Raw genomic sequence first — 60,948 nt, forward strand, 5'->3', positions numbered from 1 at the left:
TTCTTGGGGTTTCTCATCAATTACGGGAAATCCCACCTGATTCCATCTCACCTCCTTACTTTCAGCGGAGCAGATTTGGCTACCACGGTTACAAAGGCCTTCCTGCCCACCGCCCGCACAGACACACTTTCCAAGCTAGCTACGTCTCTGCTTACAAAAGAAACAGCCTCAGCCCATCAATTCTTCATGTTGCTGGGCCACATGGCTTCCACAGTCCACGTCACTCCTATGGTCAAGCTGGCCATGAAAATAACTCAATGAACTTTGAAATCTCAGTGGCTCCAAGTCACTCAACCTCTTTCATTCAAGATCCATGTAACCCACTAGCTGAGTATATCACTTCTCTGGTGGACAAATAAATCCAACTTGGTGAAAGGTCTACACTGCCAGCAACCAGTTCCACAAGTAACCTTAACCACAGAAGCATCCAGCTTGGATTGGAGAGCTCATGTGAACAATCTTCAAAGTCAAGGTACTTGGATACAGCCTGAAGCAACATTTCAGATCAACTTCCTGGAGCTTTGAGCTATACATTATTCTCTATATGTGGTCAAGGACTGCCTTTCACGCAAGACTGTTCTCATACAAACAGACAATACAGTTGCAATGTGGTACTTAAGAGCCTGTGCCACCCTGCTTGTTTATCTTCTCTGCCTGGAAGCTGCGCAGAGCTGGGCCCGGGCCCTTGCGCACTCTATGCATCTACGAGCCACTTATCCAGCAGGCATACAGAACGTAGTAGTAGATCGCCTCAGGCGACAGTTCCATCCCCACGAGTGGTCTCTGGATCCTGTGGTAAGTGGGAGAATCTTCCAACATTAGTCAACCAACAATCGACCTCTTTACATCTGAACTGAATCACAAAGTGGACAGATTCTGCTCCCTGCACAGACAACAAAACACGTTAGCCATGGACGCCTTCGCTCGCCCCTAGAACACAGGCCTCCTATCTGTGTATCCCCCGATACTGCTGATAGCCAAATCTCTTGTGAAACTACACCAGGACAAAGGGTCAATGATACTCATAGCCCCATATTGGCCTCGACAAGAATGGTTTCCCATGCTTCTTGATCTCTCGATCAGAGAACCCATTTCCCTGGGCATAGCCCCCACTCTCAGAACCAAGGCCTGTTACACCATCCGAACCTTCAGACCCTATCCCTCATAGCCTGGATGTTGAAAGCTTGATCCTGAAACCGCTCAACCTTTCAACTGCTGTGTCTCAAGTGCTTGTAGCTTCATGAAAATCCTATCATTCTAAGTGGAATAGATTTACCATATGGTGCATGCAAAAAGGTATAAACTTTTTCCTGCCCCACTCCATCTCTTTTAGACTATCCCTGGCATCTTTCAGATTCTGGTCTCCAGACTTCCTCAGTGAGGGTACACCGGCGTGCCATCTCAGCGTACCACAAGGGGGTAGGGGATGCCCCGATAACAGCACAACCCCTTGTGTGGCGGTTCAGGAGGGGCCTACTACAAATTAAGCTCCCTCTACGGCTACCAGTCACTGAATGGGACCTAAATGTAGTACTTGCAAGACTTATGTGCTCCCCGTTTGAGCCTTTGCACTCCTGCGATGTTAAGTTTCTTACATGAAAAGTTCTCTTCCTAGTAGCCATTACATCTGCTCGAAGGGTTAGTGAGTTACAAGCACTTGTCACACCCTATACAAGGTTCCTACATGACAGAGTGCTCCTACATATTCACCCTAAATTCCTTCTGACGGTGGTTACTAACTTTCAGTTGAATCAGTCGATAGTCTTGCCTACATTTTTCCCAAGGGCGAGAGGCTTTTACACACCTTGGACTGTAAACATGCACTTGCATTTTACCTGGACCGCACTGTAGACCATAGGAAATCCACACAACTCTTTGTTTCTTTTGATAAAACCAAACCGAGAGTTGCAGTGGGCAAACAAACTCTAGCAGACTATCTGACAAAGCAGGCCTTCCTCTCCAAGGATGAGTGAAGGCACACTCAGTAGCATACTATTGTTCAGTAGCGATTGCTGAGATCTGTAAAGCTGCAACATGGAGCTCTCTCCACCCATTTGCTGCATATTACTGCCTGGACAAGGAAGGTCATCAAGACTCTGCCTTTGGCCAATCTGTCTTGAAGAACTTATTTCCAGTATAATCCCAACTCCTCCTACATCCAATATGCTGTGATTTTCAGGCTGCCTCATTTTTCCCAACAGTACGCCAGTTGTTGTGCCTGTTGCACAAGTTGTATGCTGTTGGTCCAAACAAATATGAGTCAGCCTGGACCTTGCTAATCACCCACATGTGAGGACTACCATCCTGCTTGTCCTGTGAGAAAGCAGAGTTGCTTACCTGTAATGGGTGTTCTCCCAGGACAGCAGGATGTAGTCCTCATGAAACCCACCCGCCACCCTGTGCTGTTGGGGCCGAAACGTTTTATTATTTTATTTTTTTGCTCGCACCTTTTGCTGCAAACGTGACTGAAGGGAGACCGCTGTGGCTACAGGGATTATGGCATGCTGGGCATGCTCAGTGTGCCAGTCAAAAGTTCTAGTAACTTTGACAGAAAAGTTTTCTGTGATAGGGCTTCGTCTGCTGCTGTCACCCACATGTGAGGACTACATCCTGCTGTCCTGGGAGAACACCTGTTACAGGTAAGCAACTCTGCTTTCTATGTTCACCTGTGGGGTGGGGGGGGGGTGGGGGGGGGGGGGGGGGAAGGAAGTAATTGCACCCTGCCTGCTGGGCCAGGTTCTTAGCATTTCTATTAGTAAAAGGCAGCATTATAAAGGAGAGGGATATGGCCTCTATAGTCTCCTATAAAATTAAGGAAGGACAGAGCAGCGGCTCATGGTGTTACTCTAGGGGCAGCTCTCATGCGAGAGCGGCCCGCAAACAGCCTAAGTTAAACAGTGGCAGATTATGAGGAATTGGAAAAGGACCTTCCAAGAGTAGGTGACTGGGCCTTGCCATGGCAGAGGAAAGATAATGTGCAAAAGGATGCATCTGAGTAACTCTAGCAGTTTCTGCCTAAGAGAAGAATCCTGGAGCCATCCAGAACAACTTTGAAATCCCCTACTCAGGGTGTGGTGCTTGTGAAAAAAGCAAATGGAGGTTTGCAAATATTCTAAAAGGGGCAGAGAGGACAGACTATCACATTGCAGCTGAATCGAGCCATGATGTGACTCTATTCACCCCACTTCCAGAAAGACAGCAGGCCTAGAGCAATAACAACGCTAAAGGGGCTGAAAGGGTGAGCAGCTTGGAAGAGAGAAGGACAAGGACCTATAAACTCCTGCTTAATGGAGCTGGGATAGGTAAATAGGGAGTGGTTACCTTTTTTCTCCCTGAAACTAACAGCAGCTGTAGAATAACTTGGAGCAAGTTTTGTTTTTTTTATTAAAGGTGGTGTAGAAGGAAGCTGTGGAATTTGGGCCCTGAGGAGGGGGTGAAGGCCACCTGCCCAGCAAGCTGTAGAAAGTCCCTAACCCTCCACTGCAGCAGAAAGCAAGAAGCACTTGAGCCTGGGCTTTGCCACTGGCTAGGAATGGAGAAGGGATGCTGGCCTCAGTGGGCCTTGTTATTCAGGAAAGCTTCTCTGCCTTCCTTTGGCTCTAGCCCTCAGCATGGCAGGGTTGTCTTCTTCCCCCAGGACAAGTAGGCCTTTTTTTTAAATTTATTAAAAGGAGAATTCACCACCCATGCAAACACTTTTATTGACCAGTCCATCTTCATGGGCAGTGTATAAAAAGATGAGAGTGCATTTACATAAAAGTACAACCATGTACAGTGCTTACACTACACGCATCCTGGCCTGCATTGGATTTAACCCTCTCCTCCCACCACCTGACTAATTTGCTGATGGGGAGGGAGGTGGTGTCTCTCTTCAATTACCGGAGATGGAGCTAGCCAAGGGGGTGGGGGGGATGATTCCCCTCCCCCCCCCCCCCAAAACAAACCTGCCAGCTGTCCTTACATAAGCATGGGTCTTCAGCAACGCCTCCTGGCAGGAGCATAGCCCTCCCACTCACCCCCAGCCTGGGGCAGCTAGACCTAGACAAGTGCCTACTCCTGACTTTTGGGAAATCTGCCCCCGATTCTGCAGCTACAGTGATGGGGAAAGGAAGAGGCTGGACGGGCTGGAGGCAAACCTGGCAGCAGTCGAGCTGCCTGAATCTTGTGGAATTCATGTAACAGAGTACAGCATAACTCCCAAGTAATAGGAAGAGAGAGGAACTGCTTGTTATGAACTACGGAGCACAGTAATCATGACAATGGCATCTCTAAAGCATATCTCCATCTGCCTACTTTCTTGGTTGTGATAGGCTTGCACTGACCTTTTTCCTACTGTTTAAAAATGTGGGTTTTTATACCCCTTCCTTACAGTTGTCTTTCTTACTGTGTCTCCTCGTCCCAGTCTTTGCTGGTTGACATAGGCAAAGGTATTGCAGGGGGGTGCTCATCAGTCCTGGATGCGTGGCTCTGGGACTGCCACGTACAATGGTGCAAGCAGTGTGTGTTCTTGCAGCAGGAGGAAAATAGCCTAAACCTCACTGCATGGTTTCCATGCAGTAAATGAGAGAATGTGCGGGGATAACTGAAGCCTCACTTTCAGTGGGAATTGTCAGCCTTAGAGGGGTGGTAGGGATTGTCTGCTGCTGCCGCCAAGGGTCATGTAAAGAAGAAACATGATTCTGTGAATGTTGGACTTGTCCAGGCTGAAGTGAGCTGATGCTGGGGCAGAAGGTAAGTGGTGGTGCTGGTCTTGAGTGGGGGAGGTATGGTTTGGATTTTATTTACATTGTCCGCCTAAGAAACAGGGCCACCGTTGGCTGACACTCTGCCGGGTTTTAGCATCCTGCTGGTTCATGACACAGTCTAATGCAGGGTGGCTTTCTGGGCCTGCCTCAGTAACGCTGTTGGATTGAGGTGTTAGAAGGGACAGACAGTGAGTGTTGGGCTGCAGCATGCTCACGCGTCAGTCCTGTCCGTGCTGTCTGCATTGCTCAGTCGAAGGTCCAGCCCAGTGGAAGTGGAGGGCAAGCATCTGGTTCCTCCTTGCAAGGAACTCCTAGGCACGGTTCTCTTATCGCAGCACGATATGGTAGCCATCTGCATTCTGGGCTGTGACATACAAACAGAAGCAGGATTATTTTCATAAAAAATGTAATGGCAAAAATCCCTCGTCTGGCCTAGCCATAGCACATGGTTGGCTCTATGCTCTCTCCCACTCCTGCAGAGATCCTCTGTTTAACCCAAGCTTTCTTTAATTCAGATACTGTGCTAGTCTCCACTGGCAGGCTCTTCCATATACCCACCATTTCATTACTCCTAAATCTCTCCCCCTTTTTCATCTGCCTTTTTTTTACTTGGAAAAAGGATATGGCAGAAGTGCTCCTTGATGTGCCCTGTTTTCTCTCCCCGATGGCCCAGGTAGTGCAGGAACATTATATGAGCGAAAGAGGGGACTGGAACCCTCTCCCTGTCTACTGCTAAAGCTTCTCTTTGCATGGCTGCTAGCTCTTTCCGTTCGTGGCCATTTGCTATGCTTCCACCATCCATCATCTTTCCCAAATACAGAGCCGCCTGGCTCCTGACTGTCTCAACTCGCCTTGCCAGCTCTGGAACCCATCTGTCCTATCCTCTGTGTTGGTCTTACTCCTAGCTCACTCTTTTAGGGAACACTTGCCTTTCTTCATGGTTGCTCTGAAGGACAATTCATCAGGTAGATTTCTCACCATCTGTAGAGCAGAGAGGCACTTATTGGTGCACGGTTTGAGAAGATTTTAAGTGTGATGCACCCTGAGCAAAGGTGTGGGTACTGTCGGGCTAGTAATGTGGCTGCAGTCTAGGTTGCATTGAAGGAGAGCATGAGGCTGCTTTGCTCCTGGTGTTAAGCCTGGGCACTCCCTTCCCCTTCTTATTGTTCTCTGGCACTGCTGCACCCCATTAGCCCCCTGATCCTAAGAGCCGTACCACATCACTGATGAGAATCTGGATCCCGCTGGGGCCTTGCCTGGAAACCCACTGGATCTGGCTGGCTGGTACGCTGATAAGATCTGCTAGTTGATTGATTAGCTCAGTGGCCGTGAGTTCCTGTAGGTGCAGCTCCCGGTAAAGTGCTGTAAAGGTTGGAGGAGGCTCAGAATTAGGAGAAGGTGAAAGTTCAACAATGCCCTCAGCTCACCAGGAGCTACCCTCAGCCTGGGCAAGGGAATGAGTTGGGTGCCCTTGGCCTGAGTTGGCATTTAGGGGCAGGAGGAAGTAATGCACTCTCAGGCTGGGTCAGTATGGGAGGGGCTGGAGGGAGTCAGGCATCCTCACTCTGAGTTGGGTGTTTTTCCCTCACTCTACAGCTGTTGTGGGATAGTGGGGGCCTTTCTTTACCTGTTGCTGCATTCTTGGAGGTTTTGCTGTCCTCTTCGGCCTCAGTGCAGACATAAATAGTGAGGCGTGGGCGCACAGACCTGCAGCAGAGAAATGCCCAGTAAGGTGACTTTTCTGCTCAGGGTCCAGGGAGTGTTTGCTCTTGTCAGCTGAACCTACATTGATTATTACTGAAGAAACTTCTAGCATAGCCATAAGCTGCGGCTACTACAAGAAGCCCCAAGCCTAAGATTTGAGGTATGCTGGCACACCTGCCCAATGTAGCCTTCCCCCAAGCTGTACCTGGCCTTCAGCATGTTGGACAGACGGATCCCATCGGCTGCACCACAGATCTGGATGAGGTCAGAACGGGAGAGCTTCATCAAGTCTGCTCCTATAGAAAGAACAAAGAGCAGGCTCTTAGCAAGTAAGCCTTCCCAAACCATCTCCCAGCCAACAATCTTACAAATAGTATCCTTCCCAGGCAAGGCACCATGACCACCACCTTACCCTGGGAACAGTCCCACAAGCAGATCCTCTCTGAGAAACTAAGCAAGAGTCACTACCCAGAGACTGGGCCCTACCAGCATCTTTCCCAGGAGGTGCACTATAACCTCCCTACTGGCAACCATCCCACAAGCAGATCCCCATCAGTATCCTTGGCATCCTTCCCAGCAGGGGCACAGGTTCCACAAGCTGGTCCCTGAAAACATCTTCCACAGGTAAGGCACCATGTCTCCATCAAGCATTATTTTCCCTATAGTGTAAAATGAATTACTAAAAGAAACAAAATACACACCCATGTCCCTACTGCTCTATAGTACAACACAGTGCTGGGCTTCTGCGGTTACCTGTAAAATTCCCCAGTGTTCTGCAGTAACTGGAGAAACGATTCCTGATGAGCCACTGCTGTGTGTCCTGAAGGGTTGCTGAGAGACTGAGGGCCTGCTGGGAAGGAGGGGAGCAATGATCACAAACCTTATCTGCCCCCACCTTGAGCTGCTGTGATCCTTTAGAATTGCAGCAGAAGTGCTGCCTACAACTCTGCCCAGTATTTCACTGCTGCTTCTCCCTTTTATCCTGGCCCTTTTGGTTGCCTTTTTGATTGTAAAAGCACCACTTTGGCTATGTACAAAAAACAAAGCACATGGTTGCACCACAGTGAGAAGGACGGATATATATCAGTGCAAAGGCAAAGAGAGAATCTTTCAGCTGTGAATTTACCAAAATGCTTTGCAATCCAGGGCTACAAATTGCCATCTCTTCCTCCTAGAGCCCAAGCTCATGCCAAGGGCCAAGGTAGGGCCTCATAGCCCACTATGCATTGCTTTACCCACACAGGACCACTAGGGGGCACTGTCCCACCATACAGGACAGTTTCTAGCCGACATCCCCAAATGCTAGCCTGGTGAGCCCCCAGCTCTATTGCTGCTTCTCTGGGCTTTATTCCTCCTTTAAAAATTACCACAGCACTTAACATTTATTTTGAATCGTAATAGTGGGAGCAGGGAAGCAAAAGGAGTTTTCAAAATCAGATCTCCATAAAGCAGAGAGAATAATTCTTTGATTTCACTGGCTTATAGAAAAAGACATTTGCTCTCAAGGTATCTGGATGCATTGTGTTTATAAACTCACTGTTTTTCACATCTTTTAAGAGCATAGAAGTGCCATGCTGGATCAGACCAAGGTCCACTGAGCCCAGCATCCTGCCTTTGACAGTAGTCAGTCCAAGTCACAAGTACCTGGCAAATCCCATAAAGTAGATCTCATTCCTGTTACTCCCAGGGACAGCAATAGGTCTCTTTAATCTGCCTGGCTAATGTTATGGGCTTTTCCTTCGGGAACTTGTCCAAACCTCTTTTATGCCCGCTATGATTGTCTCCTGGATCACTTCCTCTACCAACATATTCCAGAGCTTGATTGTGTGCAGAGTGAAAAAACACTTTCTATGAACTGTTCTGAATCTGCTGGTTGTTGGTGACATGGAGGGTCTCCTTGTTTTTAGTATCATTTGAAAGGGTAACTGCTGTTTATTTACTCATTCACTCCCATTAATGGTTTTATAAACTTCTATCCTGTCCCCTCTCAGCCTTCTCTTTTCCAAGCTGAAGAGCCCTGGCCTGTGTATCCTCTCATCATAGTTCTTGGAGGAAAAGTCCATTGCTATTAATCAAGATGAGTTAGGGAATAGCCACTGCTATTACTGGCATTAGTAGCATGAGATCTACTTAGTGTTTGGGTACTTGGCAGGTACTTGGAATCTGGATTGGCCACTGTTGGAAACAGGATGCTGGGTTTGATGAACTTTTGGTCTGACCCAGTGTGGCAACTTCTTATGTTCTTATAGGAGATGCTCCATCCCCTTTATCATTTTGATCATCCTCCTCTACACCTTCTCTAGTTCCACTCTGTCTTTCTTGAGATGGGGCGACCAGAACTTCACACAATACTCAATCAGGCCAATGCAATATCGGCATGATTGAGCGTCTGCTCTCTTTACACATGCCAATCCACATGTCCAGGCTTGGCATGGTACAAAGGAGGTGCTAGGGATGCAAAATTTTCCATCCCTAGCACCTCCTCGGCATCAGGCGCCCAGGAGAGTTGGCTTGTCAGCGGGATAGGAAAATAGAAGCTCAATTTTATGAGTGTCCATTTCCTAACTTGTGCACTGCCATGGATTAGGAAAATGGACACTTGTTAATTGAGCGTCCACTTTCCTAACCTGACCGTTAGCCACACTTTTTTTTTTTTTTTTTACGGTTCTTTTTTCGGTTTCTCTGACTTAATATCACCATGATATTAAGTGGAAGGAGCTACAGAAAAGCAGTATTTTCTGCTTTTCTGTAACTTTTGGGGCTCCTCAAGAATTAACATCTGCTCCGCAGCAGGCATTAATTTTTGAGTGTAAAAATGTGTGCAGTGGGTGCACTTTTTTTTTGCATTGGGGGTAATAGCTACTAGCCTCATCAACATGAATTTATACGTGATTAGTACTATTAGCTTCACAATGGTTTGGACACATGTTTTGGATGTGCTAATCCCCTTATTGCATGAGGGGTTTTGGATGCATGTCCAAGTGCCTGTATTATTTATTTTATTTAAAAATGCTTATATTCCACCACCTCCAAAAGTCAGTTCGGCATGGATCACAATAAACAATCATAAAATCAACAATTCAAAGGTACACATACAGCACTTAAAATACAAATCCTACTTTTATGGACTGTTTAAAATACTTAAAATTGGTCAAACTACTTCATCCATAAGCCTCCTCAAAGAGCACTGCCTTTAATGCCTTTCTAAACAATTTCAAAGCCTGCTGCTGTCTGAGGCAGTTTATTCCACTTATTTGGTGCTACTGAGGAGAAAACATGCCCTCTAGTTTGAACCCATTTGAATTTTTTAACTGGAGGAATAACTAAAAATTGGGCACCCTCCGATCTCAGAGCACGACCTGGCGTATCAGATGCAATGTAATCTTTCAGTACACATTGAGAAAAGGGGGCACAGTAGACTTCCAGAAGTGAAAATAACTATCCAAAATTTTTTTTTCATATAATGTAAAAGGCAAAAAAACAAAAAGGCAGCCACTACACCATATTGCATCAGTTAGAAGGTGCAGTCATGCCTGAGATTGGGACAGAGGCAATATGATATTCTCCATTTTATTCTTCATTCCTTTTTAGATCATTTCTAACATTCTGTTTGTTTGTTTTTTTTACTGCTGCTGACCACCGAGCAGAGGATTTCAATGTAATGTTCACAAGGACTCCCACATCCTTTTGCTGGGAAGTGACTCCCAATACAGAACCCAGCGTCGTGACCTGTAGTTGGGATTATTTTTCCCGAATGTGCATCACTTTGCACTTTTCCACATCAAATTTCATCTGCCATTCAGTCCTTCTGCAGATCCTCATAAGAACATGCCATACTAGGTCAGACCAAGGATCCATCAAGCCCAGCATCCTGTTTCCAACAGTGGCCAATCCAGGCCATAAAAACTGGCAAGTACCCAAAAACTAAGTCTATTCCATGTTACCGCTGCTATCCCTAAGAAAACTTGATTAATAGCAGTTAATGGACTTCTCCTGCAAGAACTTATCCAATCCTTTTTTAAACACAGCTACACTAACTGCACTAACCACATCCTCTGGCAACAAATTCCAGAGTTCAATTGTGCGTTGAGTGAAAAAGAACTTGCTCCGATTAGTTTTAAATTTGCCACATGCTAACTTCGTGGAGTGCCCCCTAGTCCTTCTATGTACAATCCACTGTTCCTTTAACAACTTGGAATATCTTTGTGTCATCTGCAAAAGTGATCACCTCACTCATTGATCAGTTTTCCTGATCATTTATGAATACTTTAAACAGCACGGGTCCCAGTACCGATGCCTGTGTACTCCAGACATTGGTAAGTTTTCTCCATTTAGAAAACTGACCATTATTTTTCAATCTTACATTTAACTACATTGTTGGGTTAATATTTTGTTAATATTGTGTTAATGTGTAAGTCTTAAATAAATAAAAGGTCACTTTTCTGGCCAATTGTAGCAGTGGCTGCCTTTTTGGATTTTTGCCTTTTACATTATATGAAAAAAAAAAACATTGATAGTCATTTTCACTCCTAGCACATCTTAAGTCTACGGTGCCCCTTTTTCTCAGTTTAAAAGGCTGGAGCCAGACCTGGATTTAGACACAAGCAACATTGGTAACTGCCTTCCAGTGCCAAATTCTGCTGCTGTGGCATTTCATTCACCTTATTGCAACCTGTGGCTAACAGAATAGTAAATCTGGTCCAGGCTCGAGATGGTAGCATCCTGGTGTCTTACCTCTGCCGTGCTCTCCGGAGAACTGGCGGACGGGCAGGCTGGGGATGGGCAGGTTCTGAGAAGACACAAGCGTGGAAGACTGGGCCTGAGCATGTACAGTGCTGAGTACACTGGCAGCGCTGGCTAAAGACGAACTCTTACTGGCGCTCCTCTCCCATCGCACCGTGTGACAGTAGGGCAGACCTGGCCCAAGACTGCATGTGCCCCCCCCCCCTTACCTCTCTGGAGTCGGTGAACTGAGCCCAGGAGTGCTGGGGGGGCTGTGCTGGCTGCTGGAGACCTCAGAGTCTGGCCATGGGGTGCACTAAACAAAAGAAGGGGGTTAGAGGAGCACTTCTGCACCGAGGGAGGAGAGCAGCAGGGAAGATACTTAGTGCACGTCCTACCCCGCTCAGCACCGTGGTCTCGTAGGAGGGCTGGTACTTCTCTCGCTCTTGCAGAGACCGTTTCTCAATCTTTTCACGGTCGGTTTTTTGCTTCCTGTCGGCTCCTTTGGGCTGAAACACAAATGATTCCTGTGAAGCCCTGCGGGAGGTTTGCAGCCAGGAGGGGATTAGGGGAGGAGGGACCTGACCTTGAACACTTTGATCTGGCAGCTGGCAGAGTACAGCGGCTCCGTGTGGGCTCCACTCTCGTCCGCCTTGAAGGTGTCGATCTGGAGGCGGAAAGGGACCCCCTTCTCTCCTCCGTTCTTCCGCAGGGTGAACTCGGTGCTGATGCAGTGAACCTGGCGGCGGAGGAGGGCAGAGGTTAGGGGGGCGGGGAGGGACCCCGCGCCGTTTACTGGTTTAGTTTATGTCCGTGTGCAGCCCCTCCCCCGCTTTGGAGAGGGGGGAGGGGCGCCTCCGTAGAGTTGCGGGGGCACTCGCTGAGCTCCCTGGCGTACAGGACTGGGACAGACAATTACAATGAAGCCATGCTGCACCCTCCTTGATAGGGAATAATAGCCTCCAAGTTCAGTTCTGCGGAAGCTGGGCCCTGGAGGGCCGAGAGCACTGGCAGAGCTTTCCCAACAACTGCAGCCTGTCGGAACTTCCTGGCCCTTTTAGCTGTGTGCAGGTTGTGGCTGGCAGCTCTGCTCACCTGCACAAAAACAGACGTCCTCCTGGTGGGGTCCCAGAGAAACTCAACTGTGTTCAGCAGGGTGGGGTGCATGTGAGGCTCCATCACCCCCACCGACAGCGGGATGTCTGAAACAGTACAGCAGACAGCATATGAGAGACATGCAGCCTCCTCCAAGGAGCTTCCAGGAAAGGCATAGAGGGAGGCAGAGCAGGCTCTTTTGCCATCTGTGGCTGCAGCTGGGGGGGGGGACAGGGCCAACGGGAAACTCACCGATGTCCAGGATCCGGTCCCCAGGGCGGCTCCAGCGCCAGCCCTCCAGCTGCTGGCGCTCGGTGTACTGCAGCCGCCGGTCATGAAAACCCACCCTGATCATGCTCTGTGGGAAGGAGGCAGACGAGGACAAGCTCAGAGATCAGGCCTCCTTTATGCATGAAAACAGTTTGTACTGGCACCTTAACATTTACCAGCACCATTTCGTGCCCAGTTGGACTTGTTATATGCACTGAGTACTGCAGCCTCATGAATCCTGAGCCCGGGGCATTGTGCCTTCCACACCCCCTACGCCAAGCCAAGCCACTGCCTGGAGCCCTCCCTCCCACAAAAAAACCAGAAAAATCCTTCTGCAAGTGGCAGCTGGAGAAGAAGGAAAGAATAGGACTATGGTGCTAGGTCCCTGCCCCTGTTCTGGTGCAGTCACCTCAGCAGCGCTCTTCCACTGCCCTGGCCCCCGGCAGCAGTGTCTCACCTTCAGAAGCTTCCTGCACCCTGAGGACTCTCCGCCCTGCCTCCAGCTACTCAGCATCCGGATCTCGTAGGACTGCCCTGAAAACAGAGGATACCCCAAGGATGGGGGAAGCTTAGCAAGACAGCTCAAACCCCACCCATGCTGTTCAAGCTGCTGTTTGCCAGGAGCCCCCATGCATGCAGAAAGGGACCACACGCACCTCTGCAAAGGCTGCAGAAGGAAGGTTTTATGTGCTTTTTGCTTCTTCCAGTGATTAGGTGTGCAGCAGCCGCCATGGCCACAACCATGGTCAGAGTATGTGTAGGGGACAAGCCTAGTCGTGGCTCCTGCTTTGGTTGCGGTGGGGGAGCCTGACCTGGGTTGGTGTGTGTCGGTATGGTGGTAGCCATTGCCCCCGATTGTATTTGGTAGGTGTGTTTGGGGGGGAGGGGGTAGCCATGGCCCTAGACCTTGGTTGCAGTGGATGGTGGTAACTGAGGTTTCTGGCTAGCTCTGCCCCCTTACCCTGATTCAGGTATGTCAGGGTCTCATCCTGAAGTTTGATGGCTGGTGAGGTGGCAGCGCATAGGACGCACTGAAACGTGGGGCAGTGCAGCTCTGTCGTGGCAGAAACCGGCTGTTCTTCCTGCTTTAGAAAGGGCAGCGGCAAAGTTTCCCTGAAAGAGAAAGAAGTTCCCCAGTATGCCAAGAGCTCCCTAACAGTGAAAGCAGTGCCCCGGTACATTTGGCATACCTCACAAGGTAATCTGGTGTTTATAGCAAAGCAACAGCTGACATGAGAACATAAGCCCATCAGTCCCTGCATCCTGTCTCCCACCGTGGCCAGTCCGGGTCACAAGTACCTGGCAGAGCCCTTAAAGCAGATCTAATTCCTGTTCCTTACTGACCTCCAACCATTGCAGAGCACCTGTCCTGGGCTGATGGAGAGCAAAAAATCCACCACAGTGCATGCTCAGCCCAGAAAAGAGCCTGTCTCTTCCATGCCCAAGAACGCTTGGGGCATATTAATGGGGAGGGAGGAGGGTGAGCACCTGCCACCTGTAATGAGGCTCAGTGGCACCCTCCACACTACCTCACGCACTGGCACAAATCCCCAGGAAGGGGATACCTTGGAATTTCAGCAGAAAAAACATTACTGTGAGCTGGGCTACCTCTGGGGGTGTTTAATAGTTTGAGCCCAAGCTCCAGGTACAAATTCTCTCACACTTTTTCCTCTCTGAGACGTCCAGCTCCCTTACCCTCCCTAGACTCAGATGCAGCTGCAGGCTTGTGGCAGGACAGACATTCTGAGCAAGAGAGTTTTATCATGCCAGAAATGTTAATAATGAAAGAATCAGCTGTTACCTGAAGATGCTGCTGGTGGGACCCTGGTAGTGCTCAGCCGGGGAGGGCCAGTAGTGCTCTGGCTGGCTATGCCAGAAGAGCATGGTGCAGGGGACCCCCTGGGCCAATGAAAGCTAAGAATAACACTCCTCCCCCGCTGTGCAGTGATGGGGTCTCTGAGGCTGCCGCAATCCTTCCGTGGACTCTCTGAAGCTGGTGAAGATCCCGCGCCGGGGCTCTGAGGCTGCCGCCCTTCCTTCAGTAGGATCTCTGAGGCTGCGTGAAGATCCCTGGCTGGGCTCCTTGGATTTCCCTAAGCCTGCAGTTGCACAGACAGCACCACCTCCACCTTTATACTCCCAGCTCACCTGTATTCAGGGCAGGGCTGGCTGCTGGCAGAGAATGAGGCTTCCTGATTGGCTGCTGTGCATCTTAAAGATGAACCCATGGGGGAGTGACACAGGGTTAGATTTCTCAATCACAAAATAAACTAAATTGAATTTATAAATACGGAAGAGTTAGAAATATCACGGAGTCATCCAGGAGCAGTGTCAGTGCTGAGGGGGACAGGTGCAGGGGCAATACACAGAGATACAGTAAATGCCGGGAGGGGGCAGGGGCAATAGAATCACTAACTGCTGGGGGGGGGAGGTACTTTCCTACCTGGGTGTCTTCCGGCTTCTTCATGGAGTTTCCCTTTGAAAATGATCTTGTAGGTCTGTGGGGTATTGACCTGCAAACAACCCAGACAGTTGTTCTCCCTTTTAAATCCCTGAAAACAAATCTTAAATTCCAGCATCTCCGTTTTATTCCAATTAGAGTACAAATCATTCATTCCGAGCCTCCCCTTCAGCCGGTGCCTCATGCACTGCAGCCTTTCACGTGGCACCAGACCCAAAGCTTTAGCGAAACCCAGGGAAGCCTCTTAGCCCTGTGCCAGTGTCCAGATAGAAGGCTTTTCCTGCCATCAGTTATAGCGTCAGACGTGACATCACACACTGCTTGCACCAATCAGCTGCCACCCTGTGTGAGGTCATTGGGAACTCTTTGCGAAGCAGGGCTGCTGGCAGGGACCCTGAGGAACCTTCTCACAGGCCCTTGGCTACTTCAGGTCAGTGGCCATTGTTGCCAAGGCCCTGCCCTCTCCTGGGAGCGCTGCGCATGCTTTCTGTTGTCTGCAAACACTGCAAACTTTCCTTAAATGCTGCAGGTTCCAATTCCTGAAACCTGGGTGTTTGTTGTGAAAACAGAGGCAGGAGCTGCAAGGAGAGTCGGACTGCTAGCCAGAGCCCCAAGGCTTTTGCTGCAGTTTGCAAGGTAAGCACCAGGTCCCAGGCAAATGAGTGTCCCGCCATTGGGGTTCAGGTGACATGCAAGGTCCTGATGTCATCTCTCTTACCAGGACTTGTGAAAAATACTTATTCTGGTGTAGAATTGGGACTGGCTCTGTTCAATACCTTTGTGAGCGACATTGCAGAAGGGATAAAATGTAAAGTTTGTCTATTTGTGGATGAAACTGAGAGCTGCAATAGAGTGGACACACCTGAAGGAGTAGAGAGAATGAGACGGGATTTAAGAAAGCTGGAAGAGTGGTCAAAGATATGGCAGCTGGGATTCACTACCAAGAAGTGCAGAGTCCTGATTCCTGGGTGTGATAATCCTATGGGGGCAGGGGCGGGAATAGACTGATGTGCATGGACCAAGAGAGGGACTTTGGGATAATACTGTCGAGTGATCTGAAGTCCGCGAAACAATGTGACAAGGCGATAGCTAAAGCCAGAAGAATGCTGGGCTGCATAGAGAGAGGAATAACCAGGAAGAAAAAGGAAGTGATTATCCCCTTGTACGAGTCCTTGATGAGGCCTCACCTGGAGTACTGTGCTCAGTTCTGGAGACCGTATCTCCGAAGGGACAGAGACAGGATGGAGGTGGTTCAGAGAAGGGCGACCCAAAATAGTATGGGGTCTGTATCAGAAGACCTATGAGGAGAGGCTGAATGATCTTCATATGCACACCCTGGAAGAGAGGAGGGAAGGGGAGATATGATACAGACCTTCAGATACCTGAAAGATTTTAATGATGCACAGATTTCAAACCTTTTCCCTTGGAAAGAGATCAGTAGAACTAGGGTTAACGAAATGAAACTCGGGGGGGGGGGGAGGACGACTCAGAACCAAAGTCAGGAAATATTACTTCATGGAGAGGTTGGTGAATGCCTGGAATGCTCTTCCAGAGGAAGTGGTGAAGATGAAAACAGTCAAAGAATTCAAAGTGGCATGGGAGAAACACTGTGGATCCCTAGAGAAAGGAAATGAAGAAAAGGATGCATGGGAGTAACTTGCTGGTGTGGCAGTTACTACCCTTATCCAACAAGTCTTGATGCTTTTCATGCAACTGCAACATTGCTCTCTGCTTCAACAGCAGGGGGAAAGGGGAGTTGGATTCAGACAGCAACCAAAGAGGGCTCTGACTTTTACGGTCTGGGGAACTGATAAGCATGGGGGCAACCTGCACAGAGCAGCAGTTATTACCCTTAACAGAAGGCATGGGATTACTATCCCTAACCAATAAGCCTTGATGCTTTTGATGCAACTACAACATCGCTCTCTGCTTTGACGGTGGTAGGAGTGGGATGAGGTGGAAGAGGAGTTGGATTCAGATGACCACCAACGGGCCCTGACTTTTACCATCTGGGGTACTGATATGCAGACATAAGTGAAAAACACATCAGCACTGTCTGAATTTTCATGAAAGCTCATGGAGTAACTGCATGGAGCGGCAGTTGCTGCCCTTAAGAGAAACGGGGGTAACCTGCATGGCGCGGCAGATACTACCACAAGAGGCTTGCTGGGCAGATGGGATGCACCATTTGTCCTTTTCTGCCATCTTTACTGTGTTACCATGTAATGTAGAATTAATAGGAATAATAATCTGGGAAACTTTGAATCCTTCCAAGATGGTAACTGCTTCCTGGGATCACATGAGCATCTCTACCCATTGAGCCCCCAAAACATCCAAAACACCTTCTTATATGCCTACTCATTTTAAGTGGGAATGAGAAAAGTGTATTAACAATGCTGGGGAGGTTTCAATACCAGAAGAACAGGGAGAGTTGCAGGGCAGGATTGGGATGCATTAACAGCTGTGCCTGAGGGGCTCAGAACTGGAATAGCAGGGGGTGCTGCAGGGCGAGGTGCATGGGTAGAGTTTTATATTGGGGTCTCACTACTAGAATAGCGGGCGGTGCTGTAGGGCAGGAGTGAGGTGCATTGACAGAACTGTGTGTAAATGGGGGGTCTCACTACTGGAATAGCAGGGAGTGCTGCAGGGCAGGAGTGGCATGTATTGGCAGAGTTGTGTTTATATGGGGTTCTCAGTACTGGAGCAGCAGGGAGTGCAGCAGAGCAGGAGTGGGGTGCTTTGCAGGGCTATGCATAGGGGTCTCAGTACTGGAATAGCAGGGGGGGTTTAAGAGCAGGAATAAGGTGCATTGGTAGAGTTGTGAGTGGGGTGGGGTCTCAATACTGGAGTAGCAGGGAGTGCTGCAGGGTAGGAGTGAGGTGCTTTGCAGGGCTATGCATAGGGGTCTCAGTACTGGAATAGCAGGGGGGGGTTTAAGAGCAGGAATAAGGTGCATTGGTAGAGTTGTGAGTGGGGGGGGGTCTCAATACTGGAATAGCAGGGGGTGCTGCAGGGTAGGAGTGAGGTGCATTGGGTGATAAGGATTATTATAACACAGGCTTCCTGCATTGTACTGGATCTCTCTAGATCATCTCAGTTTAAGTAACTCCAGAGAGAAATTCCCTATAAAGCTATGTTTCTGTGCTCTGGATGTGAACCAGCTCCCTGATGTTGTGTAACCAAGGGTGCTATAGTGAGGAGGCCAGGGTGTCCTCTCCTGTGTTTGTGTACTAACAGCCGGTGTCTCTCACCAGCCTCCAGGCCTGTGTATACACAACACACAGCCCCCACCAGAGGCTGCACTGGCAGGGAAAGCTGCAGTGTTTGGTGTGAAAACAGAAGCGGGTCCAGCCCCGGCACTGCACCAAGCTGATGTGTGGGAGCCGACAGGCAGGTGGGGATGGAGCTCGGGAGGGGCAGGCCGAGCCCTTACCCCATCACACGTACAGGTTTTCCAAGAAAAGCAGGGATTCCAGTCCACAGCCAGGATGATTTTAGCCAGTCCCAGGTGACACGGGTCTTTCAAACATTAGGGAGGGCCTGTCCCTGCTCCTACTGACCAGCCACCCCCCCCCCCCCAGCCAACTCATGCCGCAGTGCACTGTGGGACATGTAGTTCCAAGTCTTGTACTAAAATCAGCTACGAGAATACACTGTGGGCTTTTAACAGTCTCCCTTCAGGTGAAGGAACTGGAGCCCTCAGTCCCTGTGCATTGCTGGAAGTTAGGGGGATACCAAGACCCAGCAGATAATCCATTCTGCAGCAGGGTACACTCGTTTAATCAAGAAACCCAGCACAAAGGGCTGATGCAATATAAAGCACGGAAAGTGGGCACTGAGAAGTCCGCGCCCGCTTTCCTAACGTGCACGAGGTGCATGCAATATCCACATTAGGGGCTCGCGCTAGGAAGGAGGCGCTAGGGTCGCTTGCGCGACCTTAGCGCCTCCTTGCTAACACGACCCTGCTGCGGCTGCCGCTTATGAAGACCAACGCCGGTAAACTCAACATCAGTCTTCATAACTCAACGGTCTGCCGAGTTATTATTATTATTATTATTATTATTTTTACTTAAAAAGTATAGAAAAGCAGTTTTTTCTGCTTTTCTGTACTTCTTTTACCTGTGCTCAGCTATTAATGCCTGCTCCAGGCAGGGGTTAATATGTGAGCGATAAATGTGCATCTGAGACGCACATTTATCTTTTTGCACGCGGAGTGAATGAGTAATAGGCTCATTCACATGATTTGCATGTGATGAGCGCTATCACATTCACTCTGCATCCGAAGCAGGTTAAATAGGCGCTAATTCCCCTATTGCATTGGGGGGTGGATTAGCGCCTATGTAACCCGCGTCGGAGTGCAGGTTATACAGGACGCTCGGCTGAGCCCCATTGCAACAGGGAGCTGCTGGCTAGGTTTCTGATTTCTGTCGAATGGGCCACGCTGCTCTTAAACAGTCTGACCCTGTCTATCAGGGCAAATGAAGATATTATTCCCCTCTTTACACAGAAGAGAGAATCACTGGAGCTCCCTCACTGAGGGCCGCCCTAGTCAGTAGGAGAAGTTAGCAGTTGCCTAGGGTAGCACCTTTTCCAGTCACAGCAGAACAATACTTATACAGGATACTTCTGGGAGGGGTGGTAGTGATTGTTGAATTTCATTATCAAAATCTCAGGTCCTGATAGTTAATTGGTGGAGGCGAAAGGCTAAAGGTTTTCCTAAGGCTCTGTCCTCACTGCTGAAATAGGACGGGAAAAGCGATGCATCTTTAATGGACCAGGGCTGTACATGAGGCCTATGGGGCACACAGCACCTCTCCTCCCTCTCCCCTCTCTCTCTCTCTGTCTCGCCCCTTACCCAGCTCTCTCTTTCTTTCCTGATAGGAAAGTCTGCTTCATGTAGCTCATGGAGAATCATTTATGGACCTGTCCTGCAAAACCTCAGCTATCCTAAGAGCCTTAACCGTGTTTTCTGACAACAAATTCCACAGCTTAATTGTGCAGTGACTGAAAAAATCACTTTCTTAAATTTGTTTTGAAACTTCTGTTAATGTAAGGGAGTGTCTTCCAGTCCTAGTCACAGTGTAAATAAACAGTAACCTGTTCCACACCACTCAGCATTGTATAAACCTCTGTCAGTGTTTGCCTTCAGACCAGATCAAGTGTGCCACGGAAAGGTCCCCACCACCGATGCTCAGACCCAGGCCAGCCCCAGGGCTCTGCTCTCAGCACAGGGCAGCAACATGAGAGTGGCACGTCAGTCTTTGTGGAGCACGCGTGTGGTCGCTGCAGTGAGGGAATCAATGGGCAGCATTCAGGGCATGGATAGCTGAGCTTTGCTTTGGACACAGCGGACACACAGCCCCCTCCTCCTTCCAGCAGAGCGGGACGGGGAGAGGGTGCAATGAATGCCAGATGGAGCTCTGGCAGCAGCTTACGGCTGCTGCTGTCTCCCCGTTACACTGCCTCAGCTGCTGCCGTCATACTCCCCCTCCACCTCAGCTGCTGCCATCATGCTCCCCCTCTACCTCAGCTCCTGCCATCTCCCCTTCACACTCCCCCTGTGCCTCAGCTCCTGCCATCTCCCCTTCACACTCCCCCTGTGCCTCAGCTCCTACCATCTCCCCATCACACTCCCTCTCCACCTTAGGTACTGCCATCTCCTCATCATACTCTGCCTCAGCTCCTGCCCTCTCCGTCACACTCCCCCTCTGCTGTTGCTGTCTCTACGTCACACTCCCCCTCCACCTCAGCTCCTGCCATCTCCCCTTCACACTCCCCCTGGCCTCAGCTGCTGCCATCTCCCCTTCACACTCCCCCTCTGCCTCAGCTCCTGCCATCTCCCCGTCACACTCCCCCTGGCCTCAGCTCCTGCCATCTCCCCATCACACTCCCCCTGGCCTCAGCTCCTGCCATCTCCCCTTCACACTCCCCCTCTGCCTCAGCTCCTGCCATCTCCCCTTCACACTCCCCCTGTGCCTCAGCTCCTGCCATCTCCCCGTCACACTCCCCCTGGCCTCAGCTCCTGCCATCTCCCCGTCACGCTCCCCCCTGGCCTCAGCTCCTGCCATCTCCCCTTCACACTCCCCCTGGCCTCAGCTCCTGCCATCTCCCCTTCACACTCCCCCTCTGCCTCAGCTCCTGCCATCTCCCCTTCACACTCCCCCTCTGCCTCAGCTCCTGCCATCTCCCCTTCACACTCCCCCTCTGCCTCAGCTCCTGCCATCTCCCCTTCACACACCCCCTGTGCCTCAGCTCCTGCCATCTCCCCTTCACACTCCCCCTGTGCCTCAGCTCCTGCCATCTCCCCTTCACACTCCCCCCTGTGCCTCAGCTCCTGCCATCTCCCCTTCACACTCCCCCTGTGCCTCAGCTCCTGCCATCTCCCCTTCACACTCCCCCTGTGCCTCAGCTCCTGCCATCTGCCCTTCACACTCCCCCTCCGCCTCAGCTCCTGCCATCTCCCCTTCACACTCCCCCTCCGCCTCAGCTCCTGCCATCTCCCCTTCCACACTCCCCCTGTGCCTCAGCTCCTGCCATCTCCCCTTCACACTCCCCCCTGTTGCCTCAGCTCCTGCCATCTCCCCTTCACACTCCCCCTCCGCCCTCAGCTCCTGCCATCTCCCCTTCACACTCCCCCTCCGCCTCAGCTCCTGCCATCTCCCCCTTCACACTCCCCCTGTGCCTCAGCTCCTGCCATCTCCCCTTCATACTCCCCCTGTGCCTCAGCTCCTGCCATCTCCCCTTCACACTCCCCCCTGTGCCTCAGCTCCTGCCATCTCCCCTTCACACTCCCCCTCTGCCTCAGCTCCTGCCATCTCCCCTTCACACTCACCCTGTGCCTCAGCTCCTGCCATCTCCCCTTCACACTCCCCCCTGTGCCTCAGCTCCTGCCATCTCCCCTTCACACTCCCCCTCTGCCTCAGCTCCTGCCATCTCCCCGTCACACTCCCCCTGTGCCTCAGCTCCTGCCATCTCCCCTTCACACTCCCCCCTGTGCCTCAGCTCCTGCCATCTCCCCTTCACACTCCCCCTCTGCCTCAGCTCCTGCCATCTCCCCTTCACACTCCCCCTGGCCTCAGCTCCTGCCATCTCCCCTTCACACTCCCCCTGGCCTCAGCTCCTGCCATCTCCCCTTCACACTCCCCCTGTGCCTCAGCTCCTGCCATCTCCCCTTCACACTCCCCCTGTGCCTCAGCTCCTGCCATCTCCCCTTCACACTCCCCCTCTGCCTCAGCTCCTGCCATCTCCCCTTCACACTCCCCCTGTGCCTCAGCTCCTGCCATGTCCCCTTCACACTCCCCCTGTGCCTCAGCTCCTGCCATCTCCCCTTCACACTCCCCCTGTGCCTCAGCTCCTGCCATCTCCCCTTCACACTCCCCCCTGTGCCTCAGCTCCTGCCATCTCCCCTTCACACTCCCCCTGTGCCTCAGCTCCTGCCATCTCCCCTTCACACTCCCCCTCTGCCTCAGCTCCTGCCATCTCCCCTTCACACGCCCCCTGTGCCTCAGCTCCTGCCATCTCCCCTTCACACTCCCCCTCTGCCTCAGCTCCTGCCATCTCCCCTTCACACGCCCCCTGTGCCTCAGCTCCTGCCATCTCCCCGTCACACTCCCCCTGTGCCTCAGCTCCTGCCATCTCCCCTTCACACTCCCCCTCCGCCTCAGCTCCTGCCATCTCCCCGTCACACTCCCCCTGTGCCTCAGCTCCTGCCATCTCCCCTTCACACTCCCCCTCCGCCTCAGCTCCTGCCATCTCCCCTTCACACTCCCCCTCCGCCTCAGCTCCTGCCATCTCCCCTTCACACTCCCCCTGTGCCTCAGCTCCTGCCATCTCCCCTTCACACTCCCCCTCTGCCTCAGCTCCTGCCATCTCCCCTTCACACTCACCCTGTGCCTCAGCTCCTGCCATCTCCCCGTCACACTCCCCCTGTGCCTCAGCTCCTGCCATCTCCCCTTCACACTCCCCCTCCGCCTCAGCTCCTGCCATCTCCCCTTCACACTCCCCCTCCGCCTCAGCTCCTGCCATCTCCCCTTCACACTCCCCCTCCGCCTCAGCTCCTGCCATCTCCCCGTCACACTCCCCCTCTGCCTCAGCTCCTGCCATCTCCCCTTCACACTCCCCCTCCACCTCAGCTCCTGCCATCTCCCCGTCACACTCCCCATGGTCTCAGCTCCTGCCATTTCCCTGTCACGCTCCCCCTGGCCTCAGCTCCTGCCATCTTCCCTTCACACTCCCCCTCCGCCTCAGCTCCTGCCATCTCCCCGTCACACTCCCCCTCTGCCTCAGCTCCTGCCATCTCCCCTTCACACTCCCCCTCCACCTCAGCTCCTGCCATCTCCCCGTCACACTCCCCATGGTCTCAGCTCCTGCCATTTCCCCGTCACACTCCCCCTGGCCTCAGCTCCTGCCATCTCCCCACTGCCCCTTCCTGCATTTCATTCCCAGAGCTGACTTATCCGTGGTGGCCCTGCTGTCTGCTCCTATAATCCTGTACCTCTCTCCCACAGGAAATGCTGATGAGCCCAGGAGATCTAGCCAAGACCTGCTCATTAATCACAGCCTCACTACTGTCAGCAACACAACTTGCAGCTTGCTCTTACTCCTCGTTTTATTATTCTGGTCCAGTAGTTTCCTCTTGCTCCTTTGGATTTATAGTTCAGTTGGAACTGGGCTCAGGCACCTTGAGCCTTCATTCTCAGCTATTTGGGAATTTGCCCCTAATTTTTATATTCCCTCACTCACTCAGCCCAGCCATCCTGGTGACTGAATCTCTCTCACATGGACCCCAAGTCATCCCCAGTGAGGGATGACTGAGTCTCTGCTCCCCAGGGAGCAGGCGCCAGGCCTGGGAATGGAACTTTGTCACCCAGGTTAATTTGCAATCTGGCACTGGAGTAGCGTCACCACCTTATCTCACATCAGCCAAACACGTTGAGCCAGTTCTGGTTTTGCCCCAGTGCATGTATGGGTTTGTAATTCTGATTCTTCTTAGGGAATCAATGGGATAATCAGAATAAACCCATTGTGTGCTCCATTGCAAAAGCCAGGACTGGATCAGCTTGTTCAGTTCACCTTAGGGTGAGAGAGGGAGAAGGGAGAACAGGGCATCAGGGGAGAGGACACAAACCAGAATCCTACATGCTTAGGATGATGGATGGAGCATGTACAGGTGACCATACAGCAGGACCCCATGCCCTCGAGGAAGCAGCAGCATCTTCCTGCTATCCTCTTCCCTCCCATTTTGTTCCAATCTCCTCCCTCCCTTCATGTTACAGGACTCTTTCTCCCACTGTGCTCCCTGCTCCTCCCTTCTATTGTTTTCCATGACTCAATGATTCCTTTTTTCATTGTGTTCTAGGTCTCCTCCCTCCCTTCCTGTTACAGGACTCTTTCTCCCACTGTGCTCCCTGCTCCTCCCTTCTATTGTTTTCCATGACTCCATGATTCCTTTTTTCATTGTGTTCTAGGTCTCCTCTCTCCCTTCATGTTACAGGACTCTTTCTCCCACTGTGCTCCCTGCTCCTCCCTTCTATTGTTTTCCATGACTCCATGATTCCTTTTTTCATTGTGTTCTAGGTCTCCTCTCTCCCTTCATGTTACAGGACTCTTTCTCCCACTGTGCTCCATGCTCCTCCCTTCTATTGTTTTCCATGACTCAATGATTCCTTTTTTCATTGTGTTCTAGGTCTCCTCCCTCCCTTCATGTTACAGGACTCTTTCTCCCACTGTGCTCCCTGCTCCTCCCTTCTATTGTTTTCCATGACTCCATGATTCCTTTTTTCATTGTGTTCTAGGTCTCCTCTCTCCCTTCATGTTACAGGACTCTTTCTCCCACTGTGCTCCATGCTCCTCCCTTCTATTGTTTTCCATGACTCCACGATTCCTTTTTTCATTGTGTTCCATGTCTCCTCTCTCCCTTCATGTTACAGGACTCTTTCTCCCACTGTGCTCCCTGCTCCTCCCTTCTATTGTTTTCCATGACTCCATGATTCCTTTTTTCATTGTGTTCTAGGTCTCCTCCCTCCCTTCATGTTACAGGACTCTTTCTCCCATTGTGCTCCCCGCTCCTCCCTTCTATTGTTTTCCATGACTCCATGATTCCATTTTTCATTGTGTTCTAGGTCTTCTCTCTCCTTTCATGTTACAGGACTCTTTCTCCCACTGTGCTCCATGCTCCTCCCTTCTATTGTTTTCCATGACTCCATGATTCCTTTTTTCATTGTGTTCTAGGTCTCCTCTCTCCCTTCATGTTACAGGACTCTTTCTCCCACTGTGCTCCATGCTCCTCCCTTCTATTGTTTTCCATGACTCCATGATTCCTTTTTTCATTGTGTTCTAGGTCTCCTCTCTCCCTTCATGTTACAGGACTCTTTCTCCCACTGTGCTCCATGCTCCTCCCTTCTATTGTTTTCCATGACTCCATGATTCCTTTTTTCATTGTGTTCTAGGTCTCCTCCCTCCCTTCATGTTACAGGACTCTTTCTCCCACTGTGCTCCATGCTCCTCCCTTCTATTGTTTTCCATGACTCCATGAGTCCTTTTGTCATTGTTTTCTAGGTCTCCTCTCTCCCTTCATGTTACAGGACTCTTTCTCCCACTGTACTCCATGCTCCTCCCTTCTATTGTTTTCCATGACTCCATGATTCCTTTTTTCATTGTGTTCTAGGTCTCCTCTCTCCCTTCATGTTACAGGACTCTTTCTCCCACTGTGCTCCATGCTCCTCCCTTCTATTGTTTTCCATGACTCCATGAGTCCTTTTGTCATTGTGTTCTAGGTCTCCTCTCTCCCTTCATGTTACAGGACTCTTTCTCCCACTGTACTCCATGCTCCTCCCTTCTATTGTTTTCCGTGACTCCATGAGTCCTTTTTTCATTGTGTTCTAGGTCTCCTCTCCCTTTTTTCCTTGACTCTTCCATCCCATTTGGTCCCTAACTCTATGTATCTTTCCCCATTCTGTTCCATGACTCCTCCTATTGTGGGTGTGGTGCAATCCTAGAGTCTCTTGTATTTTTTTCTCGTCTTTCATTGACTCTCCCACAAGGCATCAGCTAAAACAAGGAATCAGTAAAATAATATTTCCTCCCACATCTCAGATCCAGTGTATTAAAGAACAGCAGCACACGAGGAATGAGAACATCACAGTGAATAATATTGTACATCTAACTCTGTATCTGTGAATGGGACATGCCACGGACTGTAAAGCGAGCATTCTCAAAGATGATCCTGTCTGTAAAGTCACTCGCCAGCAGCTTAGTGTCTCCTTAGCATTGCTCTCCAGGTCCTTCTTTGCATGAGTTCTGGGTATATCATAGAGTCTTCTCCAGGTGACAGAAATCCACAGCAAAGAGTCCAAAAAGGGAAAATAGTGAGAAGGAGCAGACCCACTCACTAATCCCTGACAGCCGCTGCAGGTTGCTGTCATGGAACCAGGCCACTGGGGAAAGTATTAAGGCTTAAATACACTGGCTAGTGGCACAGAGACTGAGAAACCAACCACCATTGAGAAGTTGGAAAGCCAAGACATACAAGGGTCTGTCTGTGCCTCTAGCACTCCAAACTGAGCCCTGCCAAAGCAAACCTGCAGGGACTCCATCTGCACCGAAGACAAGCAGAATCCCACAGCACTCATCACAACCTTCCCAGGAGCTGAACCAGAGAGAAGATCCCGTGGAGAAAAGCAGAGTGCTTACTGCAGCTTTCAGTCACCCTGTCTCATCATCCCCGCACTCGCCCCACTACTGATGATCAGATCCAGAGACAGGGTTTGTACTTCATCCATCTCATCCCACCTCCCATCTTTACTCTGCTTCTTCCACACTAAGCATCCATCCCAGTGTCAAACCACCCTGAACACCTCGCACAGAATCAATCTGTGGCCTGGGATTCTTCCCTCTGGGGTATACTGTAGCCCAGGCAGCTATGTCACACTCTTTACCTTGATCTGAGGTGCATGGTGGTGCCAGAGTCAGAATGTACTGTGGGAACCTGCTTATTTCTGAAGGATACAGAAGCCCAGGGCTAGTGTGCTGAGGGTGCACAGCCCGACCCTTGCTGGTCCAATCCAGGGTCCACCAGGGTGAGGTTTGATTCTGTACGTGAAGACCACCTGCATCCAGAAGTAAGCTGTCCCAGACAGCAGGACGAGGTAGGCCCAGATCTGGTGCATCAGCTCTTGACTACACTCCTGCAGAGGCAGAGAAGTTATAGATCACCTTGCCCCAGGGTCATTCCCACACCACACACTCTTTACAAGTGGGCACAGATGCCAGTTCTGTGGGTGCAGCAGGAACCTGAGCAGCCCCAGTATTGAGCAAACTCCTTCACTGTGTCCAAGGAGGGGTGATTTGTGTTGAGTTTAGCACCCCCAATCATTTTGAAAAATTGGCTCCAATGCAAGAGGGACCAAGCGTCTATTCAAAACAGGACCCTTCCAGAGCTGCCACCCTGTTTACTGAGCCTAAAAACATAGCAGAAGGTTCCTCTTTCTTCTTTTTAAATATTGCAAGACTGGAGGGGGCAGGCAAGACATCCCCAGATTGTAGGTCTTCATCCTGCCTTTCAGTGCGCTGTAATCCAGCCCACACATCTAGATTAAGTTCCTTTCTCTAATCCTGCGCATAGAGAGGGAATCATTTGGTTAAACTGGTGATGCCAGTGAGGAGCTGGCTATCTTAGACCAGTGCCAACATCCCCTCCCTCACAGGGACAGAAATACAGGGGCTGACCTGAAAGTTTGCCATTAGCGATGCCCCCGAGCTGCAGAAGAGGCCAAGCCCAAAGGAGGCTTGGTTCAGACGGGACTGATGCCCCAGATCCCGGAGCTGCTGGTAGCGTAGCAGACAGATGCACAGAGCTGGAAGAGAGTCAGAGAGAGAAATTGAGAGCAAGCTGGAAGACTCATAATACTAAGCAGTGACAAACACGTCCTGTAGGGAGCTGGAATATTATCTCCTGCTATGAACCAAAGGCTGGGAGCCAGGACTCCTGAGTTCTAAGCCCATCAACTTTCAATGCAATGACCCCTTAACTCCTGCTCTAGGTTGTTCCATCCCCTTTAACTCCGCTGCTGGTCAGTACGGGATCACCGTCCCATGCCCTTGAACTCCGCTGCTGGTCAGTACGGGATCACCGTCCCATGCCCTTTAACTCCGCTGCTGGTCAGAACGGGATCACCATCCCATGCCCTTGAACTCCGCTGCTGGTCAGAACGGGATCACCGTCCCATGCCCTTGAACTCCGCTGCTGGTCAGAACGGGATCACCGTCCCATACCCTTGAACTCCGCTGCTGGTCAGAATGGGATCACCATCCCATGCCCTTTAACTCTGCTGCTGGTCAGAACGGGATCACCGTCCCATGCCCTTTAACTCCGCTGCTGGTCAGAACGGGATCACCGTCCCATACCCTTGAACTCCGCTGCTGGTCAGAACGGGATCACCGTCCCATGCCCTTGAACTCCGCTGCTGGTCAGAACGGGATCACCGTCCCATACCCTTGAACTCCGCTGCTGGTCAGAACGGGATCACCGTCCCATGCCCTTTAACTCTGCTGCTGGTCAGTACGGGATCACCGACCCATGCCCTTTAACTCCGCTGCTGGTCAGTACGGGATCACCGTCCCATGCCCTTTAACTCTGCTGCTGGTCAGAACGGGATCACCGTCCCATGCCCTTGAATTCTGCTACTGGTCAGAACGGGATCACCGTCCCATGCCCTTTAACTCCGCTGCTGGTCAGAACGGGATCACCGTCCCATGCCCTTTAACTCTGCTGCTGGTCAGAACGGGATCCCCGTCCCATGCCCTTTAACTCCGCTGCTGGTCAGTACGGGATCACCGTCCCATGCCCTTTAACTCTGTTGCTGGTCAGAACGGGATCCCCGTCCCATGCCTGCAGTCCAGATTTGATTGCTTACCTAACCAAGCTCCAGTGTTAAAGGTCTGGATGTAGATGCACTTCTGAGGAGGGTTTATTCCACAGGCGCTGGGAAGTAAATGAGACAGGTTATAAATGAGAGCAGGGGCTCCTCGCCCTGAGAGCTGGAGTCTTTGCCCCATCTGAAGGCAGTTCCAGGTACTGCTGTTTCTGGCAGGAGACAGCAGGAGTTGCTGGTCTGTGTCTGCCTGGAAGGGCAGGTGAGCGACATACAGCTCTCACAGCTAAGGGTCTGTCAAGCGAGAAGGTGTGAGTTCTCAGAGGGTGGGGAGAGGGGGAGAAAGGGAGGGTTATTGGCAGAGAGACCAAGGGAAGGGAAAGGTTAAAGAATGAAGGGAGCTAGAGATTCATATTTAAGAAACATACAGGCTGATACAGTACAGTGTGCTCCAGCGGAGCGCACTGTTAATCCGTGTTTGGACGCACGTTTTCGACATGCTAGCTTTACCCCTTATTCAGTAAGGGGAATAGAGCGTCGAAAACGCGCATCCAACCCCCCCAAAACTAATAGCACCCGCAGCATGCAAATGCATGTTGATGGCCCTATTAGTTATTTCCGCACGATTCACTAAGTAAAATGTGCAGCCAAGCCGCACATTTTACTTTCAGAAATTAGCGCCTGCCAAAGGTAGGCGTTAATTTCTTCGGGCACTGGGAAAGTGCACAGAAAAGCAGTAAAAACTTCTTTTCTGTACACCCTCCGACTTCATATCATGGCGATATTAAGTCAAAGGCCCCAAAAGTAAAAAATAATTACAAAAAAAATGTAAAATCAGCCCACGGCTTGCGGGTTGAAAACCAGATGCTCAATTTTGCTGGCGTCCGGTTTCAGAACCCGTGGCTGTCAGCGGGTTTGAGAACCGACGCTGGAAAAATTGAGCATCGACTGTCAAACCCGCTGACAGCCGCCGCTCCTGTCAAAAATGAGGCACTAGGGACGCCTCTTTTTACCGCGGCCCTCATTTAAATACTGAACCGCGACTTTTACTGAATCGGCCTGATAGAAACTTGAAGGCAGAAAAAGACCATCCAGTCTGCCCATCCACCCAATCAATTTAGCTTTACAATTCCCATCCCTCTCTCAGAGATTCCCTGTATTTTCCCATGCTTTCTTGAATTTGAATAGTTTTTCTTTCCACCCCTCATTCTAGAGCATTCCTATACTTCTGGAGCTCCCTATTACCTGAAACATCTCTATAACCCTACAACATCCCTACACCCTATGTGCAGGAGCATCCCTGTACCCCAAGGCATTTGTATCCCCTGGAGCATCCTTGTACCCTAGGATATCTGTACACCTTGCAGTGCATTCCTAGTCCCCAGGACATTATTATACCTGGGAACGTCCTAGAACCCGTGGCATCCCTGTGCCCCAAGGTATCCTTTGCATGTTCTGTCACCTTCTCATTCTGTACACATGTGTATTCAGGATAAAACAGCTGGTCCATTTGGAAGACCTGGTGGAAATGCAGGTGCTCATATAGCCAGGTCTGTCTGGCAGCATAGACAGGGAACCTGGGAAGCTTTGTGTCTGGCCATGCCAGTATTGCTGGTTATTTAGATTATTACAGAGAAAGATGGGTGCTGGAGGGATTTTGTATGCTCTTGTACCCACGAAAGGGGAGTGGAATAGAGAAAAAACAAAACAAAACAAAACACAAGACCATCCAGGATAAGGAGAAATCTTGCAGGTGGTCACACTGTGTGGGTGGCAGCTGGGATGTATCCTTAGCAGTGTGAACAGGAATAACTGGGCAGGCTGGATGGGCCAGATGGTCTTTTTCTGCTGTCATTTACTATCTCCCTATCAAGACAATTTTTGAACGATTTTACCCAGTAACTAAGCAGTTATGCAGATAAAATCGGGGGCTGAGGATTGCCCTCCCCCTCTGTGGATAAAAGTATCTGTGTTATGAAACCATGTCTTACGAAGCGGCAGGGCTTATGAGGACATATGATTAAGAAATCCCTGCATGGCCTAAGTATCCTCAATGCCACCAGCACCAGAATTCTCAAAGGCAAACTCCTCAGGAAGGGTACGAATCACCCACTGGTAATCTACAAACCCTGAGGAAATTAAACCAGACTCCTCCTCAGTAGCCGTGGAATATCATCTGGGGGTTTCTCACCTAATGTAGGGGACGTCTGAGAGCTTTAGCCAGTCATACACTGCTGCCATCTCACACCTACAGAGATGAGAGAGAGAGAAGGTGAATGCAGCCAGAAATGAGGGTACATGTACAGACCCCACATATACAAACTCGCTGTGCACAAACATATGCTCCCCCCCCCCACACACACACACACACACAATCCCTGTGCACAACCACCCCCACTCACATCACTTCTTGCACATACACCTGTGCACACATACACAATTCCCCTCCCCCCCTCACACACACATTGCTTCCTGCGGGTACACCCCCCATACACATATACACTCGCATCCCATGCTCTGCATACAGCTGTTCTTCGACAAGCACTCGGAGCATGCTTTCACTGCAGTGTGCATGCAGTGTATCTGGCCTGGAGCTACAGTCCCACATTGGAAGACAATGAGGACCAGTCTTTGCCTTTTGCCAGTCCAAATACAGGGAATATACCTGTCCTCCAGCTTTGGAAGCTTTGGAACAGTCGGTATATACCGAGGTACTCACACAGAGCCATTCTGTATCCTCCCCCTGCCCAGCATCACTGGTCCTCCACCGTCAGCTCTGACATACTCCCCCACCCCCTGCTGATTCACTGCATTCAATGACAGGGGGGATAATAGATGCCATGTGAGTCAGGCACAGGCAGTAACTCCTCTGGGGGTGAGGGGGGTGGGAGAGCAGGGTTTCAGCATTGTGCCACACACACACACACACACACACACGTCATCTACTGCCTGAGAAGGCCCAGTGCCTCCTCTCTAAAAGGACAGATTTCTATGAATACTGCAGACTGTATCTCAGTGCAGTCACTGCTAAACCTAGAGCAGGCAGCCACACAACACAGTCATTCCTATCCTTGGAGCAGGCAGCCACAGTCATTGCTACCCTCAGCCAGTCACATAGTGCATTTTGTTGCTACACAGGCATCTGTCTTCTTCATGTCCTTATCACAATGTAAATGTTTCTCCACAACCATGCACAAGTGTTGGCTCTTTCTAGTCCTCTTGAGAGACTCCTCTTTGCACGGGTCTCCCCCAGGATTTTGTGAATAAACAGGTGCTTCAGGGTATGCACGTCACTACATTTACTTGTGTTTGTGTCATTAAGCTAGCCTCATTTGGTCCCGATGGTCTTTCACCTGCCAGTTTCAGCTACTCAATGCATCTGGCTCCAGGAATTCCATGATTTCAGCTTATCATATCCAAAGGGCCAATACTGATCATAAACTGTAGCAGGGTTTATCCTTTCACAGGCTGTACCCCAGAGCTACAGCAGGACAGGTCACTTCCCAAACTGGCTTGGCATCTCAGTCCACTGGCGCTATCCCCCTCTGAGGGATAGGCTGTTGCTGATTGCTTCCAACTAGCACAAGAGCTCAGGCCACATCTGTGTTACTGCCGCATGATACAGAAGAAATCACTTCTGCAGCTTGGCAATACTCACGCTGTAAGAATCCCTCCAACAGCACCAAGCAACAATGTGATGGGAAGGAGGGCCCAGGACCACATGATGACCTGATGAGTGCCTGAGGAGATCCAGCGGGCAGTGGAGGATGGCGGCAGAGCTGTGAGAAGGAGAGACAGACAGAGGTAGGTCATAATACGGGAGTTAAGGGTGCCAAGTGGCACAGAGGCAAGTTTCAGCCGGGGTATTGTGATCTCATCAGCAGGTCAACGGGGCAGAGTGCATTGTGGGCAATTCTTAGTCCAGCAGCAGGGCAGAGGACCTTTCCCTGTTGTGTGCTGGGACGGGTCACATTCTGACTGCTTTCTGCTAAAGAATTGTTTGAGATTCCTCTTCCAATAGACTGTGTTTCCATTGAAAGTATTCACATTGTGCTTGCAATTTGCATTTTTAAATTTGATAACATTTCTGAGACATGATCTATATATGTTTTTATTGATTTTTGGATAACTGTGTGTGTAGACACTAGTTTTTAAATGGCTAGTTTTGTATATAAAAGGTCTAGGTGTAATCACTTTAATAAATGCTGATTCAAGTTGTTATATAAGAATGCAAAAAGTGCAAATTTGCATTTACTGTTCTTCTGGAGAATTTAGATTTAAAGAATTTTCGTTTCCTGGTGCTGCAATGGGGCTGCTGTTGACAAAGGTGACTTGTCTCCCCATTGAGGCACGTTTATTGTCGCAAGATCAGTACGCCTCTCACGTTAATGGGGCTTGGGAGGAGGGCTGGCTGTCCCCATCCCTGCTCTAAGGAGGGGGGGGGTCCATATACCCGCGAGTCTGAATCCCAATAGCCCTGCACTCATCAGTCTGTCACACATAAATAAAACTCTCTCTCTCTCTTGCGTATGTTGTGTGCGTGTGTGCACTCAGCATTCTTCAGGACAAGAATTGATGAAGAAGCTTTGTCTGTCTCTCCTTGGGGATGAGGGATGAGACACAGCTCAGAAGTGTGGATGTTCCACAGCAGCTTGGAGTCTCATCCCTGGGATTTTCTTTTCCCTGGTGATTCTCTCTCTGCTCACTGATAGAAATTTCAACCACACCCTGCCCCACCAGTACAGGTACAGCACAGGCAGAAGCAGTGCAAACTACACACACGCACACACGCGCGCACACACACACGCGCACGCACACACACACACACACACACACGCGCACACACACACAGACCTTTCAAGGTCAGTGTCCACTTCATCAGATGTGCCCTCAGAAGCTCATGCTTCAATAAACTGGTTAGTCTATAGGGTGCCAACCGACTCCTGTCATTTTTGCTACACCAGACTAACAAGACTAACCTTCTGAAGATTTTTCAGAGCTAACCATAGAAAGTCTGCAGAGTTCTGCCATGCACAGCTGCCTGAGGTTTAAGGAGAAGGAGGTGCTGAACAGTGCCACAGTGCTTCGGCCATGTGGAGAGGACAGCTATAGCTTGGCTGGCAAAGACTTGATCCTCCTGGGGAAGACAGTGGTATTATGGTCCCTAGGGGACTGGGCAGGTGGCTGTAAAGTTAATTTACTCACTGCAAGATGGCGGGGTTGGGAATGAGGAGGGAAGGGGAGGAAAATGGGGTGCCCTGCTGATGGTCTGTAGGGAGCTGTATGAGAGTTGTTGCGTCAGAGGTAGACCCTTGGGCTGAGGTGGGGGTGGCGCAACCCGTAGGCAGAGACCTATGGGTCCCCACCATCGGCAGGTGGAGTGGGCTGATAGACAGAGGCCGCTGGAGCTTCACTTATACCAGCCCTCGTTCCCCCTCAGGTTGAGCCTTTGGGTGCCGGGCTGGCAGGACTTAGGTGGGCCTCGAGGTTAGCTAGAAATGAAAGGTGAGTCAGCCCAGAGACAGCAGCTGGTAGATGGCGTAGTCCTATCCTGGACTGGATTCGGTACTGGAACTCAGGCGCCAAAGCAAAGGAAGGCCTAAGTCTTGTAAGTCCACGTCCAGAGGATTGGTGAGAGGAGGCATCACTGACAGGCTGGATTCTGAGCCGGTGGTGAATGGAAGTTGTGGCAAGCAACGTAGAACTCTGGACACAGGAGAGTCTGTAGCGTAGTTGTTCAAAGCAAGGGTCAGGGCACGGAGAAGGCAGGCGAGGTCAATCAAGGCAGTGGTCAGGGCACGGAGAAGGCAGGCATCGTTAGGCATAGCGGAGGTCCGGGGCTGGAGAGAAGCTGAAGAGTAGTCGGGCGTAGCGGAGGTCAAATCCAAAGAGTCAGTCCAACACATAGACGAAACAGGAACAAGGAGAACAGGAACCGGGAACCACAGGAAAACAGGAACACAACGAAGACGATTCTAGGAGCAGCAACGAGTACTCAGAGTATGAGGAGCATGAGGAGACCTGTTGCAAAGGCAACGCTATGGAGAGAGGCCTGAGATTTTATACGCTGAAGAGTCTGACATCAGCATCCGGGTCCGCAGCCAGGTTCCTGCTGCGGGCCCTTTAAAGGAATTACTGATGCGCGCGCATCTAGGAAGGGGCGCGGTGCTGATGGTGGCGTCTCTCCACGGGCCACTCAGAAAGGCCGAAGAACAGGGACATCCTGGCTGGCAACACTGGGCAGCGTGACAGGGCTGGAGGCACCGGAGGGAACCCGAGGTCGGAGCTGGCAGCCCACCACCACCACCAGGAAGAGGAGCCAGGAGCTGGAGTCCATCTGAGAAGGTGAGCGGGCCGCGCCGTGGGGCTGCCGTGGGCAACACGCGTAACGAGCTGGGGAGGCCTATGGGCAGCATGAAGAAAGCCAGAGGAGAACTGCAACCTGCCTGGTGCTCTGCTGCACGCAGGCTGCCCAGGAGATGAGGTGGGGGCAGGGCAGTTCACATCCCCACTTCAGTGCCTCGTACCCATGAACCCTGGGAACACGTGTGCGCAATTTCCCTTTGAGAATTTATTGATACAGGTGACATTTCAATGAAAAATAATGCACACAGATTTGGAAATCCATATTATTTCCCCTCCCTCTCCCCAGATAAAAATGCACTGCTGGGGACAGCTCCTTGCAGTCCAGCCAAATGAGAGCAAATTACTGTGGAAGATTGGGGTTGGTTTTAGAGGCTGACAAAGAAGCCGGAATATAAATTCTTAAATTCAGTTACATTTTCAAAGGCAGTTGAGATTCTGATCTGGGCACCTAAAGTCCAGTAAAATTTAACTAAGAACATAAGAACTTGCCATACTGGGTCAGACTGAGGGTCATCAAGCCCAGCATCCTGTTTCCAACAGTGGCCAATCCAGGTCATAAGAACCTGGCAATTACCCAAACATTGTGGGGCCAATGCAATGTAGGGCACTGAGCTCAGCGCACCACTAAACACACGGTTGGACGCACATTTTGGTCGTGCTAGACATACACCCAATGCAATATTGGGATTAGCGCATCTAAAACACGCTTCCATACCAGCACATAGCTAATAGCGCTTATCAAATGCAATTGCCATGTTGATGAGGCTATTAGCCAGTACCCCCGATGTAAAAAAAATAAAATGCTCTCAATGCGCACATTTTAATCCTCAAAAATCAACACCATCTCAGAGCTGACGTTACGTTTTGAGGCACCCCAAGCCATGCTCAGAAAAGCAAAAAATACAGCTTTTCTGGGGTTCTTCCTACTTAATATTGTTGCAATACTAAACAAGATGACCCACAGAAAGCTGCAACATGAAAAAAAAAATCTTGACAATAGTCAACTTAAGAAAAGGGAAGCTCAATTTACGAGCATCCATTTTCCTAATCTATGGCTGTGCACGGGTTAGGAAAAAAAGTTGCTAAAAAAATTGAGCGACTGTTTTCCTTACCTGCACACAGCCACTTCTCCTGGGCACTCAATGCCATGGATGCACTAGGGACGTGCAATTTTTCCCTGCATGCATCACCTTGCACTTGTCCACTAAATTTCATCTGCATTTGGACCTCTCCTCCAGGAACTTGTCCAAATCTTTTTTTAAACCCAGCTATGCTAACCTCCTTTACCACAATCTCTGGCAATGAATTCCAGAGCTCATTTATGCATTGAGTGAAAAATAATTTTCTCTGATTTGTTTTAAATGTGCTACTTGCTAACTTCATGGAATGCCCCCCCAATCCTTATCTGAAAGAGTAAATAATTGATTCACATTTACCTGTTCTAGACCTCTTATGATTTTAAACACCTCTATCAGATCCACCCTCAGCCATCTTTTCTCCAAACTGGAGCCTTAACCTCTTTAGCCTTTCCTCATAGGGGAGCTGTTCCATTCCCTTTATCATGTTGGTCACCCTTCTCTGTACCTTCTCCATCGCAACTATATCTTTTTTGAGATGCAGCGACCAGAACTGCACACAGTATTCAAAGTGTGGTCTCACCATGGAGCGATACAGAAGCATTATGACATTTTCCGTTTTATTAACCATTCCCTTCCTAATAATTCCTAACATTCTGTTTGCTTTTTGACTGCTGCAGTACATTGAGCCGACGATTTCAATGTATTATCCACTATGACGCCTAGATCTTTTTCCTGGGTGGTAACTCCTAATATGGAACCTAACATTGTGTAACTACAGCAAGGGTTATTTTTCCCTATATGCAACACCTTGCACTTGTTCACATTAAATTTCATCTGCCATTTGGATGCCCAATCTTACAGTCTCACAAGGTCCTCCTGCAATTTATCAAAATCCACTTGTGATTTAACTACTCTGAATAATTTTGTATCATCTGCAAATTTGATCACATCACTCACCATACCCCTTTCCAGATCATTTATAAATATATTAAAAAGCACCGGTCCTAGTACAGATCCTGAGGCACTCCACTGTTTACCTCTCTCCACTGAGAAAACTGACCATTTAGTCCTATTCTCTGTTTCCTGTCTTTTAACCTGTTTGCAATCCACAAAAGTACATAGTCTCCTATCCCATGACATTTTCGTTTTCTTAGAAACTTCTCATGAACCACTTTGTGAAACGCCTTCTGAAAATCCACATCTACCACATCTACCGGTTCACCTTTATCCACGTTTATTAACTCACTCAAAAAAAGTGTAGCAGATTTGTGAGGAAATACTTCCCTAGCTCTGGCTCATTAAACCTTGTCTTTCTATATGTTTGTGAGCTAACTCCAGCCCCATGTGGGCTGCTAGTGCTGCAAATCAGGTCTGGATGGATTAGTGGAATGTGTCAGGGATTGGTCCTGGGGCCGGCTCTATTCAGTATCTTTGTGAGTGACATTGCAGAAGGGTTAGAAAGTCATTTCTCTTTTTCCAGATGGCAATAAGATCTGCACCAGGGTGGACACCCCTGAGGGAGCAGACAAACTGAGAAAGTGATGTAAGAAAACTCGGGAAGTAGTTGTCTGCTTGCAGTTAAGATTCAATGCCAAGAAGTGCAGAGCGGGGCATTTGAGGTGCGGGAATGTGAGGGGTAGTCCACGATGGGGAGTGATACTGATGTGCACCAACAAGGAGAGAGAGCTGAGGGTGATTGTGTCTGAAAAACTGAAGGTACAGTTCAAAAGGAGAGCAGTTATCAGGAACTAAAAAATGAAATTTCAGACCTATTAGTAAAAATTTGTAACTTATCATTAAAATCATCCATTGTACCTGAAGACTGGAGGATAGCAAATGTAACCCCAATATTTAAAAAGGGCTCCAGGGGCGATCCGGGAAACTACAGACCGGTTAGCCTGACTTCAGTGCCAGGAAAAATAGTGGAAAGTGTTCTAAACATCAAAATCACAGAACATATAGAAAGACATGGTTTAATGGAACAAAGTCAGCATGGCTTTACCCAGGGCAAGTCTTGCCTCACAAATCTGCTTCACTTTTTTGAAGGAGTTAATAAACATGTGGATAAAGGTGAACCGGTAGATATAGTATACTTGGATTTTCAGAAGGCGTTTGACAAAGTTTCCTCATGAGAGGCTTCTAGGAAAAGTAAAAAGTCATGGGATAGGTGGCGATGTCCTTTCGTGGATTGCAAACTGGCTAAAAGACAGGAAACAGAGAGTAGGATTAAATGGGCAATTTTCTCAGTGGAAGGGAGTGGACAGTGGAGTGCCTCAGGGATCTGTATTGGGACCCTTACTGTTCAATATATTTATAAATGATCTGGAAAGAAATACGACGAGTGAGATAATCAAATTTGCAGATGACACAAAATTGTGCAGAGTAGTTAAATCACAAGCAGATTGTGATAAATTGCAGGAAGACCTTGTGAGACTGGAAAATTGGGCATCCAAATGGCAGATGAAATTTAATGTGGATAAGTGCAAGGTGATGCATATAGGGAAAAATAACCCATGCTATAATTACACGATGTTGGGTTCCATATTAGGTGCTACAACCCAAGAAAGAGATCTAGGTGTCATAGTGGATAACACATTGAAATCGTCGGTTTCAGTGTGCTGCGGCAGTCAAAAAAGCAAACAGAATGTTGGGAATTATTAGAAAAGGAATGATGAATAAAACGGAAAATGTCATAATGCCTCTGTATCGCTCCATGGTGTCTAATGATCTGAAGTCGGCGAAACAATGCGACAAGGCGATAGCTAAAGCCAGAAGAATGCTGGGCTGCATAGAGAGAGGAATATCGAGTAAGAAAAGGGAAGTGATTATTCCCTTGTACAGGTCCTTGGTGAGGCCTCACCTGGAGTACTGTGTTCAGTTCTGGAGACCGTACCTTCAAAAAGACAAAGACAAGATGGAGGCGGGTACAGAGAAGGGCGACCAGGAAGGTGGAGGATCTTCATCGGATGACGTACGAGGAGAGATTGAAGAATCTAAATATGTACACCCTGGAGGAAAGGAGGAGCAGAGGTGATATGATACAGACTTTCAGATACTTGAAAGGTGTTAATGATCAAAAGACAACGACAAACCTTTTCCGAAGGAAAAAAAATCAGCAGAACCAGGGGTCACGATTTGAAGCTCCAGGGAGGAAGATTCAGAACCAATGTCAGGAAGTATTTCTTCACAGAGAGGGTGGTGGATGCCTGGAATGCCCTTCCGGAGGATGAGGTGAAGACCAGAACTGTGAAGGACTTCAAAGGGGCGTGGGATAAACACTGTGGATCCATAAAGTCAAGAGGCTGCCAATAAAGAGTGGGTGACTCGCCAGAATGATGGCTACTGCCTGGAGTCAATACCCTTATTAAATAAACATACACAGGCTTACGGTGACTCCAACATCGCTCTAAGCTTCAACAGCAAGGAGGAAATGTGGAAAAAAAGGATTCACACTCACAAAGAGGGGAGTAGCTGGCTTGTTACGGCGGTTACTACCCCAAATCAAATAAGCCTGATACTTCACTTTCAATGCATATACAGCAAAGTTCTCTGATTCAACGGCAGGGGAGAAGAAAAACTGATACTTCACACATCCAGCAGAGCTCTCTGCTTCAACGGCAGGGGAGAAGAAAAGAGGGTTCGCACTCACAAAGCGGGGAGTAGCTGGCTTGTTACGGCGGTTACTTTCGATGCACATCCAGCATGGCTCTCTGCTTCAACGGCAGGGGAGAAGAAAAACAACCAATAAGGGCTAATAACATAGTCTGGGTAAAACAAATAAGCATGGGTGCAGCTTGCTTATTGCGGCGGCTACTACCCCTAACGAATCAAGCTAGATATTTCACTTGGATGCAGCTCCATCACTGCTCTCTACATTAAAGGTGGGGGTGGAAGGGAAATAGAACCAAGAGCTAAGAGAAACAGATAAGTATGAGAGAAAATGTGTGAAGCTTGCTGGGCAGACTAGATGGGCCATTTGGTCTTCTTCTGCCGTCATTTCTGTTTCTATGTTTCTATGAATACTGTGTACAATTCTGGTCGCCGCATCTCAAAAAAGATAGAATTGCGATGGAGAAGGTACAGAGAAGGGCTACCAAAATGATAAGGGGAATGGAACAACTCCCCTATGAGGAAAGACTAAAGAGGTTAGGGACTTTTCAGCTTGGAGAAGAGACGACTGAGGAGGGATATGATAGAGGTGTTTAAAATCATGAGAGGTCTAGAACGGGTAGATGTGAATCGGTTATTTACTCTTTCGGATAGTAGAAGGACTAGGGGACACTCCATGAAGTTAGCATGGGGCACATTTAAAACTAATCGGAGAAAGTTCTTTTTTACTCAACGCACAATTAGACTCTGGAATTTGTTGCCAGAGAATGTGGTTCGTGCAGTTAGTATAGCTGTGTTTAAAAAAGGATTGGATAAGTTCTTGGAGGAGAAGTCCATTACCTGCTATTAAGTTCACTTAGAGAATAGCCACTGCCATTAGCAATGGTTACATGGAATAGACTTAGTTTTTGGGTACTTGCCAGGTTCTTATGGCCTGGATTGGCCACTGTTGGAAACAGGATGCTGGGCTTGATGGACCCTTGGTCTGACCCAGTATGGCACTTTCTTATGTTCTTATGTTCTTAAGCCCAAATTGCTCATTGCCCACAGTGTACATGGGCTGAAAGTGCCCATATCCTGTGCATCGCTCTTCAGAAGCAGCGCAATATGCCTTCTGAGCGTCCTGTACTTTATATGATGTGGATCCAGCTGGAGACCACATTTGCAGAAGGATTCTAGGAATGCTTTAACTGGGCTGGCCCTCTGCCCTCTGGCATTCTGTGCCACTCCCTGCCCCTTCTGCCTCTCTCGGCCTGGACTCTGTGTGCGCTGCTGGAGTCCTTCCTGCACTGGTAAAGAGAGGAGAGCAGCAGACAGCTGCAGGGCCTGCTCTCGGCAAGATACTTCACATTTCCCTGTTTCCTCCCAAATTACAAGGAGATTTTCCTGTTCATTCTTTACTGGGAAATCTTTGAGTTTCCCCTGCAGCTCTGTTAGCTTTCTATCTGTCTCTCTTCCTTTCTTCCTAGAGCTGCATCCTTTCCCTTGAGGATTTGAGATGCAATTTGCCTTCTGCTTTCTCTAATCTGCCCCTGGATTAGGCAAAGCTGTTCCTTTAAATTCCTCTTTGCTCTAAGGCCAGAAGCTCTGATTTTCTGATCCATAAAAAAGTCGTTTTATGAGCAGGAAGCAGAAGAGGAGAGTGTAAGCTCTGGAAAGCTGGTCAAGAAATGGGTTAAGTCAGTCCGATCACCCGAGAGACGTTTTGAATTGGTTCCTGCAGAGAAAGCTTGTCTCGTTTACCTGCTGGTGAACATCACTTCCCCATCTCTGAATTAAGACCTGCTCAGTGCTAGCAAACAGCCTTGCACTCACATCTGAGGATGGGACTTGTGTGCTCTCCAGTGTTACTGCAATAAATGGTGCTCAAGCCAGAAATGGATTTATCACATGCATCAGATGTGTAAGGAGGATAATCTCACCATGTCCTTAAAGAAAACAAAAAGACAATGGCGCTGACAGGAAACTGCCCCCCTGGAACTAAGGCTGTCATTGGCATCTGTGTCCTTGAACAGGCCTCGCATTTTCATCGCCTCGGTAGTGAGGTTACTCTTATTCAGAATTAGCTCATGGCTTCCCATTGGTAGCTCAGAGCGAGTTACATTCAGGTACTGCAGGCATTTCCCTGTCCCCAGAGGGTTCGTACCTGAGGCAATCGAGGGTGCAGTGACTTGCCCTGCCCAAGGTCACAAGGAGCAGCACCGGGATTGGAACCCTGGCTTCTCTGGTTCTCAAATTGCCTCTCTAATGAGAAACCAAATGAATGACATCGAGTCCCGACAATCTGGGGAACCGTCCCTAGACCAGGTTTCCAAGTTATGGCAGTGCCAGCAGTTTTCCATGGATGTGTAACACGGGTTTTACTAATAAAGATGTTAGCAGGATTCAGGCAGCAGAAATGAAATTTGTAAGATCTGGGAAAGGAGATAATAAACGAGACAGGCTTAGGAATGAAAACAGAAGAAAAGAACTAAATATCTATTCTGACAATGAGAAACAAACTGGAACATGGATAATTCCCAGTCAGAGCTACAGGAGACGAAGACGGACTGAGGGTGATCTATAATGATGCCAGAAGAGGCGCCGGGCCCAACCTGGGATAGAGGAGGATGAAAAGTATCACAAAGTTCCTCCTGCACCAAGATGGTAACTGGAACTTTACACATGCGTATGCTACACACACACTGACATACATACATACATACATACATATATATATATACACACACAGTATATTTATGTGCAGTACCATTCCACCTGCCCAGCAGTCTATATTCCCTTTCTTACAGTGACCCTGTCTCTGCACTGTCTGTGCACGGAGGGGTTAAGTGACAGCCTGGGGGCTGGATGGGGGAATGGGAGCAGGGTTTGCAGGATCCACCTTTTGCTGCTTAGAGCAGTGAATGTGTTTTCTGGGAATCAGCTCTCACCAGTGCCCAACCTAGGGATTGTCGCTGGTGCAAAGTTCTGGGTGTCCCAGTGGCACCGAAGCTGGGGCACATTTTCAACACAGCTGCAAATGACATGAGGCACTCGCAGACCTCACAGCCTTCAAAATGTCCTAAAGGCAAGCAGATAGTTAGTGCCCCCCTAGTGTGCAGCTGCTGTTTCTGCAAGCAGCGGAATAAGGAGGTGACAAAGGGAGGAGGGAGAGAACCGAGAGACGAGGGAAATCACTGGGAGAAAGGAGGTGAGAGACAAGGAAGGAGACAAAGAGGAGGGAGAATCATTTGGAGGGAGAACAGAAGGAAAGAGTATAAGATTGTGGGAGGAGGAAGAAGAGAGACAGAGAAAGCAGGATGGAGGATGAGACAGAGGGAGGAGTTGGGATGGGGCAGAGAGAGGAGGGAGATTAGAAGGATGAGATTGTGGCAGGAGGGAGACAGAGAAAGGAGGGCGATCAGGAGGATGACACAGAGGGAGGAGGGAGGGTGACACAGTGGGAGGAAGGAGATCGCAGCTGCAGCTGCTACAAAACGGACACTTTGTATCAGCAGCGGGTTTACTTCGCCTCCTTTAATTGTGACGCAGCACCACCTCCCGAGGCGGAGCCAATGGTGGGCGGAATTCGGTAGCGATTAGCATATCAAAGGCAGCCGAAAATAATGAGCCTCGTAGCGGGGCGGGGCCAGCAGCCTCCTAAATCAAACTTAGAAGGAAACGTGCGCTGGCGGGCAAAGGCTGAGCAAGCCGCAGGGCAACTCCAGAGGAGGCAAAGCCATCCCCGGGCTGGGCAAGCCGCAGGGCAACCCCAGCCCCGGATCGGGCGAGCTGCCGATCGGTGCCGGTAAACTTTAGCGGGGGACTGCTCCCCGAGGACTCCCAGCTTCGGCCCCCGCATGGCCGGGCGGACGCCGAATTCTTAGCGCTCCCGCAGATCCCTGCCGCAGCATGACCGAGATCACCGAGAAGGAGGGCGAGCCCCAGGGCACGGACCCCCCGCGACCGCCGGGCACCAAGGTAAGTCCGCTGGAGCCCAAGCAGGGGCTCCCAGTGTGCACTGCAGAGAAAATAAGGAGAGGGGATGCACACCCGAGCCCCCACCTCACCCACTCGCTTTTCCTAGCAGCCGGGGGTGTAGGTCCCAGCACCCACTTCCTCCCCCTCTCCGCAGGAGCGAGGGCTGCTGTGTGTCCCACCACAGACCCACTGAGTGTCCCCCCCCCCCCCAAGGAAAGGGGATGGTGAGTAACCCCGAGGGTATCCCACCCTGCGCAGGCTGAGCCCCCCACCCTTCTCTCCCCAGGAGAGGGGGTGCTGTCCCCCCTGACACACTGTCCCCCCTCCCCCTTCTCTCCCCAGGAGAGGGGGTGCTGTCCCCCCTGACACACTGTCCCCCCTCCCCCTTCTCTCCCCAGGAGACAGGGGGGGGGTGCTGTGTCCCTCTGGGTGCAGGTCCAGTTCCTTCATTAGGTGACCTAGGTGGCTGCCCTGGGCCCCAAGATGTGTGGCCTGGATCCCTGCAGGTACCAGTGACCCCATTTAATGCAGGGCAGCTCCAGAGAGAAGATGTGGGGGCAGCGGAATGAGGAGGGAGAGGTAGAGACAGAGGAAGCTGGGGGTGAGAGGGAGGGACGGGCTGGCGCCGCCCTCACACCCTGCACTGCTGGCTGAGGCTGTCCCAGCAGAGGCCTCTCTCACCACCGTGTCCTGTTCATCAGGTGACTTGGGGCCATGGTTATTGGTTTGTCCGGTGCTGGAATATATTCGGGGGGGCACATGAAGGTCCATTTTGTGACATGATCCCCAAAATAGCCTTTGATTCTTGCTCACCCTGCTGCTGGCTTAAGTGTTCAAGCACACGCGTCACGGGGACAGGCTGGCACTGTATGGTGACAGCATAAATACCCCTTCCCCTGCTCATTACCCAGTAATTAGTCTCAGAGCTGCTCAGGGTAATTATAAAGCAGGGTGGAGGCTGCACTTCTCTCTGTGCAGGCTGAGGGGATGGCTCGTCACTTGCTGGTAGGGGAGGGTGGCCGGTTGGCATCTCCTAGCCCATCAGTATCCCGAAAGGTTGTGCTCACGCCCCGTCCCGCCCCCCCTCAGGGTGCTCTGCTGCCCTCTTCCAGGGCCCTGGATGCAGGCATCTGATGCCTCCTCACGGAGCTTGGTGCCGGTGCCACACTGTGCCCTGTACTGGACCCACTGTAGAATCCATATTCTGCCGCAGCCTTGGAAGATGGGGACTGGAGGAGCATCGGGGGATTTTCTAATTCTGCAGATGCTTCACTTCTAAAGGACAGTGAGGGTCGGGCTGTGTGTCTTCTGGATAGGCCTGCTCTTACTCCTGTAGTTTTGGTTGTCCTATTGAGTCCCCTAAGAAAGACTACAAGTTCCTGCATGCATTGGGGCAAAGCCAGAACTGTATGGGTCTGTCAGACAATTACGGGAGCAGATGGCAGCTCTTAAGTATGTGTCAGGTGAAGCCTCTCTCCTGGGACTGGGGGATGGGGGTAGGGGAGCAGGGGCAGATGGAAGCCCCTTGCCTGGGGCGGGCGGGTGGAAGTCCCACCAAACTTGGGTTAGATGCAGAAATGACCTGCTCACTTGGAAGTACCCGGATCTTCACTCCCATCAGCTTGGCTAATAGATAAATGACCCTGTCCTCCAGAAACTTGCTCAAGCCTTTTTATTAAATCCAGCTCTACAATTAACCTTGGCCACATCCCCAGCAACTAATTCCACAGCTTCATTGTGCACGGACTGAAAACCAATGTGTTCTGAACCTGCCAACAGTTAGACTGGATGCTAAGAACCGGTGTTTCAGTCTGTCCATGAGCTCCTGTCCGGCCTTTCCCAGGTTCTCATGCAGACATGGGAAACATCTCTGTAGCAGGAGTTATTTGCACAGGGAAGGTGGCTGCTGTCTGTGCACGTGTGACCGCATGCATGCTGCATGTCTCTGTATGTCTTTTCTGGGTTCCCTGACCCCCTTAGTCAAATGGGAGTAATTCCTAGTAGCCAGTTTGGACTAGGAACTGGGTCCCTTGTTGCTGCTTTCTGGCCATCTGATCCCTTGGCCCACTAGATAGGTTCTGGGTTACAAGTCTTGCTCTGCTGCTTTCCTGATGCATGTGTGGCTGACCCAGAGCCACTGTGTGAGGGGGGCACTGGAGGCCTCAAGGCTGATTCATTGGGCCTGTACGCTCCTGTTGTATTCCCCAGTGCAAGGCTGCCTGCCATGACCTTGTGCTAGCCCAAGGGCAAGGAAAGGTCGGAAGATTTCTCCAGTGCTTTGTTACTGTGATTGATTGGAAAACTCAACCTCCTGCACCCATTTTTTTTTCTCTTCCTCTTATTATTTTGTAACAAAATAGTTTTAAGAAACTCCTTTATCCACCTCCTCAGCAAGTGAGTATTGCTCACGCAAGTTTAGAAGGTGGGGAATTTGGTTTTTTAATCAATAAAACTAAGCAATCCTACAGGCCGATACAGTAAAGTGCGGCCGCGGTTACCCTGCCTCTAACCCACTTTTTACCCACAATTTGGCCGCGTTAGTCCAACCCGCGATTCACTATTCCTTTTAACCCATCCTTACCGCCTCTTTAAATCACCGGGTAACCCTTTCCGCCCGCGGCATGTATATGAGATGTAAACGATCGGATTAACTATTCCCTCCCATACAGTAACGTGCGCCCCGATTATCACTTTTTTAACCTCCAGTTCTGCTGCGTGTTTAACCTGCTAATTTACCGCCTACCCCTACCCCTGCGGTAGTGTGGAGCGTCAGGTCAGAGACGCGAAATTTCACGGGCAAACGACCCCCTCACCCCCCAGGACAAGAGCCAGGATCGGGCAAACTTTCCCCCAGCCCCCGCTCACCTGCCCTGGCCGCGTCCATGGTGCTGGTCTCCGGGGCAGCCCCAGTCCTCTCTCCCATCCTCCTGGGGGCAGCCGGCGGCGAGAGCAGCCCGGGGCGGATCACGAGGCGGCTTCCAGCAGCCCCCGCCGGTGATGGTGAATGGGCACACGCCGTGACCTCTGACGTCCAGCTGGGCGCTCAGGTCATGGCGTGCGTTCATGCACCCTCGCCGGCGGGGGCTGCTGGAAGCCGCCGGCTGCCCCCGGGAGGATGGGAGAGAGGACTGGGGCTGCCCCGGAGACCGGCACCCATGGACGCGGCCAGGGCAGGTGAGCGGGGGCTGGGGGATGAGATTAGTCGCGATCTGAAGAGTGGCTTTCCTGGCGCGTTGGATTTTAGGTTTTCTTTTGCATAAAGTTGGGATCCACTTCCTGGTACCTGACATTTGAAATGACAGGTACCAGCGCACCCAGGATACTGTATAGGCGCTGTATAATGGATTGCGCTTCATGGACGCGCGTTGGACCCGGCTTGCATTTGCATACCATTTAAATACTGCATAGAGCGGTATGTGATCCAGACTGTGCGTGCAGCAAACGCGGGTGCGCCCGGCCTGCTAGTGAATTGTTATTGTTAGAGCAGGGGATGATGTGAAATGTCCTTCATGGTAGAAGACCTGGCTACACTGAGCACTTCTAAACTGGTTGTTTAGAAGATTGCTGTAAGGGCTCCTTAAATCTTTTGGGGGGGGGGGGGGGTGCTGAATGCATTACTTCTCAATCTCCTTTGCTATGAGTACAGTTTTGAAGAAGGCAGTGGTCCATCCCATCTTAAAGGAGCCCCCACATGTTGAAAGCGTCAGGCTGGAGTGAGGTTATAGGAGGACAGCAGTCAGCAGGTGAAGGTGCGTTGGGCTTCAGAGCAGGGCACCCATAGCAGATGATGTATGCCAGGCATTAGAGCAGGTTAGACCTACGCTGTTGATCTGGTTAGATCTTTCAGCTGCCTCTGATCCCATAGATGTCAATATTTTATTAAACAGCACCATCATTCTTTGAGAAGATCCAAGCTGTCAGATGAATGCTTCTCAAGTTCCTGGCCTTCAGGGGGTGTCCCAGGGATACAGCATCTTTACCTCCAACGTTTGGTGAGATGATTCCTCTCCTTGCCCATATCTTTCACAAAACCTCTTATCCCTCCAAGCCCAAAATCAATCACATAAATGACTTAGCCATGCTTTTTTGGTTATAACTATAACTAGGGTTGTAAGTGCCGATCCATGCACTTAACCGTCTCACCTTCTCTTGTGATTTTGGACTTGACCCTCATCGCTTCCCTTGAGGAGCAGTTTGAGAATCTGGGACGCAAGCTTTTAAGGTGGATTCCCGCATTCCTCCCCGGGCACCTTGGACTTGATGCTGCCGTTCTCTCGGGACGGGCCCATTAGAGCAACTTGCATGAATGGTTACTGAGCCCGAGAGGAAGTGTTCCTGGTGGGGGGAACTGAGGAGGGTCTGCATGTCATCGTTTCAGAGGGACTTGGGTAGGGTGGGTTTGGTGAGAGGAGTTTCAAAGGTGGCTTCCAAGTGTAAATCCACTTTGACGATTGGTGTGACTTTAGAGAGTTACCTTGCCTTTGCTACCTTTCTTGGTTTCTGTTTTAGAGTAGGCGTTGCTGACTGAAGTATGTAAGATCTGCTTATTCTCTCTTTTTAGACTACGTATTATTGACTGATTGGTTTCTGTTTTTCCACCTTCAGTAACCTCCGCATCACCCCCACATCCAGATACACTGCTCTATGGCGTGAGCGTCACCACCCCTCCTTGCCACCCTCCTAATATTTGCCTCCATTTATTTATCTGATTTTTGTTTTCTGCTATTTGGTGCTTCAAAGTGGATTACATTCGGCTACTGTAGGTATTTTTCTATCCCCAGAGGGCTCACAATCGAAAGGCCCAGTTCATTAAGGCTTTCCTCCCATTTCGTGTCTTATGGGGAAAACCCTTAGTGAATCAGTGAGGCAGCGGCGGTGGGATTTTGAACCCCGGCTGCTCTAACTCCGAGCAGGCACAGGGAGAGAGAGTTTTCCTTCTGGAGGACAGCATGTAAGCAGTACCGGATGCTTTACATGTTCATTTACATGGAGCAGACTCCACGGCCACCAGCCCTGGGTGCAGCATAGTGACCCCATCTCCACAGGCCTCCGCGCTCTCTGTGGGAGAGGAGACAGGGCTCTCGCTCACCCTCCTGGGACCAAGACTGGCCTGGATGGCAGAGGATCCCAAGGCTGCGGTTTAAGCTGCAGGAGAACAGGATCCTATCGCTTTCTGATTTTAAGCAGATGAGAGTGGGATAAAAGGATCCTGTGTGCTGCTCCCAGCAGTGTAAGCCAGTGAAAGGAGGCTGGAAGGGGGAAGGTTAGATACTGCCCTGCCCTCTGCTCCCAGCCTCCTTTGCAGGAATTCCTTAGAAGTCTGGGCAGGCAGTGATTGTTTGCTCCTCCTGCTGCTGCTATAACCTCCAGTTCAAGGCCTTTTCTCTTAGTTCAGCGTGGAGTAATGCCCCTTAGTTGCAGGCTGCCTCCAGACCAGCATCATACAAACTGAATGTGGGCTGCCACCTTCATCAGAGAAATATATTGGACCCTTCAGACTGCAAAGGGACCACCATGGGACCTGCTCTGGAGAGCACCCGGTCCAGATGTGAGTGCCAGGCCAGAAGCCAGCATTCATTCCTCAGAGAGGGCTTTGGAAGAGGATGGCAGATTAGTTTAGTAGCAGAAATATAGTCCCTGAGGCACCGCGTTTGTGAAGGGGGTGTTAGAATAGATGCTGAATCTCTGCTTCAATGTCTTGGTTTCATTTTTGAGGGTGGAGAGCCAGGATGGGCTCTATTGGTGCCTAATTCTGAAGGGGGAGGGGGGGGCCTCCTGCTGCTCTCTGATTTCCGGGAGGGGAGAGGGCTCGGTGCCATAATCTTAAATGTGGCCTTGACTGAAGCCTCTCTGGGAGTTTCTGCACATGTGTGCTCCTGGAGTGATAACCTGTGAGGCCCTGCCACTCCTTCATGCTCTGAGCCCTCTCATCCCAACTCTTCTGTCTCTGGCATCTCTTCCAGCTGCAGCGATTCAAGCGCTCTCTGTCCCTGAAAACCATCCTCAGGAGCAAGAGCGTGGAGAACTTCTTCCTGCACTCCAACAGCGACCTCAAGGTGCCGCCTGTGCCGCCCCGGTCTCCTCCTCCCGAGCCTACGGACACCTCGTCGCCAGCACAGTCCCCCAGCACTTCCCAGGGATCCCTGGCACCGCTGAAACCCCTGCGGACCCACAGCTTTCAGGAGCACGTCTTCAGGAAGCCCTGTCCATGTGAGCTCTGCCATCAGCTCATTGCAGGTGAGTTGCAGCTCTTCTCCGACACTTCCTGCCCCCTGAATAGCCCACACCATGTAGACTGCCAAGGGGACCTTCCTCTCTAACTCTGTAGCCTTTTCCTCCTCTTGTACAGCAGGAGGGAGGGTAAGATTTCAGCTCCTGCTTCAGAATTGGGCCTTTGGTTCGCCAGTGAGCAGTGAGGTCTGCAGACATTGATTTGCTGTGGAGTATCCGGGTTCAGGGCAGAGGGTCAGGGTGGCACCACTGTGATAAAATCTGCTTTTGGCCCAGGACACACAGCAGGGGTGGCACAGGCAGACAGGACAGGCCATGGCTTCTAAAGTGTGTGATGGGAAGAGGTCACAAAACCTCCCGAGGGTCGCTGCCCTCTGGCAAACGCAGCGTCTGCGGATCTGATGCGGTACCAGCAGATTGCAGTTAGAAAAGCTCATTTAGCATGAATAGAGCGTCAGCTGAGGAGAGAGAGCCAATGGAGATTCTGTTCACTTTCATCATCTGTCTAGGGGAAGATGAGATTAAAATCCCATGGAGGTTAGGTGCGGATTGGGAGAAGCCCCTAACTCTGGGAGCAAAAGAACCCAGGACATGAATGTCTTGGCATGGAAAGTCAGAATAAAGAGCCTGGCTAGCCAAACGCCAGCACCAGGGGGACAATTTATCAGCCAGGCAAGGACACCCGTTAAGGGAAAAATGCACCCTGTTTGCCGTGGAAAGGATTCCAGGCTGGAGACTGGCAACAATTTGTCATACAGATCGGAAGAGGAAAGATTATCTACTTGAGGAAATGCAGACCTCGGTAAGGAAGGGATTCAAAGCAGCATCCCTAGAAAAACCAAAAGATAGCACTTTGTGTAGCCATAGTCCCGTGCCACCCGGCAATAAAGGAGGAGGGATTATGTGAATGTCGTCAGCAGACATCTGCACTGGATACGAGGCGCTATCCTACAGGCAATCGCATGCTATGTCTGGCAGCTGAGAGAGAGCCTTAGCGCCGCGGGCTGGGCGGGTCATCGGCTGTGTTGTGTCGCTATCCGACTGAGAGCGAGAGAGCTGCTCCGTGCCTGCACGCGTCCAACACAGAAGTGGAGATCGAAGAGAAACAGGACCCGGCGCTTTCCAAGTAACAGAAGCTGTGAAATAGCCGCGCTCCCCTAAATGTCTGTTTTATCCACTTGTGTTGGCAGTGTCAGGGTTAGGCGGAAGTGTCAACTCTCTCTTGTGATGTGGCACCTGCAGGAAGAGGTCAAGAGGCCTTGGACCCCAGTTGGTTCACTGACATGGGCCAGGAAACAAAGTGATTTCAATCAAATTATTGTGTCTAGAGCAACAAGGTGGCACTGACTGTGGGGATCATCCAGATGGGGAGGTGGCCATGGCAGATGCCAGTTTAAGACTAGGGAGCTTGGGAACGTGGTCTTTGCAGGAAAGGAATCGGCTGGAAGTGAGTACAGCATACAAGACAGCTTATTTCAGAGCGGCATAAAAAGTGGACTGAAACAGGAGAGATCTGAAGTATTAGTTGCAGGCTGCCTCCAGACCAGCTCGTCTGCCAGCAAGGGGAGCTTGCTGGCAGACGAGCAGCTGTTTCTGAGCGAACTCGGGTGGGACGCTAAGGGAATCACTCTTTATTATAGAGCACCTGAAACCAGGCGCTTAAGCACACAAGAGGTGCCTTGCTGGATCAGACCGAGTTACTTAGGAGCACCCAGCAGGGCCCAATGGGGAGAGCTCTCCGTGTTACTGGCTGCTAATTTTCAATGGACTTCGCCTCCAGAAAGTACTCCAAATCTTCTTTTTTTTTTTTCTTCAAAGCGCAACTGTATTATTAGCCTTGAGCACATTCTCGTGCAACAAATTCCACAGTGACTGAAAATATGATATTCTCTTTTGTCTTCAGTCCACTACCAGTGTGCATCATGGAGTGTCCCCCCCCCCCCCCCCCCAATAAATTACTTACATGTACATTGCGTCCTGAAGCCAGAGTTTATAATCCCGAGGCAGTGCGAGAGAAGGTGATTAGGAGTGTAGGTGGGATTAGAAGCTAGAGATCCTGGTTCTTGGTTCATTATAACCAATAGACTACCCGCTATCATGGCCGTTCCGTCGTTAGGAGGGGAGGAGCTTTCACCTTTGCCCTCTGACCCCCAAAGCTTGCTCCTCTGTTTTCAGGTAACTCTAAGCAAGGGCTGCGCTGTCGGACATGCAAGACCAGCGTCCATCTGTGGTGTTCGTCGGAAGTGTCCCACCAGCAGTGTATGGGGAAGGCGGTGAGTGCTTGCGACAGGGAGAGGCTGTAGAAATGCTGGACGTGACGCGGGGCAGTTTTCTCTGAGAAGAGTGGTGTGACTCTGACTCAGAATATGCCGAAACTGACCCTTTAGGTCTGTGTGGTGACTGGTACAGCTGTAGGGCATAAGTTGGGGTGATTCCATTCTGCGGCACCGGCACTTTTGGGAGTACGCTGCGTCTCTCTCTCTCTCTCTCTCTGTCTTTTGACAGTACACGTCCTTCCGTCGGAACTTCAGCTCGCCTGTCCTGGTCCAGGAAGTGCAGGCCAGTCCCAAAGAGAGTCCACCGGCAGGTGAGCATGAGGTGATGGTGAGGGCGCTGGTGCTTTTAGTTAAAGGGATGGGTCCCTGGCAGCTCCTCTCTTTCTTTCAGGTCCCAGTGCTCGGGTGGATCCAATCTATGAAGCTCTGCGCTATGGGACGACCCTGGCTCACATCAACCGCTCCAACTTCAGCAGTGTGTCCGAATCCCCCACCCGGAGCCTGGTACGGGAGGAGGAGACCCCAGGGGAGGGGAGCAGTACTGTTGGGGGTGGGGGCTGGATGCAGATGTGGACTCTTCCAGATGGGAGTTGGCGAGCAGTATAACTGAATTAGTCCCGGGATAAATTTTTTCCCCAGATATTCATACCCTGATTAGTTTTCTGCTAAAATATACCCAATTAGGTCCCAGGCTAACTTTGGGTAATGCTGAATATCAACGCTGCCCCAAAGACAAAGTGAAACTGTCCCGGCTCTTTGCAGCTGCTACCGAGTTACCAGGGGAGGGGGTTATTGAATGGGTAACTTTCAATATCGACCTTGTAGCCTTCTCCCGCTACCACCCCTTTTTGGGGTGGGTGGGTTTCAGCTTAGCTGGTGCTCACTTTGCTCATTCCCATTCTTCCCCCGCCCCTTCCAGAACGATAAAGACGAAGCAGCAGAGGATCCTGAAGGAAGTGTCCAAAGCTCGGAGGAGATGTCCAGCGACAGTGGTGAGAGGGGAGGGAAGGAAGGGGACCTCGGTGTGATGAGATACGAGAAATGTTAAATTGGCTTCTCATCTTAGACTGTCCTTAAGTTATTAGCTTCTAGTAAAGAGGACTCCTGGCTTCTAATCCCAGCTCAGCTACTTTATCTCTCTGTTAGCTCAGGAACTCGCGTGCTTTTGGAAGCAGTAATCCTCTGTGTAGGCCACTGAGCATGGCCCATGCACCCTAAAGGTGGCTGCTTGCTGGCTTGTGAAGGCAATTGAAACTGTCCCATCTCAGGGTGACTTTCTTTAGACAGACAAGGAGGATTTTGGCCAGTAAATGTTCAGTCTGACAATCCTAATGACTCCTATCCCTTTGTACCCTGTGCATCAGCCTCATGTGAAGTGTTTGCATCGCCAGAGAATGAAGGCACAGGATCAGAAGACAGGAGCAGCGGGCAGGTAGGAACCCCATGTGCAAACTCCCATAAGCTGCTGGCACTGCAGTGAGAAGGCGACGTCGCTGGTAGTGTGTGTGATATGTCCGAGAGCATCCTGCCGGCAGTGTGTGTGTGTGTGTGTGATATGTCAGAGAGCATCCTGCCGGCAGTGTGTGTGTGTGTGTGATATGTCAGAGAGCATCCTGCCGGCAGTGTGTGTGTGTGTGTGTGTGTGTGTGTGTGATATGTCAGAGAGCATCCTGCCGGCAGTGTGTGTGTGTGTGTGTGTGTGTGAGGTTACAGAGCATGCTGCTGGTACATTGTCTGTGATGTCTCCGAGCATGATGTTGGTGTGATGTCACACAGTGCCCTGGGTATAATCTCAGCCTAGTTTCCATGTTCCTCTTCAGGGCTCACTCATGGGCTGCAAAGGCCCTTCTCGAAAGGAGATCTCTCCCATGTACTGCTATGTGGCGCTCTATAAGTTTCTACCGCAGGAGATCAATGACCTGCCTCTGCAGTGAGTTATAGGGGGAGTGGTATCATGGGGGGAGGGGAGCCTGTCTGCTCTCAGTAATGAGTCCTCTGCTCTCTCCTCAGGCCTGGGGACAGGGTGATGGTGATCGATGATGCCAACGAGGACTGGTGGAGGGTAGGTACAGCCAGCACGGTCTGAGAAAGGGGTGTAATATTCCACAGAAGCTGCAGTGCCCAGGGTAGGGGGGGGTCTGGCTGTGGCTGGAATAATCCTGTTAGCATCCCCCGGTAACCTCTTGCACCATTATAGTGCATCACAACTCTGCCCTGTATTGTGCTGTCGGGGGTCTCGCAGCCCGCCCTGGGGCTTGGCTCACTCTTCTAGATCTGGGATGTCTATGGAGTGCACATGATGTAAATATGGGGAGGGCTGGGCCCCCACTCCTTCTGTTTGTGTGTGGGGGGAGGGGCAGTTGGTCCTAATTCTTGCTGTTGAATGTGCTCCTGCAGGGGAAGAGCAGAGAGAGGGTGGGCTTCTTCCCAGCAAACTTTGTGCAGCGAGTCCGCCCCGGCGAGAGTATTTGGAAGTGCACAAAAAACTTCCAGGGGAACAAGGAGCTGGGCCACCTGAGTGTGAAGGAGAGCCAGGTGAGTGCCAGAAACTAACTGCAGCCTCCAGCCATGCAGAGGTCTCCCTCCCAGGTCCCAGTGCACTCTGCATCTCTGGCACTGTCTGGGAGTGAGACAGCCCTCTGCTAGGGCTGGGGATTGTGTGGGACAAGTTCCCAAAGTGTGGCGCTGTCTGTCTGAGTGTTACTCACGGAAAGAGCCGTCTCTCTGTTCAGAACAAAAGCAAAATATTCCTCCCGCCCCTTACCATCTCCATCCTGTGACTTAGACAGCAGTGGAGCATATACAAGTCCCGTTCTCTTTGAACTGCTTCTAGAGGCAGGTTACTGGTGACTTAGAGCTGGGCATAAATGACATGCATAACTGTAAAAACTGGCACAGACTCTCCTCCACTATCTGGAGCCTCCCCCTGGATCTTCAGTAACCTCCCATGCCAGGGAGGTGAGGCTGGAGAAAACTTGCACTTAATGTGTGTCTCTTCCTCCCTCTGTCACAGATCTGCGTTGGGGTTGGGAAGCTGGAAAACGATGGCTTTATCAAGGTTGCCAGTGGGAGAAAGCGTGGTCTGGTGCCCGTGGACTGCCTGGCTGAGATATGATGGAGCGGGGCTGCCGGTTTCCCTTCTCTGTGTCGCCTGATGATGTTCTTCTCTCCACGTGCCGCATGCCCGCCTCGGAGGGGAGGAAGTAGTGGATTCTGGGGGGGTGCACACCCCCTTGGTTTTTTTTTTTGAATGCAGTTTGTTCTAGTAATGGAGGGGACTGTGCCACTTTGCTTGCCCTGTACTGGGGATGGGGGTTGCACTGGAGGAGCTAGGAAGGAGAGTGTCTTCCATTTTTTGGTTTTTGACGTGTCCGGCTTTCCATGTTCCTCTTCAGAGCTGGAGTTCTGGGGCGAAGGGCAGCTGGAGACAGTGACCTGTGCCCCGCACACAACTCTTCTACATGCTCAGGGCTTGTTCATTCCCCGTGTTTTTGCATGCATTCATGTAAGAAAAGCAAGTTTGTTGCTGTATTTAAGGTGTGTGTGTGTGTGTGTACATGACTCTTGCAGGAAAATCCTGGGTTGCTTATGCTATAGAAAGTTCTGGTTAAGGTAAAATGGAACGCGACTGGGCTTCTGTGCCACCCTTACTCAGGGTCAAAAGGCCCAGCGGGAGCTTGTGGCATGAAGAGTGTGAGCAGGCACCTGTGCCCTCACTGTACCACCCACCTTTGCCCAGTTACTGTCCCTGTGCTTCTGCTTGATGTGCTCTATCTCTGCGTCCCTGTGGGCTGGGGCGGGCAGGCAGGCAGTCGGTGCAGCTGGACTGCTATTTCAAGCATGGAGCACCCCCCACTGCGTCTGACGCTGCTTCTGAATCTGCTGTACACAACACTGTCAGCAAGGCTCGCCTCTTTCTCATCCAGTGCCATGGGCCAGGTCAGGAAAGGGTGGAATTAGTGGAGCTGCGATTTGATGCTTGCGTAGGGAAGCCCTGGGCTCCCAGCTGTCTGCTTGTATTTATTTAATTTAGATTCAGCCCCTGGTTGGGTTCTCTTTGGGCAGGAAGGGCAGGTGAAGGCTGGCCAGCTTCTGCATCCCACTGCACCCTGCCAGCGGGTTCAGGGGCACCTCCAAGGCTCTCCCCCTCGTCTCTGGGCTGGGTTAGTGTGTGAAACACGCTGTCTGCTTTTGCCTACGCCGTAACCATGCCTCACAAAAGGGCTGCCTTCACCTTCCCTGCATTAATATTAAGTGACAGGCCTGTTGAGTGCCGGAGTGGGCTCGGCTGGGGTCAGTGCTTCCTATGGGGCGGGTTTGCCGGTTCATGAAATCCGAGCAATGCTTGCTCCTCCGGAAAGAACATTTCCTCCTGCCTGAGGGAGCAGTTTGGTCACAGTGTGGCGTCAGCAGCTCAGGCTGGAGCCGGTGGAGGTGCAGTGCTTGTATTTTTAGTCGCCTGCCATCCTTTCGCATACTGCATGTGGGAATTAATGTGCTTTTCCTGGAGTGACAGGCGCAGGACCATTCTGCTGACATTGCTGTTCTGCTGCAATTACCTGTGGTGCAGCAGTGACGCGCATAGTAAAGGGACCGCGGGGACAGGAAGGCCATCCCCTGCCTGCATGTCACCTGAAATCTGCCCGGCTGGAAGCCTAGGGCTGTCTCCTCTAACACCTTCCATGCCAATCTGTCCTGAGAAGTGGGTTGCAGCCTGTTTAAACCTCCCAGCAAAAGCAGCTGGCCAGGGTGTTTCCTATTCTGACATTAGGATGCAACCTTGTGAATCGCTTCCTGACTGGGCTGGGAATCCTCCATAGGGGGGGTGAATGTCACCTGCCTCCTCCCTCTCTAATCCAAGGGCAGCCAAAACAAAAAACTGCAACTGTGAAAGCCTTCCTGCCTGCCCCTTCACAGCTGAGGATGGACTTGGAGCTGTTGCATTATCTGTTTTATCTCTGCCCTGTACCGTTGTCTGTTTTTTCCTCTAACACGGTCTCCACCTTACTTCTGACTTCATGGTGGTTGCTAAAAGTACTTGGGCTAGGACCATGTTCTATAACTTCCTTTCTGAACAACCGAATCCCTTCCTGGGCGGGTGGTGACATTTGTCACCTCTTCAGGTCAGCGGCTACCTTGCGCTTTTGGACCTGTTTGATCCCAGGAAGGTCCTTTCATCTATGGGTATTGTGCAATTACATCTCTCTGCGGGTGCTAAGGCCTCTGGCCATGTCTACACGTGTGGCACTCGTGCCCTCTGCAGCTGCTTTGTAGTGGAGCCCTGCTGGCGTTTGACCGGCAGCTTCACACATGTCCTCCTGCTGTGCTAGGGGAGAGCCCAGGATTAAGGGGGTGCAGGTAATTGGTGCCCCCTGCAGAGCCCTGCTGAGCTAGGTTGTTGCAGTGCCTGCTCAGGGTAGCACTGGCAGAGAGCATCCTGCCCCCTTTCCCAGCTCTTCCCGCCCCTCCGTCTGTCCTGCTGCTGCACAAAAAATCTATTCTCAGAACAGCTGATCTCAAGGCACTAAAAATAACAACTCTCTGTCTATTCAAATGAGCAATAACGGGGCAAAAAGCCTTCTGGGTATTACCGTGTTGTACAGAAGAGGGAGCAGAGGCTGCTTGAGGTTCATGGAGTTTAAATGTTTGGGGGGGGGGGGGGCTCCTGCATTAAATGTTCTTGCTTTGTTCCAGTGCTGCTTGTGTCTGGTGCTGTCACTCACAAGTCCTCTGGGCCCTGGCTGGAGCAGGTTGCACTCTGAGCGAGGCCCTGGTTATTTGGCCTGAGCTGTTTTGTTCTCTTTCTGCGTTCTCCTCACCAGTAGGGCTGCAGAATAACTTCCATGGGCCGAGCAGGACCTGCACTGACCAACAGCTTTACTAGGCCTGAGTCTGTCTTATTGTAATAAAGGACCCTACAGCAACCCTGGTGAGCTCAAGTCCTCGAGAGCAGCCAACAGGGCCAGGTTTTCAGGATATCCACAATGAATATGCATGAGAAAGCTCTGCCTGCACTGGATGCAAATCTTTCTCATGCGTGCTCATTGTGGATATCCTGAAAACTTGGCCTGTTTGAGGCACTCGAGGACAGAAGTTCGCCATCCCTGATCTAACCCTTTGCTTTAGCCAAGCTGTCAATGTATTTAGGCAGGCACTGTAAGGTCTTTGCAGAGATGGGAGAACTCAATACTATGCAAATCTCATGCCAGGCTTGGTGTGCTTCCAGGACAGGGCTGAGCACCATCACCTGCATAAGTTATAAGAATATATCATAGCTACAGCGACCCCTATCTAAAGCTCCTCTGGACTGTGCCCCACCATGCCCAGCACGCTAAGGACGTTTCTAGGTGTGCTTGCTGGGTAAGAAGGTGGTATCTGCTGCTAGCTCCAGTGATTAGAGTACGGCTCCTGCAGCAGATCACGTAGGAGCAGCGGCTGGACTAATGCCATTCAACCCCTCATCGAACCTTGCCATTAGGAGGGTGGAAGAAACAGGTTAAGGGTCGCTCACATGCTAGGAAAGAGGCAGGTACAGGAGCTGCAGAGCACAGGGGCCCAAGCGTCTGTTGCTGTGCATTATCTTTTCAGCCCATGGCACTTCTGCCCCGCTCTCAGGCTGCTCCTCTGCCTGCACACAGATACTCCTGCTCTCGCTCCCCGTAACCACATCTTTCTTTTCCCTCAGCCATGCACACAGCTTTCATATTAGTTTTATTCATCTTTTACCTCCATACCAGTGCTCTGAGCTTTGTGTGACCCATTCTTGCCCCAGCTCACCACTTTACCAATACACATGGGTACTGAGACCCTTAGAGCTTACAGAACCTGCTGCCATACAATGGCTGCTCTGTATCAGCACAGCTGAAGGTGGGGGGGTCTCAGAAGTGGAATAGGGGGTGCTGCAGGGCAGAGGGGAGGTGCATCAGCAGACCTGGGGTGGGTAGGACAGGGGTGAGGTGCATCAGCAGAGCTGGGGGTCTTTGTAGTAGAATAGCAGGGGATGCTACAGGACAGGAGGCAGGAGTATCAGCAGACCTGGGGTGGGTGGTAGTGGAACAGCAGGGGGTGCTGCAGAGCAGGGGGGAGGTGCATCAGCAGAGCTGGGGTGGGTAGGACAGGGGTGAGGTGCATCAGCAGAGCTGGGGGTCTTTGTAGTGGAATAGCAGGGGGTGCTGTAGGACAGGGGGAAGGAGTATCAGCAGACCTGGGGTGGGTGGTAGTGGAACAGCAGGGGGTGCTGCAGGGCAGGGGGGAGGTGCATCAGCAGAGCTGGGGGTCTTTGTAGTGGAATAGCAGGGGGTGCTGTAGGACAGGGGGGAGGAGTATCAGCAGACCTGGGGTGGGTGGTAGTGGAACAGCAGGGGGTGCTGCAGGGCAGGAGGGAGGAGTATCAGTAGAGCTGGGGGTCTTGGTAGTGGAACAGCAGGGGGTGCTGTAGGACAGGAGGGAGGAGTATCAGCAGACCTGGGGTGGGTGGTAGTGGAACAGCAGGGGGTGCTGCAGGGCAGGAGTATCAGCAGAGCTGGGGGTCTTGGTAGTGGAACAGCAGGGGGTGCTGTAGGACAGGAGGGAGGTGCATCAGCAGAGCTGGAATAGCAGCTGTCAGTGGTTTTACTGCCTCCTGGGAGATGAGATACACCACACTCTTCTCCCATCCTCAGCCTCATGCCTGGTGTGAGAGTTAAAGGCAGTGCCCCTGTGGCAAGCAGAGGAATGCAGCAGCCATGCCACTGTCTTGTTGTAGCTTTCTGAAGTTGGTTGTACAGCTAAGGCCAGTTCCCCAAGGGAATAATCAGCAGGAAACTGCTAAGGCTACTGGGCATGTTGGTTTCCTACAAATCTTAGCAATGGGGGAAGAAGGGGGTCCCAGCTGTTTCCTCTCCTCTGGGCTATGGCTGGTGCCCCTGCCCAGGCCTCGTGTGCCACCCTGCTCCTGCTCACAGAGATAAGGTGTTTTCACTTTCCCTGTCCCTGTCGCTGGCAGGGCTCCCCCAGGGAGCTGGGGGGTTAAGTAAGATTTGTAAAGAACCAGCAGCAGGCAAAGCCCCAAGCAAACCATCACTGTGTCCCCCTCCCTTCCAGCCAGGATTACAGGCAAACAGCCACCTCCATGCAGAGACGAGGATGAATTCATGGAGCAAAGCAGGGTCAGGGGACATGCACTGGGTGGGTGCCAGCTGTCCTTACAGGCCTGTGCAAGAGGTGGTTGACCAGCACTGTCCTCCCACATTAGGGATTTTAAAAAATAAAGAGGCACATGTGTGGGACATTCCTACCACCTTAAAAAAAAAAAAAAGCTGTTCGCAGTCTTGCTAACCAGCTTTTACATTAAAGTAATTGAATGCAGTATTTTAAGTGCAGTGCTCTGTTGGCCATATTTGACAGCATCTGTCTGCATTGCTGCAGATCCCAGAGCAGACAGAGGCTCAGCACAGGCTAGGACTGACCCTAGGTGGATGCCTACTTATCATTCCCTCTGTGCTGTGGGAAGCGGGTGGGTGGGCTGTAGAGTAACAGGTATGGCAGAGACGCCTGGCTCAGGTCTTACTCTATTTGTAG

The 60,948-nt window shown here is 50.8% G+C and overlaps 3 protein-coding genes and 1 pseudogene across 6 annotated transcripts; 1 reads left to right on the plus strand and 3 right to left on the minus strand.

Annotated features, from left to right (window-relative positions):
• Positions 1-3,682: 3,682 nt before the first annotated feature.
• Positions 3,683-14,768, minus strand: LOC115073997 (transcription factor CP2-like protein 1). 3 transcript variants are annotated; one of them, XM_029573034.1, is made up of 15 exons: positions 14,338-14,767; positions 13,498-13,649; positions 12,994-13,070; positions 12,519-12,624; positions 12,267-12,373; positions 11,758-11,910; positions 11,570-11,680; positions 11,402-11,487; positions 11,184-11,238; positions 7,203-7,296; positions 6,655-6,745; positions 6,373-6,452; positions 5,962-6,107; positions 5,675-5,726; positions 3,683-5,109 (listed from the first exon to the last, which is right to left on the minus strand). In XM_029573034.1, exons 1-15 carry the CDS (start codon positions 14,418-14,420, stop codon positions 5,072-5,074), a joined length of 1,431 nt encoding a protein of 476 aa, XP_029428894.1. In that variant the 5' UTR covers positions 14,421-14,767; the 3' UTR covers positions 3,683-5,071. The 3 variants fall into 3 exon arrangements, with proteins under 3 accessions (XP_029428894.1, XP_029428893.1, XP_029428895.1); XM_029573033.1 differs by having other exon boundaries at positions 7,203-7,299; positions 14,338-14,765; XM_029573035.1 differs by lacking the exon at positions 5,962-6,107 and having other exon boundaries at positions 7,203-7,299; positions 14,338-14,768.
• Positions 14,769-22,365: 7,597 nt separating this feature from the next.
• On the minus strand, positions 22,366-23,139 carry LOC115073652 (annotated as a pseudogene).
• Positions 23,140-26,086: 2,947 nt separating this feature from the next.
• On the minus strand, positions 26,087-32,713 carry LOC115074360 (modulator of macroautophagy TMEM150B-like). Its single transcript, XM_029573727.1, has 6 exons — positions 32,527-32,713; positions 31,060-31,116; positions 28,911-28,978; positions 27,724-27,851; positions 27,005-27,182; positions 26,087-26,432 (listed from the first exon to the last, which is right to left on the minus strand). The coding sequence occupies exons 1-6, from the start codon at positions 32,679-32,681 to the stop codon at positions 26,305-26,307; spliced, it is 714 nt and encodes a 237-aa protein (XP_029429587.1). The 5' UTR covers positions 32,682-32,713; the 3' UTR covers positions 26,087-26,304.
• A 10,773-nt stretch (positions 32,714-43,486) lies between these two features.
• Positions 43,487-58,184, plus strand: STAC2 (SH3 and cysteine rich domain 2). 2 transcript variants are annotated; one of them, XM_029573681.1, is made up of 11 exons: positions 43,487-43,882; positions 49,846-50,119; positions 52,289-52,386; positions 52,619-52,700; positions 52,781-52,893; positions 53,309-53,381; positions 53,754-53,821; positions 54,210-54,319; positions 54,400-54,451; positions 54,787-54,924; positions 55,403-58,184. In XM_029573681.1, exons 1-11 carry the CDS (start codon positions 43,814-43,816, stop codon positions 55,502-55,504), a joined length of 1,179 nt encoding a protein of 392 aa, XP_029429541.1. In that variant the 5' UTR covers positions 43,487-43,813; the 3' UTR covers positions 55,505-58,184. The 2 variants fall into 2 exon arrangements, with proteins under 2 accessions (XP_029429541.1, XP_029429540.1); XM_029573680.1 differs by lacking the exon at positions 43,487-43,882 and adding an exon at positions 49,222-49,430.
• Positions 58,185-60,948: the final 2,764 nt, after the last annotated feature.

Source organism: Rhinatrema bivittatum, chromosome 12 (assembly GCF_901001135.1).
Source record: "Rhinatrema bivittatum chromosome 12, aRhiBiv1.1, whole genome shotgun sequence".
NCBI lineage: Eukaryota > Metazoa > Chordata > Amphibia > Gymnophiona > Rhinatrematidae > Rhinatrema > Rhinatrema bivittatum.

What these genes read in the sequence shown, in the direction of transcription:
- LOC115073997 (XM_029573033.1), bottom strand. Translation starts at nt 14,420, where the DNA reads ATGCTCTTCTGGCATAGCCAGCCAGAGCACTACTGGCCCTCCCCGGCT. An exon ending in AGACCACGGTGCTGAGCGGG is followed by an intron (nt 11,488 to 11,569) that starts GTAGGACGTGCA and finishes TCTTTTGTTTAG; the next exon opens with TGCACCCCATGGCCAGACTC. An exon ending in AGTTCACCGACTCCAGAGAG is followed by an intron (nt 11,239 to 11,401) that starts GTAAGGGGGGGG and finishes GTGTCTTCTCAG; the next exon opens with AACCTGCCCATCCCCAGCCT.
- LOC115074360 (XM_029573727.1), bottom strand. Translation starts at nt 32,681, where the DNA reads ATGACCTACCTCTGTCTGTCTCTCCTTCTCACAGCTCTGCCGCCATCC. An exon ending in CGCTAATGGCAAACTTTCAG is followed by an intron (nt 27,183 to 27,723) that starts GTCAGCCCCTGT and finishes CTGCCTCTGCAG; the next exon opens with GAGTGTAGTCAAGAGCTGAT. An exon ending in CACACTAGCCCTGGGCTTCT is followed by an intron (nt 26,433 to 27,004) that starts GTATCCTTCAGA and finishes TACTTTCCCCAG; the next exon opens with TGGCCTGGTTCCATGACAGC.
- STAC2 (XM_029573680.1), top strand. Translation starts at nt 49,335, where the DNA reads ATGTGGGCTGCCACCTTCATCAGAGAAATATATTGGACCCTTCAGACT. An exon ending in CTGCCATCAGCTCATTGCAG is followed by an intron (nt 50,120 to 52,288) that starts GTGAGTTGCAGC and finishes CTCTGTTTTCAG; the next exon opens with GTAACTCTAAGCAAGGGCTG. An exon ending in CCAACGAGGACTGGTGGAGG is followed by an intron (nt 54,452 to 54,786) that starts GTAGGTACAGCC and finishes GTGCTCCTGCAG; the next exon opens with GGGAAGAGCAGAGAGAGGGT.